At 51.3% G+C, this 70,806-nt stretch overlaps 1 protein-coding gene across 1 annotated transcript; it reads left to right on the top strand.

Annotated features, from left to right (window-relative positions):
- The first annotated feature begins 23,700 nt into the window (after window positions 1-23,700).
- CREB3L1 (cAMP responsive element binding protein 3 like 1) lies at window positions 23,701-68,690 on the top strand. Its single transcript, XM_033204198.1, has 12 exons — window positions 23,701-24,288; window positions 46,767-46,995; window positions 54,559-54,743; window positions 56,741-56,819; window positions 57,752-57,909; window positions 59,025-59,174; window positions 59,312-59,370; window positions 59,540-59,608; window positions 63,196-63,295; window positions 64,268-64,394; window positions 67,538-67,802; window positions 67,982-68,690. The coding sequence occupies exons 1-12, from the start codon at window positions 24,187-24,189 to the stop codon at window positions 68,016-68,018; spliced, it is 1,560 nt and encodes a 519-aa protein (XP_033060089.1). The 5' UTR covers window positions 23,701-24,186; the 3' UTR covers window positions 68,019-68,690.
- Window positions 68,691-70,806: the final 2,116 nt, after the last annotated feature.

Genomic DNA, 70,806 nt, shown 5'->3' with positions numbered 1-70,806 from the left:
TGGAAGCAGAAAGCAGCCCCTCACCAGATGCTGAATCTGCTGGTACCTTCATTTTGGACTTCCCAGTCTCCAGAACTGTGAGCAATAAATTTCCGTTTTTTGTAAATTACTCAGTCTAAGGTAATTTTGTTATAGCAGCAGGAACAGTCTAAGAGAGACACTTCCTGGAATTCACACGCATCTCTTCTGCTTATATCCTGCTAGCCAGAATGTAGTCCCATGACCACTGGGAAATAGGTTATTTATCTAAGTAGCGGTTCTGTTACTATGGCAAAAGGGGAGAACAGATATTGGGGAGCAACTGGTATCTCTACCACATCACAAACATCTTTCCAGTGTGTATAGTTTTGTATCCTGGTTTGTTATTATTTTGTTGAACATTTCCCCATATCATTAAATATTCTTTGAAATTCTTTTTTTTTTTCTTCTGTTTTTTCCTTTTTTTTTTTTTTTTTTTTTTTTTTGAGACGGAGTCTGGCTCTGTCGCCCAGGCTGAAGTGCAGTGGCCAGATCTCAGCTCACTGCAAGCTCCGCCTCCCAGGTTCACGCCATTCTCCCGCCTCAGCATCCGAGTAGCTGGGACTACAGGCGCCCGCCACCGCGCCCGGCTAGTTTTTTTTTTTGTATTTTTAGTAGAGACGGGGTTTCACCGTGTTAGCCAGGAGGGTCTCGATCTCCTGACCTCGTGATCCGCCCACCTCGGCCTCCCAAAGTGCTGGGATTACAGGCTTGAGCCACCGCGCCCGGCCTTCCTTTTGTTTTTAATGAGACAGGGTCTCACTCTGTCACCCAGGCTGGAGTGCAGTGGCATGATCATGGCTCACTGCAGCTTTGACCTCCCAGGCCCAAGCCATTCTCCCTCCTCAGCCTCCAGGGTACTTGGGACTACTGGCACGCACCACCATGCCCCATTAATTTTTGTATTTTTTGTAGAGACAGGGTTTTGCCATGTTGCCCAGGCTGGTCTGAAACTCCTGGGCTCACGAGATCCACCCACCTCAGCCTCCCAAAAAGCGAGGCTTACAGGCGTGAGCCACTGCACCCAGCCAAATATTTAAATTCTTAATTTTTCTCAGTTAAGAATTATACTTATTAAGAATATATATTAATTTATATATTAATTTTTAACGGCTGCTTAATCTGTTATATATACGTAGCATCACTTATGGATCTTATTACTTGATATCTGGGTATTAAGAGATACTCAGACTATTATTATTATTATTATTATTGCTGCTAAATAAGCCTCTTTTATGTTTAAAACTTGTCAGAGAAAGAGATGCCAAGCTTTCCTCTCCACTCTGTGGGTACCCACCTCAGATATTTTGCTGGGGAGTCAGGGTGGTGTCTGCCTGGAAAGCTGGCTGAACGGGCTGACTTTGTTCCTGGTAACAAATGAAGATTTTTAGTAACTGGTATACGCTGCTACTCCTGTCGCAGGGGAAGTCACAAGAGTGGGCAGGGCCTGGTGGGCAGTTCCACCATAGGTTGGGGAGTGGAGGGACCTCAGGGAGTAGTGAGGAGTTGGGGAATGAGTAAGAGGAAACTACAAACTCTCAGGACCAAGGGAGGCCCTGGCCCTGGAAAGGCTCAGGGGACTCAGCGGAGCCCGTTTATTCTTTATTCGGGTTCAACAAATGCTTTTGAGCCCCTCACAGGGCTGTGGCCTGTGTGCCTGTGGCCTATGTGCCTGGCCCTGGGGAAGTCTCAGAGAAGACGTGGTCCCTGCTCTTCAGGAGAGCAGCTAACTCTAAATTCTCAAACATTAGAGTTCAACCTGGTGACTTACCTAAAATACAGAATTCCGGAGCCCACATTCAAAAATCTTGTACAATAGGTGTTGGTGGGCCTAGACCTTCAACTCTCCCCAGGTGATCCTGATGAGGGTGATCAGGGACGGACCATTCTAGGGGAGAAATATCACTCAAAGCCCTTGGAAGAAACCTCCTAAGCCAGGCAAACCTGGAGTCTCCATTTGCTCAGGAGATAGCTTGAACCTCATTTAAGCCTTAGGCTATTACAGAATAATGGAGACACCTGTCAGGCAGACCTAAACCAAAATCTCAGCTTCGTCCTTCGGTAACTGAATGACCTCAGGCACATTAGTTCTCCTCTGTAAACCTCAGTCTCCTCATCTGTAAAAGAAGATAATCATAGTGCTTCACATGTGAAATTAAATGTTAAAGAGCATAGCAGAGTGTCTGGCACTCAATAAATGCCAGATAGTGTTATTAAATTAATTGAAATTGATTTGTTAATTAAAATTGCCTCTAGGTGAGTAATTACAGCAGAGGACTGGAAACAAGGTATGTAACACATCTTGTACACTTCCTGACTCATGGTGGTGGGTATTTGATAAATGCTTCTTCTTATTATGAACACTCTCACATTTTAAATCTAGGCCTTATTATCTCTGCACCTGTATCTAACACACAATTTTATCCTCCCCATAGAAATCATGGCCAGGCACTGTGGCTCATGCCTGTAATCCCAGCACTTTCGAAGGCAGCGGCTGGCGAATCGCTTGAGGTCAGGAGTTCGAGACCAGCCTGGCCAAATGGAAAAACCTCGTCTCTATTAAAAATACAAAAATGAGTCGGGCACAGTGGCTCACACCTGTAGTTCCAGCTACTCGGGAGGCTGGGCAGGAGAATGAATGGCTTGAATCCGGGTGGCAAAGGTTGCAGTGAGCTGTGATAGGGCCATTGCACTCCAGCCTGAGCAACAGTGCTAGACTGTCTCAAAAAAAAAAAAAAAAAAAAAGGAAAGAAAAGAAAAGAAAAAAGAAACAGGAAAGAAATTATGGTCGGTGCGGTGTATTACGCCTGAAATCCCACCACTTCGGGAGGCTGAAGTGGGAGGATCACTTGAGCCCAGGGGTTCGTGACCAGCCTAGGCAACATGGTGAAATCCAGTCTCTACAAAAAAATAATTTAAAAATTAGCTGAGGGTGGTGGCATGCATCCGCAGTCCCAGCTACTCAGGAGGCTGAGGTAGGAGGATGGCTTGAGCCCAGGAGGTCGAGGCTGCAGTGAGTTGTAATCATGCCACTGCACTCAAGCCTTGGCAACAGAGCAAGACCCTGTCTCTAGATAGATAGATAGATAGATAGATAGATAGATAGATAGATAGATAATTGTTAATTTGGGGGCCCTGCCAGGCACAGTGGCTCACATGTGTGAATCCCAGCACTTTTGGAGGTCAAGGCAGGCAGATCACTTGAGGTCAGGAGTTTGAGACCAGCCTGGGCAACATGGTGAGCCCCCCCTCATCTCTACTAAAAATACAAAAATTAGCCGGGTGTGGTGATGCATGCCTGTACTCCCAGCTACTTGGGAGACTGAAGCAGGAGAATCACTTGAACCAGGAGGCAGAGGCTGCAGTGAACCGAGATCACGCCGCTGCACTCCAGCCTGGGAAATAGAGTGAGATCCAGCTCAGAAAAAAATGGGGGCTCCAAAATGTCAGCTTAATGTCTATTCCTAGTGCCTGCCCCAAAATGAAAGGGATTTTCTCAGCTCCTTTCAGAAGGATGTGTAGGTGGCAGGTGGGTAAGATGAAAATGAGTGGGAACCTCAGGTTTATACTTCCAACTCCCTGCTTTTGGGAGAGCCTATACCTGGGCCAAACTACAAGGGCCAGGGAGCTATGGAGGCCTGAGGCTGCTGTGAGGCAAGAGGGAGGATGCAGGGTCACTGTTGATAATGATATTTTCAAGTGCTCATAGATGGCGCAGTTGCCATGGTAATGCTCATGGCTCCAAACAAGCTGCGGCCTCTCTTGAGTTGTGAATCAGGTTCAGCTTTATTTATTTAAAAAAAAAAACCAATGCCCTGACCTGTGGAGGGCAAAGTGAAGCTGCAGGTGGAGGCCACAGCATGAATCAGCAGGTGGTGTCGGCAGCGAGGCACACAGCCGCTGAGCCTCCTGACGTCAGCTGGCCCAACCCACTCCAGAGCCTGGAAAAACCCACAGGGGCAGGTGGGGAGGCCAGCATCACAAACCGTGGCCCAGAAGGGAAAACACAAACAGAATCCACACTGCTGGGTGGAAACCACTTAATAGGAAGCAGATTCCATTTTCTCAGCTTTGACTCAAAGGCCAGACTCAGAGGACTCTGCCTCTCTGACAGTCCTCAGGGCCCAAGGAAATGGGGCACCCCCAGCCCAACCTCAGCAAGTGAAGGTCAAGGCCTGGCCCTGAGATGGCCCATGCAGAGCTGACCTCCCAGCAGTGTGACACAATAGGAGTGCCCTTCCCAATGTCCTGGGGGAAACCAGTCGGCCCTTTGAGAGCAAGAGGGTCCTGGAAAGACAACAGAGGCCACAAAAATGCTCTCACATGGCCTAGACTTATGGGTGGTGCCCCTTTTTCCATATCTCCTGCTGGGGAGTGGGTAGAGACTTCTGATCGACCCTGGCCTGTGTCATCCCCCCATGGGGAGGCCCACAGTAACAGTGACAATGACACACTGGAATCCTCTTCTGTGGCTTGCACACTGTCCCTGAATCCTAGACTTATAGGTATAGGTAAAACCTACTGGTTTGTCTGGGTTCACTGTTGATCCCACTGACTGAGCAGAAGCCTCTGATTTCTTCCCCTCCCTCATGCCAATATCCTGGTGGACCCAATTATTAACCAGCACTGGACTCCAAGCACTTGTCTCCACCCACTGCCTTCATTATTTGGCAGAATATTATAGGGGATAGGCCAGTGGGTGCTGAAGTCAGGGTGGATGGATTTAAGTCCTCCTTCTGCCACTTACCTGCTATGTGGCTGAGCCTCCATTCCCCTGTCTGTAATACAGATGTGATAATAATGACAGCACCACTCACAGGGTAGCACTGAGGATGAAATGTGATAATATCTTCATGTGCTTAGTGCAAAGCCTGGCTGGCACATAGTTGGTGCCAAGTAACTGTTTACCATTGTTAACTTTTTTTTTTTTTTTTTGAGACGGAGTCTCGCTGTGTCACCCAGGCTGGAGTGCTGCTGTGGCAGGATCTCAGCTCACTGCAAGCTCCGCCTCCGAGGTTTACGCCATTCTCCTGCCTCAGCCTCCCGAGTAGCTGGGACTACAGGCGCCCACCACCTCGCCCGGCTAGTTTTTTGTATTTTTTAGTAGAGACGGGGTTTCACCGTGTTAGCCAGGATGATCTTGCTCTCCTGACCTCGTGATCCGCCCGTCTCGGCCTCCCAAAGTGCTGGGATTACAGGCTTGAGCCACCGCGCCCGGCCTGCCATTGTTAACTTTAGTTCAGGCCTCATCATATCCCGCCTGGAGAAGAGCAACAGCCTCATAACTCCACAGGCTGGTCTTGCTCACCTCCCATGTGCTGTCCACACCACAGCAGAGTGCTTGATCTAAAATGCATCTGATCGGCCAGGCGCAGTGGCTCAAGCCTGTAATCCCAGCACTTTGGGAGGCCGAGACGGGCGGATCACGAGGTCAGGAGATTGAGACCATCCTGGCTAACATGGTGAAACCCCGTCTCTACTAAAAAAATACAAAAAAACTAGCCGGGCGAGGTGGTGGGCGCCTGTAGTCCCAGTTACTCAGGAGGCTGAGGCAGGAGAATGGCGTAAACCCGGGAGGCGGAGCTTGCAGTGAGCCGAGATCTGGCCACTGCACTCCAGCCTGGGCAACAGAGCGAGACTCCATCAAAAAATAAAAATAAAAAATAAAAAAATAAAAATAAATAAAATGCATCTGATCATGTCATTAGCCTCCTTAAAAATTGAACAGTGGGGTCAGGCACAGTGGCTCACACCTGTAATCCCAGCACTTTGGGAGGCCAAGGCAGGTGAATCACTTGAGGCCAGGAGTTCAAGACCAGCCTGGTCAACATAATGAAACCCTGTCTCTACTAAAAATACAAAAATTAGCCAGGCATGGTGGTGCGCACCTGTAAGCCCAGATACTCGGGAGGCTGAAGCAGGAAAATGGATTGAACCTGGGAGGCGTAGTTTGCAGTGAGCTGAGATCACGCCACTGCACTCCAGCCTGGGCAACAGAGTGAGACTCTGTCTCAAAAAGAAAAAAAAATTCAACAGTGGCTCCCATTTGCCTTTGGGATAACTCATAGAATTTCTTAAATTGCCTAAGGCCCTGACCGTCTAGCCCTTGGCTACCCTCTCCAGCCCTGTATCTTCCTACACCCTTCCATCCTTGATAAGTTTCAACCACACCCAACCGTTAGCAGCATCTCCAAGGTGCCAAGCTCTGCCGTATCTCCAGAATTTTTGCCATGTTCTTCCCTTTACCCAGGATGCCCTTTCTCTTTTTGTCCAGCTAGAAAACACCTGTTCATCCTTCAAGATCACATCAAGATCCCTCTATGCTGTGAAACTTTCCTGTCCTCCCCTCAAAAGCAGAGTAGATCATTTTCCCCTCTGAGTCACTTGGTACTTTCTATAAAGATGTTTATGGCCGGGTGCAGTAGCTCACACCTGTAATCTCAACAGTTTGGGAGACTGGAGAATTGCCTGAGGCCAGGAGTTCAAGATAAGCCTGGACTACATAGCAATACCCTGTTTCTGTTAATACAAAAAATTTTAAAAATTAGCCAGGCATGGTAGTATATGCCTGTAGTCCCAGCTGCTCAGGAGGCTGAGGTGGGAGGATCACCTGAGGCCAGGAGTTCAAGTGACCCATGATTGCACCACTGCACTCTGGCCTGGGTGACAGAGTAAGACCCTGTCTCTAAAAAAAAAATTCCTGTCCATGCCTGTGACCCTTTCAGCTTCTTGAGGGTAGCATTGATTCAAATTTCTGTACCCCTGGAACATACCATGGTACCATCATATTCACAAGAGATGACTGTGACTCAGTGAATGAATGAATGAAAACAAAAACCCCATTTATAACCATTTATAGAAGAGAAAACTGAGGTCCAGATAGGAGCAGTGAGTTGACTAAAATAGAGTCCAGAAGCCCTGTAACTCCAGCCACTCTGGCTGCAGGCACTATGGACAATTCATTCACCCATCAATCACTTACATCATTACTAAGCACCATTCATACACCAGACACTTTTTGTGCCCTGGGGTAGAAAGAACCAGGAGAAGCCCTGGCTTTCAGGCTCCCAGCAGCTGGTATAGAATGACAGGTATGTAGACAATCCCCACACCTTTCACTATGAGATGGAACAGAGGGGTGCTATGGAAATTTCGGGGACCTCTAATTTGGTTTGTTTCTGTTTTTTGTTGGTGATTTTTGTTTGTTTTGTTTGTTTTTGAGACGGAGTCTAGCTCTGTCGCCCAGGCTGGAGTGCAGTGACGTGATCTCGGCTCACTGAACCTAGGATTCACTGTTGGGCATGTAGCTTCTGCCAGGCTTTCTGCTAGGCAAGGGGATACTGAGGCAAATGGAACACAGTCCCTGCCCCTCAAGGTGGCCAACTGCATAATGGCAAAAGCACAGTTTCTCAAGTCAGACAACCTCCACCTCCCAGGTTTAAGCAATTCTCCTGCCTCAGCCTCCCAAGTAGCTGGGATTACAGGTGTCTGCCACCACACCTGGCTAATTTTTTTTTTTTTTTTTTTTTTTTAGTAGAGATGGGGTTTCACCACGTTGGCCAGGCTGGTTTCGAACTCCTGAGCTCAAGTGATCTGCCTGCCTCAGCCTCCCAAAGTGCTAGGATTACAGGCATGAGCCACTGCGCCCAGCTGCGACCTCCAGTTTGGGTGGGGATGGGGCAAGACACTTGCTATCATCTGAATGTTTGTCTCCCATACTCCCAAATCATATGTTGAGGTTCTCACTCCCAAGGTGATAGTATTAGGAGGTGAGGCCTTTGGGAGGTGATGAGGTCATGGGGGTGGAGCCCTCACGAATGGGATTCATGCATTTATTACAAAGGCCTGAGAGAGACCCCTTCCCCCTCCCACCATGTGAGGACACAGCAAAAAGACTGGGTCCATCTGTAAACCAGAGAGCAAACCCTCACCAGACACTGACTCTGCTGGCACTTTGACCGTGGGTTTTCAGCCTCTAGAACGATGAGAAATAAGTTTCTGTTGTTTGTCAACCACTCAGTCCATGGTAGCTTGTTCTAGCAGCCCAAAAAACAAACAAACAAACAAAAAACTGTTTCTCTGTCTCCATTCCCTCTCCCCAGTCCCTAGAGGTCAAGTTCCCAAAGGCTACGAGGCCAACACAGCTGTGGTCTAGGTGCTACCAACACAAGCGAACAGGCATATGCACACACATACACAAGACAGGTGGCATGAGCATGTCTTGCCCCATGAGGCAGAGCAGGGGGCCATAAGAACATGTCTAGGCTGGACACAGTGGCTCACGCCTGTAATCCCAACACTTTGGAAGGCCGAGGCGGGTGGATCACCTGAGGTCAGGAGTTTGAGACCAGCCTGACCAACATGGTGAAACCCCGTCTCTACTAATAATACAAAAATTAGCCAGGCATAGTGATGCATGCCTATAATCCCAGCTACTCGGGAGGCCAAGGCAGGAGAATCACTTGAACCCGGGAGGCAGAGTTTGCAGTGAGCCAAGATCGTGCCATTGCACTCCAGTCTGGGTGACAAGAGCAAAACTCCATCTGCAAAAAAATAAAAAAGAAAAGAAGGAAGGAAGGGAGGGAGGGAGGAGGGAAGGAGGGTGGGAGGAAGGAAGAGAGAAAGAACGTATCTGAGCCTCTAAACAGCCAGGTTAAGAGCCCTGCATGGAGTAAGGACAGATGAAATCAGAGCAGAGCATTTTCTAACACTTCACACCACACAAACCCTGCTACACACTAGGGCTCATTTGATCCCCACCAGGCAGGGCCCTACAAACAAGACAGGTATTGTTTTCTCCCCAACTTTCAGATGAACAAATTGAGGCTCAGAGAGATTTAAATGACTTCCCAGGACTGTAGAAGTGCCAAAACTGAACGCATCACTTCCCAAGCATTGGGCGTGTAGCTTCTGCCAGGCTTTCTGCTGGGCACAGGGGATACCGAGGCAAATGGAACACAGTCCCTGCCCCTCAAGGTGGCCAGCTGCATAATGGCAAAAGCACGGTTTCTCAAGTCAGACAGAACCTGTGTTTGAATCTCAACTTCCCCACTGACTAGCCTTGTGAGCCTAAACTGGTTCCTAACCTCCACATCTCACATTTTGAGTCTCAGATTCAAAACAATCTAGATCAGACCAGCATGGTGCTCAAACCCTCCAAAGGCATCAGCTCAGAGTAAAATCCACATGTGACCCAGTTGCTGCTCCCGTATCCAGCTCATTTCCTATTTCTGTTCACCTCTCTTCCCACCCTCAGATGCCCTGGCTCCTGGCTACGCCTAAAGCAAGACAAGCACCTCCAACCTTTGACCTTTGCCCTTCTCTTCCCTCTCCTGGATGCACTTTCTCCAGATGGACACATGGCTTACTCCCTCCTGCCACTCAGGTCTCCAGCTTCTCAGAGAGGCCATCCCTGGCCAGATGCAGTGACTCATGCCTGTAGTCCTAGCACTTTGGGAAACTGAGGCGGGTGGATGGCTTGAGCCCAGGAGTTCGAGACCAGCCTGGGCAATATGGTGAAACCCCGTCTCTACAAAAAATACAAAATTTAGCCAGGCATGGGCCAGGGATGGTGGCTCACACCTGTAATCTCAGCACTTTGGGGGGCCAAGATGGGTGGATCACTTGAGGTCAGGAGTTTGAGACTAGCCTAGCCAACATGGCAAAACCCTGTCTCTACTAAAAAATACAAAAATTAGCTGGGCATGGTGGCCTGTGCCTGTAGTCCCAGCTACTCGGAAGGCTAAGGCACGAGAATCGCTTAAAGCCAGAAGGCAGAGGTTGCAGTGAGCTGAGATCGCGCCACTACACTGCAGCCTAGGTGACAGAGCGAGATTCCCTCTCCAAAAAAAAAAAAATTAGCCAGTTATGGTGGCACATGCCTATAGTCCCAGCTATTCAGGAGGCTGAGGTGTGAGAATTGCTTGAGCCCAGGAGGTTGAAGCTGCAGTGAGCTGTGATTGTGTCACCACACTCCAGCCTGGGCGACAGAGTGAGACCCTGTCTCAAGAAAGAAAAAAAAGCCAGTCCCTGACCATGGCATCCAAAACATTGGCCCTGTCACTATCAACTGTACTCTTCTTCAAAGCACTGTCTCTATATTACACAACCTGATACTACCTGTATTCAACCATTTGTTAATGACCTGTCCCTCCCACTAGTACATAAGGGATACACCCATTTTGTTTACTCCTCTGTGCCTAGAACACTGCCTGGCACATAGTAGGAGCTCAACAAATTTTTGTTACACAAATAAATCAATGATCCTCACTTTCCTCCCCTTTAAAATGATACATACAGCCACATAGTTATAAGAATTAATTTATGTTGGCTGGGCGCGGTGACTCACACCTGTAATCACAGCATTTTGGGAGTCTGAGGCAGGCAGATCACTTGAGGTTAGGAGTTCGAGACCAGCCTGGCCAACATGGCAAAACCCTGCTCTACTAAAAATACAAAAATTGGCTGATGTGGTGGTGGGCACCTGTAATCCCAGCTACTCGGGAGGCTGAGGCGGGAGAATCGCTTGAACCTAGGAGGTGGAGGTTGCAATGCGTCAAGATCACGCCACTGCACTGTAGCCTGGGTGACAGAGACAGACTCCGTCTCAAAACACACACACACACACACAACAAAAACCTTATTAAAAAAAGAATTAAATGATGTCATAAGTGGAAGATGGTGCAGGGGAGCTTAGTTGACACGCAATAATGGTCGCTGTTTTATTGTCATTGTGCCTTTGTTGTTTTGGTGCTCGCCATCTCATGGGGGAGACAGGTGTGGAAATAAGTAATTTGTGATCATAAAGCTCTTATTCCTGAGCCCTCTGCTCCACTTTGGGGTGTGGGCAGCAGCCCCTCCATCTGCCTGAACAGCAGGGCCTGAAACTTTTATCTGGACTGCCAAGGTCACCCTCTGGGTCTGGCCCTGATGGTGGGAGACCTCTCTCTGGGGCCTTCCTGGGCTGGGGGCAGTGGGCAGAGCCCAGCCCAGGCCTCAGAAACCCGTGATTTCCCCAAGAGCAGGCCCCACATCAAAGCCAATCTCAAAGGGGTGAGGCCTCAGCATAAATGAAAGATTAAAGGAGGCTCAGTCTCCACAAGGCCACAGGGAGAGGCAGCCAGCAGGCGACCACAGCGGGGAGGCCCTGACACAGCCCTGGCAGTGGCCATCTTGGGGGTAAGAGGAGAGAAGGGGGCCCAGTCCTCGGCAAGGGGAGCCAGGAGGACACGTTAGCATAGGGGGTGCCCTTTGTGATTAAATCTGGACGCATCTCTCCATTCCATGCCAGCTTCTTAACCCTCTCCCAGCCAGGCGGCAGCAGGGAGCTCAAGATAGGAAGCCCTGGGCCTCTCTTCAAGAGACTTGGTTTGGTCATTGGGTTTGGTCATTGGGGTTTGCTCTTTCCAGCAAGGGAGCCTGTAATGAGGACCTCCTGGCCCCAGTCTTCCTCCCCAGGGAAGGTCTGTAATTAGTGCAGGAGGCGAGGCTGGGGAAGCGCAGACAATGTCATTTGAACCAGGATGAGACAGGGCTCAATTGCTAGTCTGCACTTTTTTTTTTTTTCTGGTGCCATTTCATACACAAAACTCCAGCAAACGTAACCCTTTCCTGGTTGGGCCCGGATGCCAGGGTTTCAGCTTGGCACAGCATCCATTCCTGTGCCTAACGTGCGCCATTCTCACCTCCACATACATCCCAGTTCAGGTGAGCCACGGTTTCAGACTTCCTCAACACCAGCCATTCAGTCACCCAACAAGCCTTTGATGAATGCCACCAGATGCCAAGCACCCAGGGGAGGGGACCCAAGGGAAAATCTCCCTTCCTGTCAGCAAGGAGCTGACGATCCCTCTAAGCAGCAGGGGAATGCACACTCGAAACAGGTGGCAGGCAGTGGAAGGGAAAGTGGCATCTGCTGAGGACCAGTGCAGGGCAGGGAAGGAAGCTGGGTGGAGGCAGAGTACACATGATGGGTGCAGGAAGGATTAGCATGTGGTAAGCACCCTGTAAATATGTTCCAAGGGAGATATCTTCCTGGAAGCAGAGCTTTTCTGCAATCAGGGCCTGAGGGCTGAACCCACAGAGACAAGGAAGGCAGGCAAAGCCAGCCCCAGGTAGAGATGGATGTCAGAGCTATTGCGACAGGCAGAGGCTACTGCCTCCTCCCCCGTGCTCCTGGAGCACCCATTCTGAATCCCTGAACTACAGTTTATCTCACACTGTACTACAACGTGTCTGACTGCAGATCTGGCTCCTCCACTAGATTGCAAGCAGCTGGAGGGCTGTGTCTATTCGCCTCTGGTCTCATGGGCCTCAGCACTGAGCCTGGCACACAAGAAGTATTCAATAAATGCTCTTTGGTTGTTTTTTTTTTTAATACTTGTTATTTTTGGGTAGGGGGACGGAGTCTCACTCTGTCGCCCAAGCTGGAGTGCAGTGACGCGATCTTGGCTCACAGCAACCTCCGCCTCCCAGACTGAAGTGATTCTCCTATCTCAGCCTCCGGTGTAGCTGGGATTACAGGTGCATGCCACCACACATGGCTAATTTTTGTATTTTTAGTAGAGATGAGGTTTTACCATACTGGTCAGGCTTGTCTGGAACTCCTAACCTCAGGTGATCCACCTGCCTTGACCTCCCAAAGTGCTGGGGATTACAGGCGTGAACCGCTGTGCCCAGCCAATAAGTGCTCTTTAAATAGATGGTTGGGCTTGCATGAGATGATGAGAGAAGTAAGGAAGAATCCACCTCTACAGACTTTCCCAGGGAGGGTGCAAATTCTGGCCCCACTTCCCTTGCAAATCACATCACAGTATCTCTAACATATAAAGTTTAGCTTCTGGAAATCAATAAGACCAACCACCAATTTTTAAAGGTTGAAGAATGTGAATAGAGTCTACAGAAAAGGAAACATAAATTGTCCTAACACATCTAAAATGATGCTCAATCCTACTCAAAATAAATGCAAATTTAAAATATACTGGAGGCTATGGCTGGGCGCTGTGGCTCACGCCTGTAATCTTAGCACTTTTGGGAGGCCGAGGCAGGTGGCTCACCTGAGATTAAGAGTTCCAGACCAGCCTGACCAATATGGTAAAAACCCCATCTCTGCTAAACATGGTAAGGTGTAAATGAATGTAATCCCAACGCTTTCGGAGGCTGAGGCAGGAGGATCACTTAAGGCCAGAAGTTGAGACCAGCCTGGACAACATAGTGAGACCTCATCTCTACAGATAATAATAATAAATTATCTAGGCATGGTGGTGCATGCCTGTAGTCCCAGCTACTCATATAGCTGAGGTGGGAGGATTGCTTGAGCCCAGGAGGTCGAGGCTACAGTGAGCCATAACTGTGCTGCTGCACTCCACCCTGGGCGACAGAGCAAGATCTTATCTCCAAAAAAATAAATAAATAAATACACTGGAAACCATTTATTATTTATCAGTTTAGAAAATTCCAGGCCGGGCACGGTGGCTCACACCTGTAATCCCTGCACTTTGGGAGGCTGAGGCGGGCTTATCACGAGGTCAGGAGATCGAGACCATCCTGGCTAACACGGTGAAACCCCGTCTCTACTAAAAATACAGTTACTTAGCCAGGCTAAGTAATTGTGGTCCCAGCTACTCTGGAGGCTGAGGCAGGAGAATGAGGTGAACCTGGGGGGAAGAGCTTACAGTGAGCCAAGACCTCGCCACTGCACTCCAGCCTGGGCTACAAAGCGAGACTCTGTCTCAAGAAAAAAGAAAAAGAAAAGAAAAGAAAAGAAAATTTCAAAAGTTTGATAATATCCTCTCTTTGAGAGACTGTAGAACAACCAGCAATGTCATCTATTGCTGATGGGAGTGTAAATTGGTACAAGATATTTGAGAATACCTACCAACGTTACAAATGCATGTTCTCTTTGACCCGGGAATCCTACTTCTGAGAATTTATCCTGTATGCAGTGTTTGAACAAGCCTATCTTTGCAGCACTGTTTGTTATAGTAAAAAAAACTAGAAATAATCCAATTGTCCATTAATTGGGGACAGGTAAATAAATGATGGTGCATTCATACAATCATACAAAGGATGAGGAAGTTCTCTGTGTGCTAATACAGGAAGATCTTGAAAATAGATTAAGTGGGGGAAAAGGATGCAGAACAGTGTGTATAATACTTTTCGATTTAAAAAGAGAGAGAGAGTCCTGGTATTGTGGCGCATGCCTGATAGTCCCAGCACTTTGGGAAGCAAGGCAGGATAATCAGCTGGGGCCAGGGGTTCAAGACCAGTCTGGGCAACCTAGTGAGACCCTGTCTCTACAAAAAATTAAAAAGTTATCTGGGCATACCTGTAGTGCTCAACTACTCAGAAGGCTGAAGCAGAAGGATTGATTGAGTCCCTGAGGCTGCTGTGAGCTGTGTCTGCACCCTGCACTCTAGCCTGGGTGACAGAGAAAGACCTTGTCTCTAAAAAAAAAAAAAAAGGTCAGGCGCAGTGGCTTACGCCTGTAATGCCCACACTTTGGGAGGCCGAGGCAGGTGGATCACAAGGTTAGGAGATCGAGACCATCCTGGCTAATATGGTGAAACTCTGTCTCTACTAAAAATACCAAAAAAAATTTAGTCAGACGTGGCGGCATGCACCTGTTGCCCCAGCTGCTGGGGAGGCTGAGGCAGGAGAATGGCATGAACCCAGGAGGCAGAGCTTGCAGTGAGCTGAGATCACGCCACTGCACTCCAGCCTGGGTGACAGAGCAAGACTCCATCTCAAAAAAAAAAAAAAAGAGAGAGAAATATCTACCCACTCCCACACACACACGCCATAGAAGGATGCCCAAGAAAGTAATAAAATTGATTATATGTTAGTTAAAGGGTGGGAACTTAGTGGTTAGGATATAGGATGCAGAGATGGGAGGATTGCTTTTTGTTGTATTCTTTTTTTATTTTTTTAAGCCGTCTGGATGCATTATCTATTCAAGAAATTGAAAAAGACACACACTCACAAACTTCTACTAGGACTGGGGATTCTTGGATTCTTCCCACGTTCCTGGGTAAATGTGCTTCTACCTCAGCCGACTGTCCCTCTGTCGCTTTCCCTCCCTCGTTCCCACCAGGTTTTCCTGAGTCCCTGGATTCCAGTAAACGGTCCTGCCATCTCAACTCGTGCCTCCAGATCATGAACTATGAAGTCAGACCAAGTAATTGTGTGACCTTGGGCAAGTTACTTTATCTCTCTGGGCCTCAATAAAACAGAGTAATCGTAGTACCTGCCTCCAAGGGTTATGGTAAGGTGTAAATGAGGAAACTCATCTTGGCACCAACAAAAATTCAAAAAAAAAAAAAAAGAAAACTCATAGGATATGTTTAGCATAGATCCTGGGACTTGATCAATGCTATATTGTACAAATATATAAGATTTATTGTTCATTTTTTTTGCCAATATTTTTATTGGATTGTTGGTTTTTGTGTTATTGATTTATAGGAGCTCTATTGATTCGAAAGATTGAGATATACATTGCAAACTGCCAGAGCATTGAAAAGCAACAAGACCCAATAAATGGCAATTTGTGAAAATCACTGTATATTTCTATGATTATTTCTCCTCCAAGGCATGCATGCTGGTGTTTGAAGGGGTCCCACATTTAAGACCCTGGGGCTCATCTGGACAGCCTGCAAGGAGCAAAGTCTTTTGTCACTGGCTCTGTGTCTCTCAACCAGTCTCCCCTGGGTCGTCAGAGATTGTCATTCTCTGAGGCACTTCCAGCTGCAGCCCTCAGAACAACGACCTTTGCTTCTACTCTAGATGAAATTCATTCTCTGTGTCTTCCCTGGAGGTCCCCAGGTTTGTGGGGTACGTGTGTAATACCAGCTCTTACAAGAAAGTGCTATAATCCCAGCGCTTTGGGAGGCCAAGGCAGGCAGATCACTTGAGGCCAGGAGTTCAAGACCAGCCTGGCCAACATAGCGAAATGCTGTCTCTACTAAAAACATGAAAATTAGCTGAGCATGGTGGTGCACACCTGTAATCCCACCTACTTGGGAGGCTGAGGCAGGAGAATCACTTGAACCCAGGAGGTGGAGGTTGCAGTGAGCTGAGATCTCACCACTGCACTCCAGCATGGACAACAGAGCGAGATTCCATCTCAAAAAAATTCTCAAATGAGTACACGTAAAGCCTCCTCACGAAATCCTAAGTCTTCATTCCAGAAGAGAGAGAATCCTGATGGGCTGGTCTGAGGGGACACATCGAGGGACTGGGTTGCAGAATACACACCCCCGGGGCCCCTCACCCTGATCCATGGACACTTGGAGCTTGCATCCCAAAAAGTCAAGGAAAAAAATTTGGCTCCTCTGGGCCTACATCCATTCATTTTTCTCCAGAGTTGGTCCACCCTTCAGTTCTGGAGGCTCCTGAAATGTTCCTCAGAGCACCTGGAATAGATATTTGCTTTACCAGTGACTGCCAAGGCCGAGGCTGCTGGGTTTCTGTTTGTTCTGCTCAGCCACAAAGGCTGGGGCTGGTCCCTGAGGATGGCCCACAGGGCCCCCCTCTGTGCATGACAAAGGATGGAAGCCCCCACCTGGACCTGCTCCTCAAAAAGAGGAGCCTGGGTGAGGGCCAGTGGGAGGTAAAGTCTGAGTCTGCAAAGGCCTCAGCCTCCTCTCAACACTCAGGAAACCCCCGCTCCCTCCGGTTACTATGCAATTGATCCAGTCCCAGAGTCTGACACAGCAGAAAGATGAAGTCAGAGGCCAGATCAAATTTCCAGTACTCCCACTTAATGACTGTGTAACCTTAGACAAATAACATAACCTCTCTGAGCCTCACTCACTTCACCTATAAAGGCAAAAATATGTGTGTGTTTCTGTCTCCCTTCTAAAGGCATTTGAGAAATTCTACAGACAGTGGAATTCAGTGGTTGTTAATAGAGGAAAAAGGATATGGAGGAAGGGGGAACAAACATAAGATGAAGGCAGGCTGCAGTTAGTGTGTGAAATGAACCTCCACAAGACTCTGTTGCAAGAGGTGGACCTCAGCAAATTCATCTCTGAGCTTCCTCATGGCCAAGTAAAGAAGGCAATGCAATGAACTACAAAACCTAGAGTGTCCATTAAGTTAAAGATAGGCCTGCCTCTCAGAGGCAGCCAGCTTTGATGGACCCTGAAGTAAAAGAAAAGACGCTTCCTCAGACCTTCCTAAGGGGGCAAGATGGCCGGTGGAGGTGGAGGATAGGTGTGTAGTGGGCCCCTTCCCACGTGGGGATGATACTATCTCCCAGGGTCTTTGTGAGTCTGAAATAAAATGAAATGTTTGATAGTGCCACCTAGAGTGGCTGACATACAGTAGGTGCTTAATATGCACCCATTTCTTTTTTTTTTTTTTTTTTTTTTTGAGACAGAGTCTCGCTTTGTCGCCCAGGCTGGAGTGCAGTGGCCGGATCTCAGCTCACTGCAAGCTCCGCCTCTCGGGTTTGCGCCATTCTCCCGCCTCGGCCTCCCGAGTAGCTGGGACTACAGGCACCCGCCACCCCGCTCGGCTAGTTTTTTGTATTTTTTAGTAGAGATGGGGTTTCACCGTGTTCGTCAGGATGGTCTCAATTTCCTGACCTCGTGATCCGCCCGTCTCGGCCTCCCAAAGTGCTGGGATTACAGGCTTGAGCCACCGCGCCCAGCCTATGCACCCATTTCTATCCTTCCTCCTACTCTGTCTGCTCCCAGGAAGGGGATATCCGTGGATCTCACAGGCATGTGAGGATTCAGCTCTTCAATCATTCAGCAAACATTTATCAGACACCTGGGTTAGGCAAACGTGGGAATCGCCCTCCACCTAGCTGGTGTCTTCCCTGCTGTCCCCAGATCCCTGGCCTCAGAAGCTCTCCCCCTCCCACTGCCACCCACCCTTCTGAGTCTCAGCCTCTGCCTCCTCCCCAGCATGGCTTTAAGCCCCAGGGAGCCCTGTTCCTGTGGCTTCTCCCTCATTCCCCGAATAGCTCCAGGCTGCTCCCTTCGACCACCACATTCATGGAGCTGGGCCACGTGCAGGAGCACAATTAATATTCCACTCAGTCTCCCCCAGCCCTGCTGCCTACTGGGAGAAGATGGAAACCAGATTTGCAGCCGCACGCGCTGGCATGGATGCACACAGAGAGGCGGCCTGCCCCTAGGTGTGAGCTGGCGCAGATACATGTGCAAATGTGGAAGCCCCACACTTAGATTCACACCTCCAGACACCCTCGGGGAGGGAGGGGCTGTATACACACCTAGCTCCCAGCCAATCGCTGCCAGGGGACACTCAGACTCCTCACACACAAAGGCCATATTTGCTTTCTGGGCAGAGGGAGACAGAATCATAGCATTTCAGAGCTGGGAGGATGGAATTTCAGAGACCAAGCTAAGACCCTCATTTTCCAGGGAAGAATCTGAGGCCCTGGCTTAACCTTGACTGTTATCAGTCCCCAGTGAACCACATGGTGACTGGATGCATTTTAGCAAAGGCTTTGATTTAAATGCCTGATGCTGCCTCCCACCTTCCGGGAGACAAGCTACTTCAGTCTCACCAGCCTTGGAGGTTGGGAAATCTGAGGCTCACAGCAGGTTGGGGGGATAAGGGCTTTGCAAGAGCAGGAGGTCGTAGGCAGAGTCAGGCCTCCAACTTTCCATGCCCCTGCCCTTCCTGTTAGCCCCATAGTTCCAGCTCTGCCAGCCCTAGGTGGGGCAGGATTTGTAGGGGAGTGTCCCCAACAATATGAGGACTCAAGGCAGGAGGAAACAAGTGGCTTTGTTGGTTTCTCTCCCATTACTGGAGACTTTTTAAGAGCAAGGGAGATGGAGGGTGGTGGGATGTCTGAGTGTGTGTCCTCTGGGGAGGGAGCCAGGTGGCTGCGTTCTAGAGATGTCTAGAAGCGGAGTTGGAGCAGGTGATTCAGGCTGGAGGGGAGAAGGGTGACTTGAGAACAGGAGGAGAGCAAAGCAGGAAGCGGGTGGAGCTGTTTCCCAGATGGCAGGCAGACAGAGGGCCAAGGGGCGGGTCCGCTTCCAGTCCAAAGATGGGACGGCAGAGCAGAAATTCAGGGAAAAGAAGCAAAAATAATTACCAGGAAAAGGAGCTGGAAGGGAGGCAAGTGTTTTCTTAGTCCTTAAGGAACTTCAATCTTCAGAGAATTTAAAGAGGAAAAAAAATCTGTCTTAAGGCCTTTCTCCAAGGCAGGGTGGTTAGTGATTCACCCGCTGCTATGGAAGGCCCTGGAGGGAGGCCCTCCCCTCAGCTCCTGCCTCTCCCCAGTGAGCAAATTCAGTTCATCTGGGGTGAGTGGAAAGGGCTCCGGGTGCGGAACAGGGAGGCCCTGGTTTCAGTCCTATCTCTGCCTCATGAGGCTGGGTGACCTAAGGCAAGCCTCTGATGGCCCCAGGCCTTGGTTCTCCATAAAACAAAGAAGTGGCAAGTCATACAAACTCTCTGAGCCTTGGTTTTCTCATCTGCAGATTGGGGATGATAATAATATTATGCCGATTCTAAGGTGTCACTGATTACATGATACACCATTATTTTATGTACCTCAGGAAGGAAAAAAACACCATCCATTACACTATAACATACCATCGATTATAGGACACATTCTGACTTCAGAGATGTTAAAACAGGCGAAGAAATGTGCATCTCAGAATCAGTGAAAGACGGTACTTATCTCACAAACTTGTTCCAAGAATTAAACAAGATAATATAAAGTATTTAGTGCCTGGCACTGAGCAAGTACTAATAAACGTCCGGTATTTTTATGGTTCAGGGTTGGGTGGGAAGGGATCACAGGCCAAAGGAGTGGAAAGGAGAGACCTAAACTGAGTGAGAGTTGGGGTTCTGAAACCCACCCTGTTTCTGGCAAGGTGCCACCTCAGGCTCCATGTCCAGCTCCAGTGGGGCATACAGGGAAAGCAGCCATGCAGCCCATTTTAGGGAGCTGCAAGAGAACAAAGGGCCCCATCTGCACCCCGGAAGTCAGTGTAATCTCCAGGATGAATATGTTTTCATTTCTCAGAAGTTCCTGTTAGAGTGTGCCAAAGCATTTTTCCCTTTACAACCCAGGCAAACAAGACAGGTTTACTTTGGGTGACCTTATTACCACCACCCAGGGCCTGCCTACTGAGTGTAAACACCAGCTTTGCACCCTCCTGGAGGCTCTGGGCAGAAGCCTGGAAAATCATAGTGCCAGGCCTCCTGAGCAGGGAGGCCCTTCACACTCCCCCAACCCCTACGCCTGCTCCCTAGGCCCTGTCCTGGAAAGGGAACTTTGGAAGATCCTTGGAGAGGATGAAACCCTAGAGGGCATCAACACCTCGCCCATTTTATAGCTATGGAAACTGAGACCCAGCAAAGGGCGGTGGCTCTACACACACACACACACACACACACACACCATTCTACTCACAGCTCAGCCTGGCAGGAGCCTCTCTCTCTGCCTGATCTTCAGTGTCTGGAACAGGCAAGAAGCTTACCTCTGTCCTCTTTCTCCTGTGCGTCATTGACTGCGTTGGGATGTCTTTACACATGAAGCTTTTGCTTCGCAGTTGGAACAGCTCCTGGAGAGCAGCAACCAGGTGTTCCTGAGCCCATCAGAGAAGGGGCTGCCATCAGTGCCTCTCGTGACCCGCAGTATTTGGGCCTGTGGAGGTGGTGTTTGCAGAGCCAACATTGGCCTCCATCCCCTAACTCCTTCAGATGTAGAGGAGGGGCCTGGGTAGGGGGTTGGGTTGTGGGACCAGGCCCAAGAACTGGGAGAGAGGGAGCAAACCCTCCTTGCTGGGTCAGAAGGCAGACTTAAGACCCAGGGAGACATCTCATTTTGTCTCCTGGAAAATCTTTAATAGGCAAGGGAGAAGGGATGCGCGGCCAACCACACCCTACAGAAGACTTCAGGTGGGCACAGTTCTTTCCAGTCCTCGCACAGAATAGAGCCTGGGCTTCAGTGTGGCCACAAGTACCGGGTTTGTGTAGGGCGTTGGGTTTTCACCCTCATCATCTCACTCCTGTGCCACTGCCTGTTCTTCCCAGTCCGGTCTTCCTCCTCTTTCTCTTCTACTTGCTGTTCCCTCTGCCTAGCATGCTTTTCCCTGCATTTTGCCCTATAAATGACCCCAGTTCTTGATTCAGTTCTCAGTTCACATGTGGCCTGTTCAGAGAGGCCTTCCTTACCCACAGGGTCACATCACACTATTTTATTTTTTCATAGGCCTTACCACGCTCTGAAATTATCTTCTTAACATTCTTTTTACCCATATTTTCCTCCACCCACCCACCTCTGTGCAACTACATTTACTCTGGGATCTAGGTTCTTAATCACCGCTGTGTCTCCAGTGCCTGGTCTGGGAAACAGTCACAGTAGGTACTCAGTAATGCTTATAGAATGTGTGAATAAATCTGCAATCATCCTCATCTCTGCTGGACTTTGCCATCCTCTTCACTCCGGAAAGAAAATGATCACACTCCTCTGTGTGCCCAGCTCTACATTGCCTGGTCTCCCTCCTCCCCCTGCCACCCGTTTCCCCAGGATTTCTCTTGGGAGATTCCGCCTCTCAGACTCCGCAGAAGCTGCCGGAACCAGAATGTCTCCCCAGGATTATTTTCAATGGTTTCCTGGGGTGTTCACCTGGGTAAGAATAAGGAAAGAGAGGACACTCTAATCCTACTTATCTAAAACTATATAATCTTCCCCAATCACTTAAATGGTACCTGTGTCTCTAATTACAGAGCAGGCTGGGAGGAACACAGGCACAATTTCCAGCCAACCTCAGGCAGGGGGCCACTTTTGCTCCTCCTGGGGGCCTGCAGGGACTCCAGCTCAGTAGCCAGGACTCCAGACACCTGCTGCTGGAGCTCACTCACGACAGCCTGGCCTGTTCACCCAGCCAGAGATCCCTCCCCTCCCCCTGAGAAGTATCAGCCACATCCCAGTGTTTGAATGGTCCCCATTTGGCCAGATATGACACATTTGGGGAAGACGCCATGGTCCCAGCACCTTAATTCTACCCACCACTGTTGTGAAAGTGAATGGATTTCTTTCTGGCCCAGCCTTACTTCTCGGAGGCGCATGGCTGGGGAACTGGTCCTCAGAGTATGGGTTATAATCCGACTTCTCAAGAACAAATTCTCCAGGAGGCCTTGGAGCTAATAGTCATGTGACAGCCTGGAAGGTCAGAACTTCACTCTCCAGAACTATGTCAACTAGATCATAAGGTGGGGAAAAGCCACGTGCCTGCCCGCCTGCCAGGCAAGCAAACAACTGCTGTCTCAGCCTTGGTATGAGCCCTTCTCCCACCTGGCGCTGAGAGCAATTTTGGTGACATCCATGGCTTAGTTGCAATGACATCTCTACTTCTTAAAGGCCTTTTGGTTCCTGAGCTAATTAAATGTCCCAGACAGGGAGGACACACTTAATCTTATTAATGACTTCTAGTCAGGAAACAGTGTGCCCAGCCCTCTGAGGGAGTGCCTTTCTGAACCACCTCCATTTGTTCAGGTGCTTGGCGATTGTTATCAGCCCTTTTGAGAGATTAAGTTTGTACCCAGGAGCAAGTCACTTAGGTAATGGATCCTGGGGCCCCGGGAGTGTCTGGTGACTGTGGAGTGTGCAGCCAGCCAGCACCTTGGCTCATTCAGATTCCAGAACCGCTGTTTTCCAACTTCTTCCTCTTCAGAACCATTGAGGGATGGGGAGGGACTTGACTATCAAGGAGAAGAGGGGTACTCTCCTATCTCTGGCTGTTCACCCAGCCCTTTCACACACAGGGAAGCTGGGGACAGTCCTTGCCCTGAGCAGTCTCACAGCTCAGTGGGGTCACAGACACAAACAACGTGAGCAAACAAAGACAATACCACATTAGACTGGAAACAGCAGAGGTGAGCACATGATACCCTGTGGGTGTATACCATTGGTAACTGCCCCAGCCTGGGGATTCAGAGAAGGCTTCCTGGAGGAAGACACATGTGAGATGAGAAATGAGAGTTACAAGCTGAAAATCGGCCAGGCGTGCTGGCTCACACCTGTGATCCCAGCACTTTGGGCGGCCAAGTTGGGCGGATCACCTGAGGTCAGGAGTTCGAGACCAGCCTGGCCAACATGGTGAAACCCTGTCCCTACTAAAAATACAAAAATTAGCTGGATGTGGTGGGGCGCGCCTGTAATTCCAGGTACTCGGGAGGCTGAGGCAGAAGAATCGCTTGAACATGGGAGGCAGAGGTTGCAGTGAGCCGAGATCACATCATTGCCCTCCAGCCTGGGCAAAAAGAGCGAAACTCCATATCAAAAAATAATAATAATAAATAAATAAATAAAATTTTTAAAAAGCTGAAAATCTCCCCTGTTGAGGGGAGATCTGTTGAGGCGACTGTGAAATGGAATTCCCTGACTGGGTTTGGTGCAGGTTTTAGCATAAGGCTGGAAGGATGGAAATAGCTTCCTCATCAATTTATGAGGTTACAGTGGTTGGTGAAACCTTAACAAAATGCCAGTGTTCCAGGAACACTGTTATCGGTTCCAGGACTATTGTTGCTTTAAGCCCCCACCTTGAGCATTCAGAGAAGACAGATGACTAAGGAAGACGAAGTTGCAGATGTCTCTTTAAAAAATGAGAGAGGATTCCTTGAGCCACGCCCTCTTCTCATTAATATTAAATTATTGTGAATATTGATGTGGGGGCGTGGCGCCTTGGCCAGCTGGGCTAGCCAGCTAGGGGTTCCCGGTTTCACAGAGAGGAAAGTGACAGAAGCGTTGCGGAGGCAGAAGCAGAGACAGCGGAGAGGCCGGCAACCACCCAGTCTCGGGGGAGCGCTTAGCTCCCCCGTCCCGGCTCCCACCCTGTCCGGGGGGCTCCTCAAGCCCTCAGCCCCACCCCTGGGCTCCCCATGGAAGCCAGCTGTGCCCCAGGAGGAGCAGGAGGAGGTGGAGTCGGCTGAATGCCCACAGTGCGCCCGGGGCCCCTGAGCCCATCCCGCTCCTAGCCGCTGCCCTAAGGCCCCCGCGCCCCCCGCGCCCCCCACCCGGGGCCGCGCCGCCTCCGTCTGCCCCTCCCCCGGGGCTTCGCCCCGGACCTGCCCCCCGCCCGCTTGCCAGCGCTCAGGCAGGAGCTCTGGACTGGGCGCGCCGCCGCCCTGGAGTGAGGGAAGCCCAGTCGAAGGGGGTCCCGGGAGCCGGCCGCGATGGACGCCGTCTTGGAACCATTCCCGGCCGACAGGCTGTTCCCCGGATCCAGCTTCCTGGACTTGGGGGATCTGAACGAGTCGGACTTCCTCAACAATGCGGTAAGATGAAGGGTCTCCGTTCCCGTTCCACCTCTCAGCACCCTTCTTCGCGGCGCGCCTGGGCCCCTAGAAGGACCCGACTACACATCACTGGGCAGGAGCGGGGAAAGGATTCAGCGCAGGGTCTCCCGGAGCAACATGTGTTTGGAGCTCCGAGATTTGACGAGTAGGTCCCTCGACACTTCCCTTGGACCCCCGCCTGACCTAAGCCTCGGAGCTGGTGCCAGTGCGCGCCCCTCCTGGGGGCGCAATCCTTGAACACATTGGCCTCCACCTTCTAGGGGAAGGAGCCATCGAGGTATCGGGGCCGTCCGATCCTCGGATCTGAGCTCAAGAGACGCCAATCCCGCCCTCCACCCACGTCTTCTAGCCGTCCCCAACCCACCCCAGGTTCCAGGACGAGACTAGGCGCAAAGTGGCAGCGCCCTTTCCTGCGCCTCCCTTGGGGCTTCGGTGGCTCTTAGGCTGGATCTCCGCTGGGAGGCGCACCTGAGAGCGTTCAGAGGGTCTGAGACCCGACGCCCCTCGGGGATCAGAGCCAGACCTGGGTTCTCAGCCAGGCCCGGAAACTTCAGGGTGCTACCCTGGCAGCCCCAGAGAATCAGGCCCAGAGACCCCCGCTCTGGGAGGGACCTGAGGCTGGGGGCTGGGAGGAGGCGGTCAGGGCAACACAGGGTGATGGCTCAGGAGGATGGGAGCCCTTCTCTCCATCTGCCTCTATTTCTCTGCTCTGTCCCTCTGTTCTCAGAGTCTGGCTGACTTTCTCTCTCCCTCTCCCTATGTCTTCTTGACTAGGTCCCACTGTGAGCTTGTCTTTCTCCTCTTTCTCACTCTTCCCCTCCCTCCCTAAGGAAACGTGGCTTCTCTCTCTTCTTCCCTCCCTCCCTCTCTCAGGCTCAGCCCTAAGGCCTTGATGGGGGAGGGGCATGGGCTTAGAATGGGAGAAAATATTTAGGTTCAGAAGGGCCTGCCTAGATGAAATGTGGATTGTTTGGGGAATCTAGTGGGAGCCCCCTCTTCAGTGAACCACCAGTTGCATGTGCATGCCTGTACACACCACACACACACACACACACACACACACACACTGTGATCAAGCACTTGAGACTCTTTACCTGCTGATCTCTACCTCCCAGGACCAAGATAAACTTGGCCAGGCAAGAGCCAAGTCCGTAGAGGACTTGAGCATCTTGGACTTCCACCTAAACTGTCCCAGGCCACTAGATTGACAGTGAGGAGCCAGGCCAAGGGACAGGAGCCAGAGTCAAGGAGGCATGGAGACTGAGGTCTCCCTGTTCTCCATTAAGCAGCACATCCTGGTCACCCTGCGCTCTGAGGAAGGCCCCTTGTCCCAGGCAGAGAGAGCATAATTCATCAGACAGAACAAGGGTACAAGGGGAGAGGGCTTGCACTGACAGCAAAGAGACTTGGTTTCTAGTCCTGGCTCTGCTTCCCCTGTGAGCTTGGCCCATACCACTGGATCTCCTCCTTGGGCCTCAGTTTCTTCATCTGTAAAATGGGGGAGATGTTGGATCAGGTCTTCCTACAGATGGTTCTGGCACAGATCCCAGGAATAAAGCAGCAGGGATCAGGGGATCCACACCTTCTCTTGAGGTTAGTAAAAGACACTAGTCAGAAGGAAAGAGGTTTATCAGAGCTCAGACCCTTGAAGTCAAGGGGGGCAGTAGAGCCCCGCGGTAAGCTTCCCTAGGCCCTTGGAAGCTCTGAGTTGGGCTTTCTTCTGAATGAACTCAGCCGCCCGCAGCCTCTTCCTGCTGCTCCATTCAGCCCTGCGTCCCCAGCTGCTCATCTGGGCCTTGGCCCAGCACAGGAAAGGAGGCATGACCAGACAGTGGGATCCAGCACTGGGACACTGGGGAGGAAAAGCCCTGTTGGGGAGGCTCCTGATCTTGCACCTGGGCAGGGCCAGGAGAGGCAGCGGGAGAAGATGGGGTGCCTAAAGAAACAGAGAAAGGACTCTTGGGCTGGGAATCAAGAGATTTAATTCTGTCTGTGTTTCTGCCACCAGCCAGCAGGAGAATTCAGAAAAGTGACTTTATTTATTTATTTATTTATTTATTTATTTATTTATTTTTGAGATGGAGTCTTGCTCTGTCGCCCAGGCTGGAGTGCAGTGGCGAGATCTTGGCCCCCTGCAAACTCCGCCTCCCAGGTTCACGCCATTCTCCTGCCTCAGCCTCTCAAGTAGCTGGGACTACAGGTGCCCGCCACCATGCCCGGCTAATTTTTTTTGTATTTTTAGTAAAGACGGGGTTTCACCGTGTTAGCCAGTCTCGATCTCCTGACCTCATGATCCACCCGCCTCAGCCTCCCAAAGTGCCAGGATTACAGGCTTGAGCCACCGCGCCCGGCCAAAAGTGACTTCTTCTTCTGGGCGTTGGCTTCCTCATCTGAAAAATGGGAATATTAGAACCATAGCATTACTGTAGGCATTTTGAGAGAAAATTAAGGTGAAGGTTAATGTAGCACAATGCCTGGCATGAAACGTTCATCGCTGGTTTGATCCACAGAGACTGGATGGGGGTGATAGTGAGAATTGCTCAGCTAGGAGTTGCTGTGTGAACATAGCAAGTCATTTTCCTTTTCTGGGGCCTCCATCTCCATATCCGAGGTCCCTTCCAGCTGAGATCCCATACCAACCCTTCCCCCAACTTCTTCATTCTGGATGAGGATAGGAAAATATTTCCAGGGTTAAGGATGGGTAGGGATGGTGTCTGTGTGCCTCTCGGTCTGGAAAATAGAGAGCAGAATATTCACTATCCTCCTTAAAAATCCAGATACAGGCCATAAATCATGCAGAAATTGTGTGTGCTCTGTTGCTCTGTGCAAAATGCAAAATGTATGCTCACCCTGAAAACAACTATGCAAGAAATACGCATGCACTTGGACAGACAGGAGAGGGAGTACACAAAGTCAAGACAAGTGTGTTTGGAGGTGGCTGGGCTGCTTTATTTTTCTTTCTATGAGGATACCTTCATGTTACTGCAATTCTGTTTATGTGATTCTCAGAGATCCTCAGAAGGGGGCTGCCCTTCCTGTCCCATGTTGGGGCATCTCCTCTCTGCCCCTCCCACTCTCCCTTGGTTTCTGATGTGGCCACCCTGGAGCCACTGTACTCTGTGGTCCTTCAGCCCCTTGGCCCATACGAGAGAGAGGGTCTGGGCTCCAAGAACTGGGATAAAGGACCAAAGGGAGAGCAGGTCGTTTCTCCAGATGGAAACACTAGGTCTGTGTGCTGTCCCCTCCTTCCTCTGGCTAAGAGGAAGGGATGTCTGGCTTCTCTAGAGGGAACTGGCTTGGGATCCCAGAGAAGCCCCCGCTGGGAGGGTGTGGGGAGGAGAAGGAGGAGGAAGAAGAGGTCTGTTTTCTCAGAGGGGAGTAGCAGGAAGCTGCAAGGATGTTTGCCCAGCACACCCGTTCACTCCCTGCAGCTGGGGAGGCCAGGTGTGGGAGTGACGGGGCCCCGGGGACCAGCCCAGCATGGGGGGAGGCGGTGGGGGCTAAGGCTGATAGCTACTCCCCAGACCCCTGGCCTGGCTTCTCTTGAGCTAACTGGGAAGCAGAGAGGCATCCCCACCCCCAGCCTTTGGGAGATTTAGGGAGATTAGAGAAGTATGTGTGTCTGGGTGTTCCTATGTCTGCGGGTGGCCCTTTAACAGTCCTTAAAAGGGGAGATGTACGTGTGTTTCCGTTTAAGTTCTCACCAACAGGAAAGAGGACAGAAGTGCTAAGGCACTCTGGTCTCAAGAGTGGAATCTGCTAGAAAAGATCTAATGAAAAACCTACTGCAGGAGCCCAAATCTCAGGTTGCCTATTCAAAAAGGAGACCTCTGATACCTACTCCTCCATCAAAACATTAAGTTCGTCTTGAGCAGAGGTTTGGTTTGGGTTTTGCTTCCCCCAGTGTTGAGGGAACAGTTCCTTGAGTCAGGGGCTTGGTCTGCCTTGTTCACTGCTATATCCCAGTGCCTAGCAACCAACTGTTGCTGAATGAATAAATGGATGGATGGATGGATGGATGGATGGATGGATGGATGGAGAAAAAGGGGCTCAAGCCAGACCCCACATTCTTAGAGAAGAGGGAAAAGTGTCCTTAAGCCCATCTATTTGTAGCCATCTAGGTCCTGCAGAGCCCGCACTGTCTCTGGGGTCCAGGAAGGGCTCTCTATGGTTTTCAATGTATTCTCATTACCTTGAGCCATCCCCATACTGTGGCACAGGCCTCTGAAGCCCCTGGTCTAGAATAATCTAGTTGGTTGACCCACAGGGGATTTGAACTTGTGGCTCAGGTCTCACCCTTGAGCACCAGCTCTAGTGCTTCCATCTTCCCCAGTTTCTTCTTCAGATTGCTCTAGGACTCCTGGATCCATACTCACCCAATTTAAGACTAAGCCTTTTCCAGCCCTGCCTCAGGGCCCTCGCACATGCTGTTCCTGCCATCTGGACTGCTTTTCCCCTAGTCTCTCCATGTCAGCCTTCTGATCCCAGCTCAAATGTCACCTCCTTCAGAAAGGCTCCCTGAACACCTAAAAAGGGACCCCCCTATTCTTTTCTGTTTTAGTCTTTTGATTTCTTCTAGCCCTTAACCCAGTTTGCAATTATTTTAATGGCTTATTGTGTATTTCCTCCATGAGAAAGTAAGTTCCATAAGAGGAGAGTCCATATCAGTTTTGTGCATTGACATAAACCTAGCACAGTCACATGGGACAAAATAGATGCTCAATATAGTAAAACTCTACAATAATGCAATAAATATACCCAGTCAAAAATTTCCAGTTATGTTCATTTGCAGTGGCTCACGCCTGTAATCTCAATGATTTGGGAGACCAAGGTAGGAGGATTGCTTGAGCCCAGGAGTTCAAGACCAGTCTGGGCAACATAGGGAGTCCTCATCTCTACAAAAAATTTTTAAAAATTAGTCAGGCATGGTGGCATATGCCTATGGTCCCAGCTGCTCGGGAGGCTGAGGAGGGAGGATCACATGGGCTAGGGAGGTTGGGACTGCAGTGAGCCGTGATGGCATCACTGCACTCCAGCCTGGGCAACAGATCCAGACCCTGTCTCTAAAAGTAATAATAATAATACAAATTTAAAAATAAATTTTCCAATTACATAAAATGTGGAGTTATATTTTTGTAGAATTAACGAAAAACAGTATTTTTCAGATGGTCTGTACTATCACAAAAAGCAGGAAAGTAAAAATTGTGACACCTTACTGCACAAAGCAGACCAAAGAGAGAGAGTCCCACAGGAGAATGAGGCATCACTTTTTTTTTTTTTACCAGCCCCACAAATAATGGAGTTTTGCTCACTTTTACTTGAGAAGGGGCCTGAGCATAGAACAGAAGTCAAGTTTGGGTCACATTGTAGAGAACTTTGCTCTATTTCAAGGACTTACTATATTTGTAGAGAAAATTACTTTAGGCTGGGGCAATCCTAGTAAGGGAAGGGAAAATTTGTTTTAAAAAAATCCCAGGCTGGATGTGGTGGCTCACACCTGTAATTCCAGCACTTTGGGAGGTGGAGGCAGGGGGATCACTTGAGGCCAAGAGTTTCAGACCAGCCTGGGCAACACAGAAAGACTCCATCTCTACAAAAAATGAAAAATAAATAATTATCCAGGCATGGTGGCACATACCTGAAGTCCTGGCTGCTTGGGAGACTGACATGGGAGGATCACTTGAGCCCAGGAGTTCAAGGCTGCAGTGAGCTATTATCATGCCACTGCACTCCAGCCTGGGCAACAGAGCAAGACCCAAAAAATCAGATCTAAGTGTTCAAGAGGTGTACTTATGTTTCCTGAAGGGGTCCTGGGGTTTTCAGGATCCTGGAATGGCCAGCCCTTAGGGTGGTGGGGATGCGGGGTCCCATAGAAGTGCTGTCTGCCCCCCAACAGGTTGTGAGGTCCCTCCGGCTTCCCTGGACCAGCCGGGAATTCATTTGCTTATTCATTAATACACATGTCCATTCCTTCAGCAACTGGGCACTGAAGGAACATCTATGCTGGTGCCAGGGTAACCTGGATGAAGAAAACACACTTGACCCTCCAGTCAATCACAGACGAATGAGCGAGAAAGAGAGCGAAATAGGCAGTATCAATACCATGGTGGATGCCATGATGGAGCAGAGCATGGCAGGAGGCTGAGCCAGACTACAGGTCATGAAAGCTTTCTCAGAAGGTGATCTCTGCACATGCTGCCCCAATTTCCCTCATGTTTAGTGGCAAAGGACTTATTAGAAGGCATTTCTGGCCAGGCATGGTGGCTCACGCCTGTAATCCCAACACTTTGGGAGGTCAAGGCAGGTGGATCACCTGAGTGGAGGAGTTTGAGACCAGCCTGACTAACATAAATACAAAAAATACAAAAAAATTAGCCGGGTGTGGTGGCAGGTGCCTGTAATCCCAGCTACTTGGGCGGCTGAGGCAGGAGAATAGCTTGAACCCAGGAGGCAGAGATTACAGTGAGCCAAGATTGCACCATTGCACTCCAGCCTAGGCAACAAGGGCAAAACTTTGTCTCGGAAAAAAAAAAGGCATTTCCACAGGGACTGGTGCTGTGTTCCTTTTACTGAACACATATAGGTATTATTATCCGTTGTGCAGATAAGAAAACTAAGAGAGGGGAATATATTAAGTCCACTCAAGGGCAGGAGTCCTACAGAGAGAGTCAAAGAGGGGAGCGAGAAGAAGCTACAAGCAAGTTCTCTTGTTGTTCTGGTTTGAGCTTTGCCCTCTAGAGCAAGGAAAATTCAGGATCTTTGATATCAGAGGGTCCCTGCCTTCATCCTCACCCACTCCTATCCTTAGGGCACCTTGGATGCCTAAGCTTTATGGGCAAAGCCAGATCCCCTGGACAAGCTCCCACATCCCATTTCACACCCTATCCTCAGATTCACCCCAGGATGCTGTTCCCCAGCCCTTCTGGGGACTTGGACCTTTGCTCTCTGCAACTCCCAGGACTCCTCAGGAGATTCTGTTTCTGTCTGCCCTGGCCTGGCCTGGCCTGGCTGCTGCACCAGGAGAGGGGAGCATAAAGGACATCCCTGTTTTGTGTCTTCTTCCTATACCATGTGCCTCATGTGAGTCCTGGTACCAAGGCCCTCCTGGAGCATCTCTCTCTGGGACCTGGCTTGCCCTTGAACCTCCCTCAAGAAACCAGCTCCAGATGCTATAGAACAGCCTGTTCCTCTGGAAGTCTCAGCACTCCTGGGGGCAGAATAGAGGAGGAAGATTTGGGTGGAGTTAAGTCAAGACCATGAGCATTGCTCTGGCTGGAACTCTGTGTAACCCTCTTGAGCAGCCCTGGGGAAGCCAGACTGAATGGCAGGACCCTGGACCAGGATTGGGGAATGTGTTGGGGTGGGATTGTCTGGTTCAGGAGAAGCTGGGAGAGGCAGGAAATGCCCCAGGACTCTGACCCTCAGAGGAAATATGTCAAAGGTATTGATTTCCTTGGAATGTCAAAGATCTTGATCTCCACCTCCTGGACACACCATATTGTCTACAAGGCCAGTTTGATAGCTGGAGCAACCATGGGCTTCCCTGCTGCCGGGTTCAGTGTGCCTCCTCCCCCAACTCCTCTGGGACAGAGCCTTCCCTGCCGCTTCCTTGGCCTTTGGCTCATGGCCCAGAAGCCACTTCACCCATCAGAGAGAGGCTGACACATCTGGGCTGGGATATGTGGTCCGACATAACAGCTGGACAGCAGCAGCCACTGGTCCCTCCTCCCCTTCCAAAAGAATAACAAAAATGAAAGTAACGATGGAGTGAGGCAGGCTCTTCAGGCCTTCATGGAGAGCCAGGAGGCGGGTTTCAGGCAGTGATTGAGGGGGGCTCGCTTTGGAGGCAGACAGGTCTGCGCCCTTGCCCATGGGTTCCTTCCTCATGGAATACCCTCACCCCTCTTCACCTCATTTCCCTCACTTGCTGTGTGACCTTAGGCAAATCACTTTCCCTTTCTGGGCCTTGCCCTCCTCATTTCTGAACTAAACTGAGGGTTCCCTGAGAGCAGGGTGTGTCAGTCAATTATTTTTGGCTATTCTCTAGGTACAGCTATAATGACTGAGTGCTCAGGAAATGTTTATTTATTGGATGGATGGAAGGAAGGCAGGATGGAGTAGGGTGGGGACAATAGAGGAATGAATAGGTGGGTGAATAGATAGTAAAAGAAAGGACATTTCTACATTTCCAGCTTTGATGGTCCTCTTTTTTAAAGTAGATTGATTGATTGATTCATTCATTCATTCAATTACTCAAATCGTGAATCTTAGCATAAATGCCATCTCTCCCTTTCACTTTATCATCATGGTCTTTTCTATTATGATATATTGTGCAATGGAAGAATATACAGAATGTATATCTATCAGTTATAAAGTATAATAAAATGAATACATGAAAACTTACCCAGCTTAAGAATCAGACTCAGGGCCAGGCATGGTGACTGATGCATGTAATCCCAGCACTTTGGGAGGCTGAGGCGGGTCAAGAGTTTGAGACCAGCCTGGCCAACATGGCGAAACCCCATCTCTACTAAAAATACAAAAATTGGCCAGGTGCAGTGGCTCATGCCTGTAATCCCAGCACTTTGGGAGGCCAAGGCGGGCAGATCACCTGAGGTCAGGAGTTCGAGACTAACCTGACCAACATGGAGAAGCCCTGTCTCTACTAAGAATACAAAATTAGCTGGGCATGGTGGCACATGCCTGTAATCCCAGCTACTAGGGAGGCTGAGGCAGGAGAATTGTTTGAACCTGGGAGGGGGAGGTTGTGGTGAGCCGAGATCGCACCATTGCACTCCATCCTGGGCAACAAGAGTGAAACTCAGTCTCAAAAATAAAAAATAACAAAAAGAATAAAAATAAAATACAAAAATAAAAAATACAAAAATTAGCCAGGCGTGGTGGTGGGAGCCTATAATCCCAGCTACTCAGGAGGCTGAGGCAGGAGAACTGCTTGAACCCAGGAGGTAGAGGTTGCAGTGAGCCAAGATTGCACCAATGCACTCCAGTCTGGGCAATAGAACAAGACTCTGTCCCAAAAAAAAAAAAAAGAAAGAAAAGAAAAGAGACTCAGTTCTGAATATCTTGGTCTCTCAAAGCTGCATGAGTTTGGGACAGAGGTGAGCTGTAGATTCTGAATCCACCCAACTCTGGGGAGATTTTAAACAGGAAAGTCCCAAGACCAGGTGCATACTCCCAGGCTCAACCTGTGCAGATAGCAGGTCCGCAGGTCAGACGGCAGATGATGGGGCAAGTGCTGGGGAGGTGATCCTTGCTTGAGGTGGGACATCTGCACCACTGCTTAGACCTGGGGGCTCCCTCTTGTCACCTGTGTGAGCTTGGGCGGGTGCTTTAACCTCTCCAGGCTTATTTCCCTCATCCAAAAGTAGGGTTCATGGTAAAACATAGGGTTCTTAAGAGAATTCCATCAGAAATTCTTGTAGAGGGCCTGGTACACCATAAACCCTCTATAAACAATAGTTGCCACTGCTGTTTTATTCTTTTAGCTTTTAAATTTTTTTTTTTTTTTTTGAGGCAGGGTCTCACTCTGTTGCCCAGGCTGGAGTGTAGTGGCATAAACACAGCTCACTGCAGCCTCAACCTCCCAGACTCAAGTGATCCTCCCACCTCAGCCCCCCAAGTAGCTGGGACTACAGGCACATGCTACCATGCCTGGCTAATTTTTTGTATTTTTTGTAAAGATGGTTTTCTGCCATGTTGCCCAGGCTAGTCTCAAACTCCTGAGCTCAAGCGATCCTCCCTCCTTGGCTCCCAAAGGGCTAAGATTACAGGCATGAGTTGCCACATCTGGACAATTTTTAATTTTTGTGGGTACATAGTAGGTTAGATACTTGTGGGGTACATGAAATATTTTGGTACAGGCATGTAATACACAATAGTCACATCATAGGCTGGGCACGGTGGCTCATGCCTGTAATCCCAGCACTTTGGGAGGCCGAGGTGGACGGATCACAAGGTCAGGAGTTCGAGAACAGCCTGACCAACATGGTAAAATCCCGTTTCTACTAAAAATACAAAAATTAGCCGGGCGTATTGGTGCATGCCTGTAATCCCAGCTACTCAGGAGGCTGAGGCAGGAGAATTGCTCGAACCCAGGAGGCGGAGGTTGCAGTGAGCTGAGATCGCGCCACTGAACTCCAGCCTAAGCAACAGAGTGAGACTCTGTCTCAAAAAAAAAAAAAAAATCATGTAATGGAGAGTGGGGTATCCATCCCCTCAGGCATTTATCCTTTGTGTTACAAACAATCCAATTATACTCTTTGTTTTTTAATTTTATTTATTTATTCATTTATTTTTGAGATGGAGTCTCACTCTGTTGCCCAGGCTGGAGTGCAGTGGCACGACCTCCACTCATGGCAGCCTCCGCCTCCCAGGTTCAAGCGATTCTCTGCCTCAGTCTCCCGAGTAGCTGGGATTACAGGCATGCGCCATGACACCCGGCTAATTTTTGTATTTTTAGCAGAGACGGGGTTTTGTTATGTTGGCCAGGCTGGTCTCAAACTTCTGGCCTCAAGTGATCCGCCCGCCTCAGCCTCCCAAAGTGCTGGGATTACAGGTGTGAGCCACTGCACCCGGCCCTCTTAGTTATTTTAAAATTTAATTATGATTGACTATGGTCCCCCTGGCTGTTTTTATTCTGATTGTTGCTGTCATTGCCTAAAAGGAAGGCCCACAGCATTTGACAGCCCTTGCAGGAATATCCCACCTTGTCCAGCCCTGCAGAGCCCTGATGACAGGGATTTTATTTTTCTATCTATCTCAACTCTCTGGAGATGGGAGGCTCTTTGGGTAAGGCCAAAAAGCCCCAGGCCCCTTCTCAGGACTCTTTCTGGGCAGCAGGAGAGGGATGGCCAGGAAAGGAGCAAAACCAGATCCCCAGGATGAACCCAGTGTGTGGAGTGGGGGCCCATATTTTGTATCTGGCCCTGGACTAGGTGCTGCAATGGGGCAGCAGGATCATTCCTTCAGCAACCAGTGTTGTTGTGGGTGCTTTAGAACACGGGCTCTGCGATCAGAGCTTGGGTTCAAATCCCCGCTTGACCACTTGCTAACTGAATGAACTTGGGCAAGCTACTTTACTACTCTGAGCCTCAGTGTCTCATCCATAAAGTGAAGGTACTAAGAAGACCCACTTTATCCTCTGAAACTTAAATGAGCTACTACATGCAGGGAGTTAGAGCAGTGCCTGGTACATAAATATTCACTGTTATTATATTATGATCATTACTATTAGGCAGAGTATAAGTTGGGCCCTATTTGAGGCTCTGCAGAGGGTTCAAGGATGAAATCTGGCCGGGTGCGGTGGCTCACGCCTGTAATCTCAGCACTTTGGGAAGCTGAGGCAGGTGGATCACTTGAGGTCAGGGGTTCGAGACCAACCTGGACAACACAGTGAAACCCCATCTCTACCAAAAAATACAAAAATTAGCCGGACATGGTGGTCTGTTCCTGTAATCCCAGTTACTTGAGAGGCTGAGGCAGGAGAAGTACTTGAACCCAGGAGGCAGAGGTTGCAGTGAGCCAAGATCGTACCACTGTACTCCAGCCTAGGCAACAGAGTGAGACCTCGTCTCCAAAAAACAAAAAAAATGAAACCTGTCTTTGATCCTACCCTAAAGAAGGGTGACGTTTAGAAGGATAGCTGGATCCCATTGTGTGTAATTAGAGTTCAGGGCATGATATCAACCAATGACCGAACAGTCTGTAAGTGCTATGGTAGAACAGAGAGGGAGATGACTCTTCGAGGTTGGTGATCAGGGAAGGCTTCTTGGAGGAAGCAGCATTTGAGTTGCCCCTTAAAGGATAGGAAGAGTTAGAATGAGGAGATAAAGAACAAAACACTGCAGGCACCAGGAGAGGTATAAGCAAAGGTCCCACAGCCATGGGGACCACAGCAGGTTTAAGGAGCTGGGAGTGGTCCATCCAACCAGGCTGGAGAGAAGAGAAAATGAGGGGGCTCCAGCTCTAGTAGTAAGCTGGGATCAGTTTCTGACAGTCCTTGAGTATCACGCTGGGGAGCTGGGAGTTTTTCAGCAGGCAAGAGGGAGTCAATGATAGTTCTGGGTTGTACCAGGTGATGGTCACCAGCTCCTCTGAATGGTCTCAGTGCTTGGGGCCCTGCAGTCCATCAGGGGAATCTCAGCTGTCAGCCTGTCTGGGTGATCAGGGACTCTCCCCCAGGGGGAACAGAATTGTGGGCCCTCTCTGAGCCCAGGGCAGCTCAGGGCAGCAGCTGACTCCAGGTCTCTTCTCTCCTCTGACTTCTACCCTGTGCCCTGATGTGACTCTCACACTGGGCCAGGAGTACCAGTTCCCTTCTGGCTCCTTCATCCCCAGCACTGAGAGCCAGGCTGGCCTGGGGAGGCCCAAGGCAACTCCGCCCTTGCAGAGGGACAGGCTGTTCCTCTTCGGGGCTGAGAGCTCCAGCCTGAACCATGTCCTGGCTCCTGGCCCAACACCGGGACCCTAACAAGGTTCCCCCATCCCGTCCAATACTCCAGGACCTTCCACCATCAGACAAAGCACGTCCCTGTGAACCCCAGGGGCTTAGAAGGGTCTGAACCCTCCTGAGCCCAGCCCAGCCTGGCACACTAGCTCCTTGACCCTCCCACCCATTGGCTGGGACAAGATGCCCAGAGCCCCACTCACCATCCTTCCAGCCCTGCCCTCTGCCGCCCCAAGGCCTTCACCCCTTTCTCTCCAGGGCTGCAAATCAGTTCCACATTTGGGATCTGGCATGCACTATCTGCTCGGAACTCTCTCCTCCCATTTAGCTCCCATCTCCCTCCACCCCACAAGTTCAGTCCCTGGGGTCTGCGGGAGGGGAAGGGCTCCTGCCTCTGACAATCCCTTCAGAGGACTGAGAGGGAGCCTGACTGTGGCACCGTGCCAGAGGGACAGTGGACAGGAGGCCTCCCAGGGAGAGATGAAAGAGGAGGAGCCGAGGGGGTGGGCGGAGGCAAAGCTAGAGCAAGCAAGGGGACGAGGGGTTGGGGGTGGGGAGGGAAAGAAGGTGGTAGTTCCCAGCTCAGCACATTCCTGAGACATCTGGATGCACTGGAAGGGCCCCAGCTGGCCTGCATGACTGTGGCTCTAGCTTCTCTGCTCTGTGATGTCAGGACCCAGCACTCCCCACTCCCCTCAGAGTCCCACTGGCCTGGGGGCCATTTGGGGCTGAGTACTGGGGTCTCACTGACCCCTGACCCTCAGCGAGCAAGAAAGAGGCCCCTGGGGCAATGGAGGAAATGCCTGCCACAGAGGTGGGCCTGGACACAGGGGTAGGAGGGAGGCACTGAAGACCCAGTGGTTTGCCCATCCGACTGACTCAAGGAAAAGTGTGCCTTTGGGCTGGTGTCAGCCCTTCTCTCCTCCTTGGAAGGGAGAGAGAGACAAATGAATGACTCTGGAAATGGCTGCTTACCTTGGGCTGTGTGACCCTGGGCAAGTGTACTCCCATCCCCAGCTCTTGGTTTTCCTCATCTGTAATAATAACAGCTACATTTAATGAGAGCCTTCCTCCTATATGTCCTGCATTCTATAAAGCACTTTACAATTGTTATCTCATCTAATCCTCACAGCAACCTGGTGGGGTGGGTATGAATGTTCCCATTTTATACTCAGGACTGAGGCTTAGAGAGGTTAAGTAACTTGTCCAAAGCCTGCACAGTGTGTAGGAGAACCAGGATTAGAACCACGTCTGTCTGACTCCCTTGCTCATAACCATTGAACTGCTTTGCCTCTGCACATAAGAGGGGTGGACTTACTGATGCCAAAATTCGTTTCTGCTCGAAAATTGTAATGATTTCTTTTGGCCATTGCGGGGCTCTTCAAGAAGGGCAAGGGCAGGCATTAGTCACCTACTGGGTGGGGGAAAGAAGGCAGAGACAGCTGGCTTTGAAGCATCGGGTGGGTCAGGAGTCTTTGGTGGTCCCCTCCCATGGAGGCCCAGAGAGCTCCAGACCCCAGGGACTGGAGTCATTAGCCTAATCCCCAGCTGAGCCCCGGGGTCCCACACCTTCCCTGAAAGAAGAAAGTAAATAAGGAGAGAGAATACCACTCCTTCCAAAAATAAAACCTGAGGACAACTCAGACAGGCCAGGACCGCTGAGGATGTCAGAGGCCGAATGCTGAGTACACTGAGGAGAGGGGAGGCCAAGGGAATTCCAGCCAGAGCGAGGCGGTAGGCTCCAGGCGAGGAGGGCCTTCAGCTGGCCAGAGGCCGGGAGAGCAGCCCTGACAGGTTGGCCACTGTGTTCTGTTTATACCCTTAGGCCTGACTGGGTCTGGGGGGGGACAGCAAGTCCAGCACTGAGTGGAGTCTGTGCTTCCCAGGTACCTGGTCTGGCTAGGGCTTAAGAATAGAAAGGCTTGGGGAAGGAAGAACAACCCGGAGAATGGGTACAGAGGCCCCACTAGGGAGGAGCCGAGGGAAGGAGTCCAAACACATGGAAACTCTGCCTGGAGCAGAAGCAAGCTGGCATCAGAGCAAGATTCGGGACGGTCATTCCTGGCGGCTCTCTGCTGCAGAAAACAGGGCCTGAGTCCATAAGCTGTCTGACACACTCCTTCATTCACACACTTATCCAGTCGGTCAGTCACTCAGCAAACGCCTGAGCACCCACTGTGTGCTGGGACCAATGCCAGGCTTTGCAGATTCGGACAAGAATTGGACACAGCAAGACATATAGGCAATACGGCTGGATCATTTGAAGCTACATCAAGGAACTTGCACTCTATCCTAAGAGTAGAAGGAAGCCATATTCATTGATGGCTCCCTACTACCCTTAGGATAGAGTACCCTTGGGATAGAGTACAAGTTCCTCATCGATGGAGCAGAGAAATGACATAGTGACTTCTAAGTTTTAGAAGATCCTTTTTTTAGAGACAGGGTCTTGCTCTGTTGCCCTGGCTGGAGTGTAACAGTGTAATCATAGCTCACTGCAGCCTCAAACTTCTGGGCTCAAGTAATCCTCCTACCTCAGCTCCCTGAGTGACTGGGATTACCCACCACACCTGGCTAATATTTTTTAATTTTTTGTGTGTGGAGATGGGATCTCGCTATATTGCCCAGGCTGGCCTCAAACTCCTGGCCTCAGGCAATCTTCCCACCTTGGCCTTCCAAAGTGGTAGGATTACAAGTGTGAGCCCCCTTGTCTGGCCTAGAAGATCTCTCTTGATGTAACGTGGAGGATGCTCTGGAGAGGGATCAGAGTTCGAGGCTTGGACTTACCTTCATAGTCACACCATTGGTCAGAAAGTCTTTTAAGAGCAGGAATTGGATCTTGTTCATCTCTGTATCCACAAAGCTGGGCACCCAGTAGGTGCTGAGTAAATACTGAATGAATGCATGAATGATGAATAAATGAATGTGACTAGATGCCCTTATTCTCCAGAGGCCCCTGGCACCAACCCTGGCACTCGGTTTCCAGTGTCCTAAGCTGTCCTGCAGGGTTCCCCTGCCTATAGACCAGCGTCTCCAGCAGCCAGATCGTAGGCTGCTGTGCCCTCGGAAGTGCCAGACAGAGCTAATCCCAGCCCTGGGCGGCGGCACTCGCTGCCATCGCTTCCTCCTGCCCAGACAGTGCCTGGTGCCCGCCCCAGGGTTGGGCCACAGCGCATGGGCCGCCTGGTGAGAAGCTGCCAGAGGCTGGCTGGGAAACTGAGGAAGCTATGGCCTGACCACAGCAAGGTTACCAGTGTCAGGAGGGGCAATGGAAGGGCCAGACTAACAGGGCTAGGGGACTGCAGAGAATACACACCCTCCCCGGGACTCTGCTCTGCCTCGAAGTAGCCTGTGGCTGGCACCAGCCTGCTAATTCCTCTTTCCTTCCTTTCTCCAGCACACACTGGCAACGAAAAGCTCAGTCCCCATGTTGGCGCTTTCTTCAGTCCCAGCCCTCACTGTCCCAGCCCCATGCAAGCCTGGGGCTCCCAAATCTCCCTCACTGGTGTTCACATGACTCAGTCATCTCAGGCACTGAGTTGCTGGCTTGGCGACACCAACATTTAGTTCTGCGGTCATGTGAGATGGTGTGTGTGTGACAGCGAGTATGCGTGACCATGTCTGTGTGATCCTGTGTCTGGGGTGACTTCGCATGTGTGTGAGCGTAGGGGTGTGAATCACTGATCACATCTGACGAGTGTGTCTTGTTGAGTTTGCATTCACACCTGACAGTGTCAGCCTATGTGACTCTGTGAGGGTGTATGTGTGATAGCGCTTGTACAAGGCTGCACATGGAACTGTCTGAATGTGTCGATGGGTGTACTTTTCACTACGTGGTGTCGGAGATGTGGTGTCTCCCCGTGTACAAAGGAACCCCTCAGCCCACATCTGTGTAGCATGTGCACATGCGTGCATGCACACACACACACACACAACTATTTCTGCTTATTTGGACTTGTGCTCTGTGGTGAACAGTTGGGTAGGGGAAAATATGAAACTTCAGCAGCCGCCTTCCTTAGGCCTGTGGGGACTGGGGGCTGAGAGTGAGGTTGGAGGCTGGAACAACGTGCTCCCTTAACCCCCATACTCTGCCAGGAAGACTCTGGGAGGGACTGGCTCCAGGGACCAGGAGAACTGTTTTCTCACCATCCAGTCCCCAAAAGGCCAGGGCAGAGGAAAAAGGCCCACGTTCTGAAGACTAATTCACTTTTCTAGGCCCCTCCCAATCGCGCTTCCATACAGGCACAGACTGTAACAGATGAGGAAACCGAGGCCAGGAGAGGAGACACCTGCCACTGCCCAGGTCTCAGAGCAGACCTGGGTCTTGAATTAGGGCCTCCAGAGTTTCAGTTCAGTGCATTTTCTCCTTCACAGGGTGGCTTTCGCTCTGGGAGGGCAAGGCCTGGGTCTTTTAGGACCCCCAAATACCGGATGGCAATGCTTAAGGACAGGGTGGGTCTGCTGACAACGGGGGACCCAAAGGGCCCACCTCCTCTCCCTGCTCTCACTGCCCCCCCGCCCCCCAGGCACAGCAGTGACTCAGACTGAAGGCCCTTCAGCTTGAAATGGGGACAACTTTCTAGTGACCACGAGGCAAGTAACCGTCCGGGAATGTATGGGTCAGTGTGTGTTGGGGTGTGGGGGGGGAGGTCTGTGGGTCCCAGCCTGCGGGGGGGAAAGAAAGGGGGAAATGTGAGAGGCCTCTCCTCCCATCTCTCCCTAGCTCTCACTCTCTCGGAAGGAATGTCCGGGCTCAGGATTCCCCCCCACCCCTTATCCCACAGCTCAGCCTGGACCCGCTCCGGTCTCCTCCCTCCTTTCCCCAAGCACAGACTGAACCAGCTTGGGCTGGGGGAGGGGCAGAAGTTAGGAATGGGGGTGCAGGCGCCAAGGAGCCAGGGGCCTGAGGGAAGGGGGCGCGCTGAGGCTGCTTCTGGTTAGGGAGACCCTTCTCCTACACCAACCCCAGCAGGCAGCTGCGCCTCTAGAGCTTTACCCTGTCTCTGCACTGACCTTAGGGAAGGAATTTAGGGAGGGGGGGAAAACAAGGCTAGAGCCGGTACGATTACTGCCCCAGGAGAGTCCCCTCTGCCGCCACCAGAGACAGAGAACCACCAAAGCGCCCCACGGTAGGGCAATTCGAGATGGAGCTGCAAGGGGATTTAAGGCCCGGCCCGCCCTTTGACTAGGGGAGGTCGGGGAGACCCTCGGTCTCCACTTCTCCCCGCGGGGGTGGGGGCGGGGCCATACTACTGATGAGGGGTTTAGGACACCGTGAGACGGCCAGGCCATTTGTGCTTCGGCCCCAGACGCAGAAGGGGTCCCATGCAGGCCCGAGCCAGTGCACCCTGCGCTCTCACAGCCGCGGGCCGTCGGCTCAGGCTGGGACCCTCCTCCGCGCGAGCCCTGCACTCCTCCCGTGCCCTCCACGCCGCCACGGGCGGCTGCTCGCAGCCTTCCGCCATTGGCCAGGAGCTCTGCGGCTCCCACCAATGAGCAGGAAGGATTCCGGCGAGGGGCGGCCCCGGGTGTTCCCGGGTTAACCCTTTGTGGGCCACTCCAGGACCGCGGCACCCGGATCCTTCTCTAAAATGTAAACGGCGGGCGGCTGAGGCCGGACTCCAAGAGGGAGTGCAGCCGAGAGGAGGGGTACGCGGGTCTGCGAGCCGGAGAGCTCGGGAACCTCTCCTCCAAGAGAGGGAAGCCGGCGCCGGCTGCGCGTGGCAGCCGGAAAGGAGCTTATATTGGCACGACTATAGGAAAAAGTCTTTAACGAGGAGGGAAACAAATCATAATATTTCCTTCGCCGGCTTCCCACCCCCGTTGCCTGGAAAGGCACCCCTATGGGACGCTCACCCCCTGCAGAACTCTGTCGCCCTCAAAGCGTTGACACATGGCTCCCCTGACGTTCGTGGACTCCCGGCCACCGACCCCTTCCTCTTGCTCCCAGATTTCCATCGGACAAGCTAAACCTGAACTTTTGTGTGTGAAGTGGAGGGAGGGCTGGGTGTGGTTGCGGGTAGAGGGGACGAGGGGGCGTGCTGGAGCGGAGGAGGGCTGAGGTCTCCAGAATGGGCTTTCCAGGGATGGGGCCAAGTGGCTGCGGTGGAAAGAGTGAGAGGACCAGAAGGTCCCGCACGCGCCAGGGCAGCCGTGGACTTCACCAGCTCACTTTGCAGCCCTGGACATCACCAGCTCACTCACTGTGCGTCCTGGGTAGCTGCATTTCCCTCTCTGGACTGGAGTTTTCTCTGCTGAGAAATAGAAGGGATGGAGCGAGGCGGGGAGCGGGGGACGGGGACCGTGGAGGAGCTTTCTCCGGTCCCTTCTGCCTCTAACTTAATGATAGAAACCAACCCTAACTGGGCCGCCATGAGAAGCCAGGCATCAGACGGAACTAGGGCCGCAGAGCTCTCTAGAGGAATCCCTGATGGCAGTGCTCCCAGGAGGGCGAGGTGGGCCGAGGGGTGATGGGACGCGCGCACTGTCCACCCAGCACCTGAAGAAGCCCGGCGCAAAAAGGGCCTGGGCGTCGGAGTGTCCTCCACCCCCACCCCGCCTGCCCCTTGGCCGCCCTCCCCTTCCACTTGGCTCCCGCTGCTCTGGAAGCTCCATCCTGCTGGGTTTTGGCTGCTGTTTCTAGCAGGTGGGGTGGGGGCTGCTCACACATTGGGGCCAGCTGAGCTCTCTAAGCAGTTTCCTGTGGGCACCCTAAAAGGGTCTCTGGGAAGAACCTGGGTCATCTGCCTGAGCCAAGGCCTTCAGGGAATCCAGCCCAGATCGGAGGAAGCATCTCTCCTCTCCCAGGCCCCAGGAAGGGGTTTGGCAAACCCTTATCTCCTGAGAAGCAGCTGCTGGAGAAATACCTTAGCGGCTGACTCACCGGCTCCCTCTGTTCACAGCCCCCTCCCACTGGGCCCAACACCAGGCCTTTGAGAGACCCTAAGGGAGAGAACTGAGGGAAGCGCCCCCAGCCGGCAGGCCCGGGCTCTGCGGAGGGTGTGGCTAGCGCAGCCCTGGCTGTGGCTGGCTGGGTGGTTGGGGGGTGGCTATACCCTGTAAATGGCCTCTGTCTGGGATCACAGTGATTCTTAGAAACTCATTCAGCTCTGACCTCCTGGTACTGCCTCACTCCAGGTATTGATGGACAATTGACACGCTGATGGCATTGCCATCTGGGTTACAAGGCCCTGTCCCTCCACCAGTATCATGAGCCAGGTGCTGGAAGCCAGCAGGTGAACAGGGTGCAAACTCTACCTCAGGGCAATAACCGGACCGGAGAGGGTCTGCTGCAGTTGTAGAAGGGGCAGTGAGGGATGGTGGGCGCCTCCCTGCTGTATTAGCTGTATTAGCTCCCTGGGCCTCAGTTTCTCTCTCTGTCAAATGCCAATATGCATTTGTCTTGTCTCATTGGACAATTGTGAAGATTAAATGAAATGATGCATAGAAGAGCACTTTGGGTTAAAAGCACAACAGAAATGTAGGATGATGACTGATTGCTGGCAAACTGGGAAGTGGGAGAGTACCCCTGCCAATGGGGCTTCTAAGCTCATTTTGTCCTGGAATATCTCATCAGGCTTTGTTTGGAGGGGAAGGCCAAACATTCCCCTCGCAACTCCCACCATTGGTCCCAAGCTCAGCTCAAGGACAGAGTTTAAGGGCTGTACTTTTCATGATGACGATAACTAACGATGATTGAGTACTCGCAGGCACTGTTCTGTGTTTTGTATGTACAGTATTTACTCATTTTACCCTCATACTCCTATGAGGTGAGTACTAATCTAACACAATTTTAGATCCTCATGGCAACACTATGAGGTACGAACTATTATTTTCCCCTTACGGATAAGGAAACTGAGGCACGGAGAAGTTAAGCAACTCAGCAAGTGGTGGAGCTAGGAGTCAAAAGCACATCTATGTGACTCCAGAGCTCGTGATCATCTCCTACTCCATGCGGACAGACTCATGTGGCCCTGAACCTTATGCTCATACAGAAGACTTCTCTGCTCATTACCTTCCAGATTGGGACAGTTTCCCAGTATTCCAGGCCAGAAAGGGCCAACAACTCCAGACCTTGAAGGAACCCCCTGGCACAAGCCTTTAACCACTCAGCAGGTGGGGCTCCAGGACATAAGGCAGCCCCCCATCCCCCATCTCTTCTGACTCACCAGCAAATTCATTCATTCAATAAATAAGGAACAAACAATAGAAACATTTATTGGACAGGCACGGTGGCTTACGCCTGTAATCCTAACACTTCCGAAGGCCGACGTGGACAGATCACTTGAGGCCAGGAGTTTGAGACCAGCTTAGCCAACATGGTGAAACCCCATCTTTACTGAAAATACAAAAAATTTAGCTGGGCGTGGCATGGCATGGTGGTGCGCGCCTGTAGTCCCAGCTGCTTGGGAGGCTGACGCATGCAAATCGCTTGAACCCGGGAGATGGAGGTTGCAGTGAGCCAAAATCATGCCAGTGTAATCCAGCCTGGGTGACAGAGTGAGACTCTCGCAAGCAAGACAGAAAGAGAGAGAAAGAAACATTTCTTTACACATTTATAATTCTTTTTTTTTTTTTTTTTTTTGAGACGGAGTCTCGCTCTGTCGCCCGGGCTGGAGTGCAGTGGCCAGATCTCAGCTCACTGCAAGCTCCGCCTCCCGGGTTGACGCCATTCTCCTGCCTCAGCCTCCCGAGTAGCTGGGACTACAGGCACCCGCCACCTCGCCCGGCTAGTTTTTTGTATTTTTTAGTAGAGACGGGGTTTCACCATGTTAGCCAGGATGGTCTCGACATTCATAATTCTTTAGAGAGAGAAAAATAACTTATAAGAACCTACTATATGTCAGCCACTGGGGTGCTTTATTAACAATAAGAGGCAATGTTTACTGAGTAATTACTATGTGCCAGGGACTGTTCTAAGGGCTGTACGTGGATTAACTTGTTTAATCCTCACGACAATCTCAGCAGGTAGGAACTATTAATATTACCAGCTGTGCAGAGGACAAAATGAAACAGAGAGGTTAACTGACCTTCCTAAGATTGTGGAGACCAAGATTTTTCAGACTTTTTTGTTTCTAAGAAATATATGTTACATCATTACCAAGTACACACATGTGCGAGCACGCACACACACATAACTGATTTGTTTTTAAATTGCCAGGTATTTAACTCCACTGTGTGCTGTGCACTCTGATATTTTCTACCCTTTTTTTTTCTGTTTTATTTTTACTTAAAATTCTGGTCGTGACCCACTAAATTGATTTCACAACCCATTAATGAGTCACCACCCACAGTTTAAACAGCACTGAGTCATAGCTGGAAGGATGGAGGCCACCATTCGAACCTAAGTAGTAGGGTTCCAGAGCCTAACCTCTCTGTATAAAGGATGACTTGGGAAAGGACAGAGACCCTGAAGTCTTGAGGACAGATGGGGACTGTGCTGCTGAGGGGACTGGAGTCTTCAAGAATCCCACCACCCTGCATCACTCTCTTCCCACATTCCAGCAAAAGATCACACAAAATTCACTAATATTGCCTTTGGAAAACAAACTTGTTGGCGTAGACACACGATTATTCTCTTACTTTGTCCTCACATCAGCCTATGAAGGAAGTAAGAAGGACTGAGAAACTGACTCACGCAGTTTAAGTCATTTGACCAAGGTCACAGAGCCCAGTGTCCTGTTGCCAGGTCCAGGGAGTTTTTGACCCCATCCGCAGCTCACCCTTGCAGATAACAATGGTGAGGGTGGAGCTTGTGGTAGAGAGAATGGGATGACAGTGGTAATGGTCGTGATGGAAATGATGAGAGTTGGTGTTGTGATGTTGGTAGTAGGGAGGTTGCTGATGTTGCTGGTATTAATGGGAATGGGCACAGTAATGGGAGGTCGCAGTGACAGTGGTGGCCGTGGTGGGTGTCGCACCACCACAGTAGCACCTGCACCCCCTCCCCAAGCAAAGCTGAATTCCCTCTTCCTCTCACCTTCTCCTTCCCTAGCACTTTCCTGAGCACCTGGACCACTTCACGGAGAACATGGAGGACTTCTCCAACGACCTGTTCAGCAGTTTCTTTGATGACCCTGTGCTGGATGAGAAGAGCCCTCTATTGGACATGGAACTGGACTCCCCTACGCCAGGCATCCAGGCAGAGCACAGCTACTCCCTGAGCGGCGACTCAGCGCCCCAGAGCCCCCTTGTGCCCATCAAGATGGAGGACACCACCCAAGGTAAGAGGTGGAAGAACCTGGGGACAGCACAGGCCCAAAAGGCCCAGGAGGGAGGAAGCTCTGGGGTGACAAGAGAGTGTGCCTGTAGCCTGAGACTCCCAGAGGCTCCAAGAGGAGCCACCACCAACCCCTCAGGAGGTGCTGCTCCCTGCCTTTCTGTTCTCCCTCAATTCAAAGCCAGAGAAGCACTTCTCAAAAGGGTTTTTTTGGTTGACTTAAGTCAGTGGTTCACAAAGTGTGGTTCCCAGACCAGCAGCATCACCTGGGAATCTGTTAGAAATGCAGATTCTCGGGTTCCACCAAACCTGCTGAATCACAATCCTGTGGGTAGGGCCCAGCCTTCCAGGTGATTCTCATGCATGCTCAGGTTTGCAAACTGCTGACTTAGAGGAGACAGGGATAATTCAACAATAACTGTGGGGCCGGGCGTAGTGGCTCACACTTGTAATCCCAGCACACTGGGAGGCCGAGGCAGGTGGATCACCTGAGGTCAGGAGTTCAAGACCAGCCTGGCCAACATATGGTGAAACCCCATCTCTAAGAAAATACAAAAACTAGCTTGGCACGGGGGTGGGTGCCTGTAACCCCAGCTACTTGGGAGGCTAAGGCAGGAGAATTGCTTGAACCCAGGAGGCGGAGGTTGCCATGAGCCAGCCAAGATCGCGCCATTGCACTCTAGCCTGGGTGACAAGAGCGAAACCCCATCTCAAAAAAAAAAAAGGCCGGGCACGGTGGCTCAAGCCTGTAATCCCAGCACTTTGGGAGGCCGAGACGGGCGGATCACGAGGTCAGGAGATCGAGACCATCCTGGCTAACACAGTGAAACCTGGTCTCTACTAAAAAAATACAAAAAACTAGCTGGGAGAGGTGGCGGGCGCCTGTAGTCCCAGCTACTCGGGAGGCTGAGGCAGGAGAATGGCGTCAACCCAGGAGGTGGAGCTTGCAGTGAGCTGAGATCTGGCCACTGCACTCCAGCCTGGGCGACAGAGCAAGACTCTGTCTCAACCAAAAAAAAAAAAAATTATCCAGGTGTGGTGGTGCGCTCCTGTAATCCCGGCTACGTAAGAGACTGAGGCATGAGAACTGCTTGAACCCGGGTGGAGGAGGTGTAGTGAGCCGAGATCGCACCACTGCATTCCAGCCTGGGCAACAGAGTAGGATTCCTTCTCAAAAAATAATAACAGTAATAATAATAACTGGCTGGGTGCAGTTGCTCATGCCTGTAATCCCAGCACTCTGGGAGGCCGAGGTGGGTGGATCACCTGAGGTGAGGAGTTCAAGACCAGCCTGGCGAACATGGTAAAACCCCGTCTATAGAAAAATACAAAATTTACCCCAGCATGATGCCCTCCATCACATGGTGACTCTATTACATGCTGCCTGTAATCCCAGCTACTTGGAAGGCTGAGGCAGGAGAATCACTTGAACCCAGGAGGCGGAGGTTGCAGTGAGCTGAGATTGTGCCATTGCACTCCAGCCCAGGCAACAGAGTGAGACTCCTTCTCAAAAAAAAAAAAAAAAAAGACTGGGTGTGGTGGCTCTCGCCTGTAATCCCAGCATGTTAGGAGGCTGAGGTGGGTGGATCATTTGAGGTCAGGAGTTCCAGACCAGCCTGGTCAACACGGTGAAACCCCGTCTATACTAAAAATACAAAAATTAGCCAGGCGTGGTGGCGCACGCCTGTAATCCCAGCTACTCCGGAGGACGAGACAGGAGAATCACTTGAACCCAGGAGGCAGAGGTTGCAGTGAGTCGAGATCAAGCCACTGTACTCCAGCCTGGGTGACACAGCGAGACTCTTGTCTCAATAATAATAATAATAATACCATCCTGGCTAACACAGTGAAACCCTGTCTCTACTAAAAATACAAAAAAAAAAAAAAAAAAAAAAAATCAGCCAGGCGTGGTGGCAGATGCCTGCAATCCCAGCTACTCAGGAGGCTGAGGCAGGAGAATGGTATGTACCCGGGAGGCGGAACCTGCCATGAGCTGAGATCGCACCACTGCACTCCAGCCTGGGCGACAGAGCGAGACTTTGTCTCAAAATAATAACAATGATAATAATAATAAGCTGTAGACAAGACTCTAGAACTTCACCCGCCTCCTCATACTTGATGTCCTCTGAGATGCTATTTGGGAGAGATTCCTGTACCCTCTTTTATTCCTGAAGGTAGCATTCTCTAAAGCTCACCTCTCCCCCAACTCCATCCTTTAAGGCAAAGAGCACCCTGAGTTCTTCCACTCAGGTAATCAGCATTCAAGACTCACATTGTGCCCCACTTCCAAAAGGAAATGGTCCCTTTGGGCATTTCCTCAAATACAGGTGGTTTCAAATCCTGGCTCTGTCACTTTTGGCTGGGTGATCACAGACATGCCGCTTAACCTCTGTAATCCTCAGTATCTATATCTACAAATGCAAATAACAATAAACATTTCTATAGCACTGTCCAGTCTACAGATTGCCTTCATGTTAATTATCACATTTATTTCTCATGACTGACAGGTGAGGTTGTAATCACGTTCATCATAATCCCCATGTGACCGATAAGAAAGCTGAGACTTGGCTAGGTGCAATGGCTCACGCCTGTAATCCCAGCACTTTGGGAGGCTGAGGCGGGTGGATCACGAGGTCAGGAGATCGAGACCATCCTAGATTACATGGTGACACCCCATCTCTACTAAAAATACAAAAATTCACCAGGCGTGGTGGCGTGCGCCTGTAATTCCAATTCCTCAGGAGGCTGAGGCAGGAGAACTGCTTGAACCCGGGAGGCAGAAGTTGCAGGGAGCTGAGATTGTGCCACTGCACTCCAGCCAGGGCGACAAAGCGAGATTCCATCTCAAAACAAAGAAAAAAATGAAAACTGAGACTTCACAAAAGCTCAGTTGTCTAGGTCACACCCACAGTAAAATGCAGAACAGAGACATAAGAGCACACCCTGATTTTCAACTGCAAACCCTTGCCACCACCACATTTGCCAGTCACGAAGGGCAGCCAGGGCTATTGGGTTGGGACCGACAAGGGCATTTGTGTGCATCCCCGTGTCTCCACCAGCCGCTGGGTGATCTTGGGCAAGTTACCTAATCTCTCTGGGCCTCTGTTTCCTCAATGATAAAATGAAAACAATATATACCTTGAGAGTTCTGGTCAGGCTTAAAAGAATATATACACAAAGTACCCTGCTAAGTGCCCAGGACATAATATATATACCAATAATTAGCAGCAGCCAAGTGCAGTGGCTCATGCTTGTAATCCCAGCACTTTGGGAAGCCGAGGCAGGAGGATTGCTTGAGTCCAAGAGTTCAAGACCAACCTGGCAAACAGGTGAAATCCTGTCTCTACTAAAAATACAAAAATTAGCTGGGAGCGGAGGTGTGCGCCTGTAATCCCAGTTGCTCAGGAGGCTGAGGCAGGAGAATCACTTGAACACAGGAGGCGGAGGTTGCAGTGAGCCGAAATTGTGATACTGTACTCCAGCCTGGATGACAGAGTGAGACTCTGTCTCAAAAATTAATAATAATAATAATAAGTAGTAGTGACTATTTTCATTGTGCACATAGAAGTCCTATGAATACTATGTGGAGGGGCCAGGCATGCTAAGTCACACCTATAATCTCAGCACTTTGGGAGGCCGAGGTGGGAGGATTACTTGAGCTCAGGAGTTTGAGACCAACCTGGGCAACATAGCAAAACACCTTCTCTACAAAATTAAAAAATTAGCAAGGCATAGTGGCACATGCCTGTAGTCCCAGCTGCCTGAGAGCCTGAGGCAGGAGGATATCTTAAACCCCAGAGGTCAAGGCTGCAGTGAGCTATGATGGCACCACTGCACTCCAGCCTGGGCGACAGAGCAAGACCCTGTCTCAAAAAGAAAAAACAACAACAACAAAAAGAAAACACTATGGGTGCTTGTAACAATGAACAGTGTTCTTATCTTATTTCTCTTTTCCCTCTAACGGACCCGGTCTTGAGTGAGTTTCTTAATTTTCTCACCTGTTAAATGGGGAGAACAATGGTGCCTGCCCCCAGAGAGTTGTTGGGAGGAGTAAAGAAGCTCACGTGCCCGGGCGTGTGGTTCACGTCTGTAATCCCAGCACTTTGGGAGGCCCAGGAGGGTGGATCACCTGAGGTCAGGAGTTCAAGGCCAGCCTAACCAACATGGAGAAACCCTGTCTCTACTAAAAGTACAAAATCAGCCGGGAGTGGTGGCTCATGACTGTAATCCCAGCTACTCAGGAGGCTGAGGCAGGAGAATCAGTGAACCCGGGAGGCAGAGGTTACAGTGAGCTGAGATTGCGCCTTTGCACTCTAGCCTGGGCAACAAGAGCAAAACTCCATCTCAAAGAAAAAAAAAAATGGAAGTTCATGTGTGTCAAGGGCTTAGAGCTGTGCTCAGCACAAGAAGTGTGAGCTGCATCTGTTGGTCTTTGAGATCCCTCAGGGGCAAAGACAAACCTTTGTACCTCCCCCGAGACCTCATTAGGGCAGGGACATCCACCCCTCTTAGGTCAGCCCAGCAACTCCTCAGCCACCCCAACTCTTTTTATTATTATTAATTTTTGGGGGGGACAGGGTGACAGGGTCTTATTCTGTCACCCAGGCTAGAGTACAGTGTTGCGATCTTGGCTCACCACAGTCTCAACCTCCTGGCCTCAAGTGATCCTCCCGCCCCAGCCTCCCAAATTGCTGAGATTACAGGAGTGAGCCACCACACCCGGCTCCCAAGTCTATTTTTAAAGCAATTTGTCTGTGGGCCCTTTACAGGGGGCAGCTTCCCGGAGGCCGGTGGCCTAGCCCTGTAATTTGGAAAGACTGTGGGTATTCCTGGAGCCCACGGGCAGCCTGTGGCCCAGAGCTGGGGCAGTCAGGCTCCCAGCAGGGTGGGGCCTGGCCTCCAAGGTGGCCAATCAGCCACTACTCCCTCTCCCTCGCCACAGCAGGCCCCAAAGTCCAGAGTCCCCTCCAGCCCCACCTCAAATGTTGGCTCCCCTCCCCTCTCCCCTGTCTTACCCAATGCTTCAATGGCTGACAGGCAGTGGGGCCGCCGTGAACAGGGCTGACTTAGGGTGGAAGAATGTGGGCATCCATCAGGAAAAGGGGTGATGCCTGCCAGCCCTATTGCCCAGGTGAAACCAGGAGGCCCACTAGGTGGGTAGGAGGTGGATTCTTCCTCAGGAAATCTAAGCCTCACCTCTCACTCCTCCCCACCGCCGCCCCCTCCGCCCACCACATACCCCCAGTCACCAGGTCCTGTGGACGCTTCCTTCTAAATCTGTTCCCTCCTCTCCATCACAACTGTCACTGCCTTTGCTCAGGCCTCCCCTTCTCTCTCCTGGCTGATTTCAACACCTCTTGCAGTTCTCCCTGCCTCCATCTTGCCTGTAGCCAGTCCAGTCCCCACAGGAGGGCAGAGTGATTATATATATATATATACACACATATATACACACACACACACACACACACATATATATTTTTGTTTGTTTGTTTGTTTTTGAGATGGAGTCTCACTCTGTCGCCCAGGCTAGATTGCAGTGGTGTGATCTCAGCCCACTGTAAGCTCCACCTTCCAGATTCACGCCATTCTCCTGACTCAGCCTCCCGAGTAGCTGGAACTACAGGCACCCGCCACCACACCCAGCTAATTTTTTGTATTTTTAGTAGAGACAGAGTTTCACCTTGTTAGCCAGGATGGTCTCAATCTCCTGACCTCATGATCCATCCGTCTCGGCCTCCCAAAGTGCTGGGATTACAGGCCTGAGCCACCATGCCCGGCCATATTTTTTAATTGATTTAATTTTAGAGACAGGGTCTTGCTCTGTCACCCAGCTGGAGTGCAGTGGTCTGATCATAGTTCATTGCAACCTTGAACTCTTGGGCTCAAGCGATCCTCCTGCCTCAGCCTCCCAAAGCTGGGATTACAGGCGTGAACTACCGCACCCAGCCATAATCTTTCTTAAAATTTCAAATTTGGGCCAGGTGCAATGGCTCACACCTGTAATCCCAGCCCTTCAGGAGGCTGAGGCGGGTGGATCACTTGAGCTCAGGAGTTCGAGACCAGCCTGGGCAACATCAGGAGACCTCATCTCTACAAAGAAATACAAAAATTAGTTGGGCATGATGGCATGTGCCTGTAGTCCCAGTTACTTAGGAGGCTGAGGCGGGAGAATCAATTGAGCTAGGAAGGTCAAGACTGCAGTGACTCATGATGGCACCACTGCACTCCAGCCTGGGCGAATGAGTGAGATCCTATCTCAGTAAAAAAAAAACCTAAAAAAAATTACAAATTTGAGCACATGCAAAACTCTTCAGTGGCTCCCCATTTGCTTTAGGATAAAGTCACATATCTGAACTAACCCAGCCTCCAAGGCCAAGTCACCTCCACTAGCCTCTCTGACCCCATCTTCCACTCCCCTTTGCATTCCAACTTTGCTAAACTGCTTGTGACTCTTCCTATATCCCCAGCACCTAGCACAGTGCTCAGCAAATGTTCACTAAATAACAATAGTTGTATTTTAACACTGGCTTGTATTTATTGAACACTTATTCTTTTTTTTTTTTTTTCCGAGACAGAGTCTCATTCTGTCTAGGCTGGAGTACAGTAGCGCAATCTTGGCTCACTGCAACCTCCGCCTCCCAAGCAATTCTCTCTGTTTTTGTTTTTGTTTTTGTTTTTGTTTTGAGACAGAGTCTCACTCTGTGCCCAGGCTGGGGTACAGTTGCACGATCTCAGCTCACTGCAACCTCTGCCTCCCGGGTTCAAGCGATTCTCCTGCCTCAGCCTCCCGAGTAGCTGGGACTACAGGCACGTGCCGCCACAACTGGCTAATTTTTGTATTTTTAGTAGAGACGGGCTTTCACCATGTTGTCCAGGCTGGTCTCGATCTCCTGGACTCAAGCAATCTGCCTGCCTTGGCCTCTGAAAGAACCGGAGTACAGACAAAGAACTGGAGTACAATCACCTGGCTGCTCAAGTGATTCTCCCACCTCAGCCTCCTGTGTAGCTGGGATTATAGGCACACACCACCACACCCAGCTAATTTTGTGTGTGTGTATTTTTTGTAGAGACGGGATTTTGCCATGGTTCCCAGGCTGGTTACGAATTCCTGGGCTCAAGCGATCTGCCTGTCTTGACTTCCCAAAGTGTTGGGATTACAGGAGTGAGCCAAGTGCCCAACCTGAACATTTACTTCTCACCAGTGTTAAGTGTCTCATGTACATTATACTACTTAAGCCTCAGAATTCTCTATTAGGTTCTTTCCCCATTTTACAGATGAAGCAGCTCAGGCTCAGAGAGGTTAAGCAACTAGCCTAAGGTCACACAGCCAATCAAGAGGACTGTGAATCTGGTGCCCAAGCTCATTCTGTAAGCTGCTGAATGAAGAGGATGTCCTCACCTCTTCTGGCCCCAGACAACTCCCCCTCACCTCACAACCACCCTCTTTCCCGCCTGCCCCTGGTATACCCTAACAGCTCTCTTCAGCCTACAGCAGCTCCCAGGGGGCAGGCAGGGGGCTGAGACCTCTGCCCTGGAGTCCCCTGAGCCTTTCCCCTTCCCCTAGACGTGGAGCATGGAGCGTGGGCGCTGGGACACAAACTGTGCTCCATCATGGTGAAGCAGGAGCAGAGCCCGGAGCTGCCCGTGGACCCTCTGGCTGCCCCATCGGCCATGGCTGCCGCGGCCGCCATGGCCACCACCCCGCTGCTGGGCCTCAGCCCCTTGTCCAGGCTGCCCATCCCCCACCAGGTGAGCCTGGGGACGGTTTGCAGGGGCTGAGGGAGGGAGGAGGGCTGGTGGGTCTGCGGGAAGAGTTGCCCAAAGCCCTGTGCCCCGGGGCTCTGTGAACAGGAAGACAGGAGCCTCAGGGCTGAGGGTGGGGAGCCTCAGCCCAGCCCCGGCCTCCGGCGACTCCACTGGCTGCCCCTTCACCATCCTGCAACGGGTACAAGCCACAGCCCCCTTGGAGTAACAAAGGCTCTCGCCTGTGCAGAAAAAGACAACTTGCAGGGCTCCAGGCAGGGCTGGCATCAGGAGCCCAGTCCAGAGGTAGACCCTGAGTCCAGGGTCTCAGAGGTAGAGACAGCCCAGGCCGATGACTTTTCTCAAAGCTTCAGGATTTTTAAAAAAGACCAAAATGGAAATTACAAAAAAAAAAAAAAGTGTGCTATATTCCAATTGTTTACATTTATGAGATTAATATTTTTAACCCACACTCTCAGGCTGAACTCCCACCTCCACGAATGTGTAGGTGACAGCATTCAGCTATAAACCCAAGACCCCTCTGGGAATGTGAACCCCAGACCCCTGGCTCCCAGCCGAGGCCCTGCCTGAGTCCCAACTCGGTGCCTCCTTTGTGTTCTGGGCACATTGCATGTCCTCCTCTGTAAAATGGGCTCATGAACCCCCTAAGGTGCCTCTAGCCCTAGGATTCCACAGGATGAGCAGCATCTTAAAATCCCTAGATGGGAACGTGGCTGGCCCTGCCCCCTGCTGGCCACACGGCTCACTTGCTCAAACTGTAGGCGGCCGAAGGCAAGAAAAGTCAGCCCCTCTCTGCCCTACCACAGACCCATGGGATCAAGGGTTGGTGGCAAATATGCAGGATCTTTTGAGACCGTCTCCAAGACTGGTTCTGAGACTCCTCAGGCCTTGCCAAAGGAGTGACAGCAGCAGCAGCCAGAGGCGAGGAGGCTTCAGAAAGGGAAACTGAGGCTCAAGGGATTAAGCAGTTTGCCCAAAATCATGCAGTTAGAAGCAACTGACCTGCCTTCCAAATTTGGCCTGCCAGACCCTGAAGCCCACACAGGTGAGGCCATAACCCCTAGTAGAAGGCACAGGAGCTGGCATTGTCAACAGTGAGCTCTCTGCACCACAGTCCCCTCTCACTCGAGGCATCAGCTGGGATGTAGACCAAGGAATCTCCAAGGTCCCTGCCAACTTGAACTTTCTGGAATTCTTACTCATCAGCCTACATTCTGGATTCTGCGTCCCACCCACAATATCATGATCTTCTCTCTGGGGCTGCAGCCCAGGGCCTGAAATCCAGCCCCCAACACCATGCCTTCTTCAGAGAGAGCACCACTTACATGCATATCAGTAGTCACGTGTACAAAGCCATGCATGATCTTGAAGTCCTTTCTGGAACAACAAGTCAGAATAGAAATAAAGAGAAATGCATGTTTGTTAAAAATGTCCATCTGATTCTATCAGGCCCTTGCTTCAAATCCATTAGGAGCTCTCATTGCCTCCAACTTCTTTGTCTGGATTCTACTTCTATTTATACCCCGGGACTCATTTCAGACTTTGACTTCTCAGAGAGCGTCCTCGGAGCCCCCAGCCAATTAATGCCTCCTTCTTCCGTACCATTGCTACCAGCCATTGAACAGCTACACTATTCCAGACATTACCTCTTGTTCTTGTCCTCATGGCAACCCGCATACCAAAGCCTGTGTGGCCTTCACAGTTGATGTGGAAGGTGGCCCCACCCTCAGAGGCTCACCTTCTCTGAGCTTAAGGTCTGAGCTACACTACTTGGCCACCAGTCCTTTCTCTTAGGTGTGACTTGGCTGCTCTAAGCTCAAGAACTCGCCTCCATTCCCTTGCAGCTGTGCCCAGAACTCCAAGCCCAGCCACTTCCCCAACTGTGCAGGGCAGGCCACCAGCCTTAGGGAGGAGGTGGGTAGATGGCATGGTGGGGACAGACCCAGGGGCAGCTAATGGAGCTGGGCTTGTCTGTTCCTCAGGCTCCAGGAGAGATGACACAGCTGCCAGTGATCAAAGCAGAGCCTCCAGAGGTGAACCAGTTCCTCAAAGTGACACCGGGTAGGTGTCCAGGGGAAGGGCTCTTCCCCTCCAGTCGTGGGCAGATAGCATCCTTACTTCCTTGGTTCAGCCCACCCCTGTCTCTTGGCAACCCCGCCTCCAGAATATCCTCTCCACTCTGCCCTACTCACTCTCCCTCCATCCATGCCTGCTCTTCGTCCAGTCCTCTTCTTTTTTTTTTTTTTCTGAGATGGAGTCTCACTCTGTCACCCAGGCTGGAGTGCAGTGGCGTGATCTTGGCTCACTGCAACCTTCCCATCCCAGGTTCAAACAATTCTCCTGTCTCAGCCTCCTGAGTACCTGGGATTATAGGTGCCCACCACCACGCCTGGGTAATTTTTGTATTTTTTAGTAGAGACAGGGTTTCGCCATATTGGTCAGGTTGGTCTCAAACTCCTGATCTCAATGATCTACCTGCCTCAGCCTCCCTGAGTGCTGGGATTACAGGCATGAGCCACTGCACCCGGCCTTCGTCCAATCCTCTTCTTGCCCAATCTACTGCTGCCATCGCTCCTGCTTGCCCAGCCTGACCCTATGAGAGAAAGGCCCCAGTCACCTTCTAGGGTTGCTGAGCTGGAGCTTAGTGACCTTCCGGAGTTGCTGAGGTTAAGGCCCTGAACCCTGTGAAGTCAGGGATCGGGGAGGACCTCCCAATAATTCAGCTCCTATGATGTCTACGCCAAAGGCGAGCCGTAAAGGAGCTGGGCCTCTGTGGTGTCAGATGAGGCAGCACCCAGGAATTGGCTACCCGGATGTCAACTGTCTTTCTGACACTGCAGAGGGGCTTCTGATGTCACAGCTGAGGCCAAGGGCCTGGCAGTCCGTGTCCCACAGTGTCAGGGCTGGTGCAAGCCCATGCTCAGCTGAACTCATGATGTCCAAGTGGAGCTGGTGTGCAACGTTGCTAACCCGGTTTCCCCTGCTCTTCCCAGAGGACCTGGTGCAGATGCCTCCGACACCTCCCAGCAGCCACGGCAGTGACAGCGACGGCTCCCAGAGTCCCCGCTCTCTGCCCCCCTCCAGCCCTGTCAGGCCCATGGCGCGCTCCTCCACGGCCATCTCCACCTCCCCACTCCTCACTGCCCCTCACGTAAGGAGATGGGGATGGGCTGATCCTGGAAGTGAGGAATTGAATAGATCCACCTGAGCGCACGGCCAGTGGGGAGGGTTTGGGGAGCCCTGAGACTGATCCCCACCCTCATCAGAATTCAGAGGGATGCCTACCTGGGAGTATGCGAGTTTGAATCTTTTTTTTTTTTTTGAGTCTCGCTCTGTCGCCCAGGCTGGAGGGCAGTGACTCAGTCTTGGCTCACTGCAACATATGCCTCCCAGGTTCAAGCAATTCTCCTGTCTCAGCCTCGCAAGTAGCTGGTATTACAGGCACTTGCTACTGCTTCTGGCTAATTTTTTATTTTTATTTTTAGATGGAGTCTCGCTGTGTCACCAGGCTGGAGTGCAACCTCCACCTCCTGGGTTCAAGTGATTCTCCTGCCTCAGCCTCCTGAGTAGCTGGTACTACAGGTGCACGCCACCATGCCCAGCTAATTTTTGTACTTTTAGTAGAGACAGGGTTTCACCACGTTGGCCAAGCTGGTCTCGATCTCTTGACCTCGTGATCTGCCCGCCTCAGCCTCCCAAAGTGCTGGGATTACAGGCGTGAGCCACCGCACCCAGCTGGGAATTCAAATCCTTTCGCCCTGCCTCATGGTGAACAGGAGACTGTTGCAGAGCCAGAACTAGAACTTGACATTCCTGACCTCCAGGGGATGACCCAGGCTGCCTCCAAGGAGTGCTGTGTGAGGGGCAGTGCCCAGATGGTCCACAATACCCAGGAAACATGGGGCTAGGCCCTGAGCCCTGGGATGGGTGTGGAGTCTCCCAAGCCAAGGTTGTAGGGAGGGGTCTGATGGAGATGCTATTTGGGGCATCCTGGACAAGTAAGCTTTGAGGGTGTGGTCTCAGGGATGGGATCCAGGAAGCCCTCCCGAACAATGCACTAAGAGCCTAACACCTGAGCTCTCAGCACCACCCTGGCACCTGACACGTGTTACTGAATTTCACCCAGATCCACCCCCTTTTCAGATGAGGAAACTGAGGCGCAGAGCGTTGTGTGCCTTGCCCAGGTCATATAGATAGCACATGGCAGAGTTTGAATTTGAACCCAGGGCTGCCTGGCTCCTAACTACCACGTCGTACTTCCTACAGAAATTACAGGGGACATCAGGGCCACTGCTCCTGACAGAGGAGGAGAAGCGGACCCTGATTGCTGAGGGCTACCCCATCCCCACAAAACTCCCCCTCACCAAAGCCGAGGAGAAGGCCTTAAAGAGAGTCCGGAGGAAAATCAAGAACAAGGTAACGCCTGCCACCCTGGGGCTTCAGAGGGCTTCCTTGGTGGGTGAGCTCCCCTGGCATACCAGCTCTGAAATTGGGGGGCCCAGGAAGTGGATATGTGGCAGTGCTAACCCTTGTTTTCGGGCCTCTCCCTCTAGATCTCGGCCCAGGAGAGCCGTCGTAAGAAGAAGGAGTATGTGGAGTGTCTAGAAAAGAAGTAAGGGGCTTGGGAGGGGTGGGGAATCCATGTGCCACTCCCTCCCCTGACCTGCCCTCCCCAGGCCCTCCCTCATGGGGCAGCAGAGGCAGGGGGCACACGGAGTGTGATGGTGGTGGGCAGGGCTGAGGGGGCTGACCCTAAGCCTGTGCCTGCTTGGCCCCTACAGGGTGGAGACATTTACATCTGAGAACAATGAACTGTGGAAGAAGGTAGAGACCCTGGAGAATGCTAACAGGTGGGTGGTGCCTCCTGCATCCAACCTGGCCCCCTGCCCCTCTGCAACCTGTGCCTGGCTTTGCATAGCTCTGGGAGACAGGGGAGAAGAGAGAGAACTAAGTTTAGGATAACAGGGACCCCAGAAACACACCCTGTAGCCTTGGGCCACTTACATCCTGCCACTGCCTGCGTTCCCATTTTTCCTCACCTGCTAGACACCTGGCAGGGCGGGGGAGTTGCTTAAGTGAGCAGGTGTTTTCAAACTGTGGTCCTCAGACCAACAACAACCCCTGGGAATTATTAGACATGCTTATTCTCTGGCCCCATGCCAGGTCTACTGAATCAGAAGCTCCGGGGGTAGGGCCCAGCGCCCCCTGTTTTAATAAGCCCTCCAGGTAATTAGGTTGTACCCTCAAGTTTGAGAATCACTGGTGTAAATCCCTGTTACTCAAAGCCAGTTGCCCCGGACAGGCAACATCAGCATCACCTGGGAGCTTGTTAGAACTGCAGGCCGGGCACAGTGGCTCACACCTGTAATCTCAACACTTTGGGAGGATAAGGGGGGGGGGGGGATCATTTGAGGTTAGGAGTTCGAGACCAGACTGACCAACATGGTGAAACCCCATCTCTACTAAAAATAGAAAATTAGCTGGGCGTGGTGGCAGGCGCCTGTAATCCCAGCTACTCGGGAGGCTGAGGGAGAAGAATCACTTGAATCCAGGAGGCGGCGATTGCAGCGAGCTGACATTGTGCCACTGCACTCTAGCCTGGGCCAGACACCATCTCAAAAAAACACACAAAAATACAGAATATCAGAACTCCCTCCAGACTTACTAAGCTAAAAACTGCACATTCACAAGGTCTTGGGTGATTCACATGCACTATGAAGTTTGAGAAACAGGAGTGTAGAGACAGCAGCGCAGTGCCTGGCAGGTAGCAGCCACGTAAAGTCACAGCTCTGGGTTCTTATACTGCTCTGCCATTTTTGTGACTCTGGAGACATCGTTAAATATCTCTGGGCCCCTGTTTCTTCATCTAAATGGGGATGATAGAAACATGATCTCATAGGGCCAGGCACAGTGGCTCACGCCTGTAATCCCAGCACTTTGGGAGGCCAAGGCATGCAGATCACTTGAGGCCAGGAGTTCAAGACCAGCCTGGCCAACATGGTGAAACCCCATCTCTACTAAAAATACAAAAATTAGCCAGGTGTGGTGGTGCACACCTGTAATCCCAGCTACTCAGGAGGTTGAGGGAGGAGAATCGCTGGAACCCAGGAGGCAGAGGTTACAGTGAGCTGAGATCACGCCACGGCACTCCAGCCTGGGTGTCAGAGTGAGACTTCATCTCAAAAAAAAAGGACCCAGCCTGATGCTTGGCATTTAGGAATGTGCAATTCATGTTAGCTTTTATTCTTCTTTCATTATTTTTATTTATTTATTTTCTTGAGATAGGGTATCACTCTGTTGCCCATGCTGGAGCGTAGTGGGATGATCATAGCTCACTGCAGCCTCAAACTCCTGATTCTTCCTACCCCCTCAGCCTCCTAAGTAGCTAGGGCCACAGGCACACACCACCATCCCTGGCTAATTTTAAGTATTTTGTAGCGACAGGGTCTTGCTATGTTGCCCAGGCTGGTCTCCAGCTCCGGGGCTCAAGCATACCTCCTGCTTTGGCTCCCAAAGTGCTGAGATTATAGGCGTGATCCACCACATCTGGTCTTCTTCCATTATTTTTATTTATTTTTATTTATTTATTTATTTATTTGAGACAGAGGCTTGCTTTGTTGCCCAGGTTGGAGTGCAGTGGCACAATCTCGGCTCACTGCAACGTCCACCTCTTGAGTTCAGGCAATTCTCGTGCCTCAGCCTCCCAAATAGCTGGGATTACAGACATGTACCACCACGCCCGGCTAATTTTTGTATTTTTAGTAGAGACAGGGTTTTGCTATGTTGGCCAGGCTGGTCTTGAACTCTTGACCTCATGTAATCCTCCTGCCTCGGCCTCCCAAAGTGCTGAAATTACAGGCGTGAGCCACCACACCCCGCCATTATTTTCATTCCAAATTCCTGATAATACCCAGCCATGAGCCTGTGGTAGGCCTTTAATAATTATTTGCTGGGATTAATTACAATAACCTAGACAACAGCCTTGGTATGCAGCAGGTGCTCAACACAAGACTTTTTCCTTCTTTCCTTCCTTCTCCCTCAGCTTCTCCAGCGGGATCCAGCCACTCCTCTGTTCCCTGATTGGCCTGGAGAATCCCACCTGACCCCCCCCACCCCACCCCTCTGTTTCTGGCTGGGGTTCCTTTCTGGCCCAAAGTAGGTCCAGGCCCTTGGAGCTATTTCGCCACCTGCTGTACATTGTGGGAACTGCAACCCCTATGTGCCCGGTTGGGTGGAGAGAGATGAAACATTTTCCCACCAAGCCTGTACTGAACGCGTTCTGTGTGCACCCAGAAGATTCCACACTGAGTGGGACCTAGTCCTCACTCTCAGGGAGGCCACAGTTAGTAAAGGAGACTGACGTGGAAATCTATAAATAAACGAAGTGCCTTGATAATAAAACAAAAAGTCAGCAATAAAACAAAAATGGGCCGGGCGCGGTGGCTCAAGCCTGTAATCCCAGCACTTTGGGAGGCCGAGACGGGCGGATCACGAGGTCAGGAGATCGAGACCATCCTGGCTAAACCGGTGAAACCCCGTCTCTACTAAAAAAAAAATCCAAAAAACTAGCCGGGCGAGGTGGCGCCGCCTGTAGTCCCAGCTACTCGGGAGGCTGAGGCAGGAGAATGGCGTAAACTCGGGAGGCGGAGCTTGCAGTGAGCTGAGATCGGGCCACTGCACTCCAGCCTGGGCGACAGAGCGAGACTCCGTCTCAAAAAAAAAAAAAAAAAAATGGCTGGGCACGGTGGCCCATACCTGTAATCCCAACACTTTGGGAGGCCGAAGCGGATGGATCACTGAGGTCAGGAGTTCCAGACCAGCCTGGCGAAACCCTGTCTCTACTAAAAATACAAAAATTAGCTAGTCAGAAGGCTAAGGCAGGAGAATCACTTGAACCCGGGAGGCAGAGGTTGCAGTGAGTCACAATCGCACCACTGCACTCCAGCCTGGGCGACAGAGTGAGACTCTGTCTCAAAACAAAACAAAACAAAAAACGTAACAAAAACAATAGCTACCATTTACTAGACACTCACTATATACCACGCACTGTGCCGAACAGCTCTTTCTTATCAGCTCAGGGTCCTCGGGGTGCCAGGGAGGGAAGGTCAATGAACCTGTGGCAGGTGTCAGTTAAGCAAAAGAAGGCTGGCCTCCGCGCAGCTGGGGGCAGGCCTTCCCTCCTCCAACCCCCTTGGCCAGGAGCATCACAGGGCAGGCCTGAGCTTCCACAGGGTGACCCAGCCAGTCACCATGAGGCAGGCCCCAGGTGCCAGGCCACTCTGCAGAGGAGCCACGCAGGAGGTGACCTTTCCTATCTTGGCTGAAATGGGCACCTGGCGTGGAGGCCACGTCTGGAGCCAGCCCCCTAGGAGAGCTCCAGGAGGCAGAGATGCCTGCGGGGTCAAAGCCTGCCAGCTGACTGCTGTGCCCTCCTCAGGACCCTGCTCCAGCAGCTGCAGAAACTCCAGACTCTGGTCACCAACAAGATCTCCAGACCTTACAAGATGGCCGCCACCCAGACAGGGACCTGCCTCATGGTAGGTGTGGCTCCCTCCACCACAGGCCCACAGGAGGAGGGTTCTTTCCAAGGCTGGCATTTTCCAGGGTTGGGCAGAGCTTTGAGGATCGGTAACATCGTGGGCAGTATCACCAGGGTACACCATCCTGGCACCTGGTGGGCTGGTTCTAGCTGACCCCAGCCTCCTTCTCTGAGCCCATGGTGCCTTCTGCCTCACACCAGTCCTCGACTGGTTAACACAGTGTAGGTGTGTAGGTGACTCCAGTGGCCCCAGCTAGGGGACAACTGGGCAGGTTCCTTGAGGAGGTGGCTTCCACAGGCTTTGTGCAGGGAAGGGCTTGGGGAGACTCAGGGAAGTACGGACATGTTCTTTCTGGAACGGATGGCAGTGAAAAGGCTGAGGAAACCCCTGGAAACCCGGAAGGCTCCAAGGGTGTGCTTCAGACCTCTTCCAATCGCTCTTCCCTCTTCTTCTGGAAATGGCCAGCCTCTTGCTGCCTTGCTCAGCAGGCCCCGGCCCTCCAAGACCCTCGAGCTGTCAGGCGGCAGAGCCAGGCTATGGGCAGGGGTTGTGGGCTCCCTGGCTCTCAGCACCTCCCGCTAGCCACACTCCCCAGAATCCTGCTGAGAACGTGACATGCTGATGTGTCCCCCTCCCTCGTCCCGGCCCCAAGCCCTACCTGCACCTATTCCTTCCTTTCCTGATTCCTCTACACCATAGGGTGACTCCATATTGGCCACTTCCCTCTTACTTCTAGCACTGCCTGTGGCGACCCCCCTACAATGGGCTGGGATGGCCTGAGCGGCCCCTGCCTTCCCCAGAGAGGATGGGAGACCCCACGTGTGGGAGGAAGTGGTCAGCTGGAGGAGCTGCTTCTTTGGGAAAACGCTGAGACTTTTGTGCCTGTTGGTTTGGGAGAGGAGGAGTGGGGTGGTCAGGGCCGCGGCCCCTCCTTGCCCAGATCTGATGCCACTGTCTCTTTGCTACCAGGTGGCAGCCTTGTGCTTTGTTCTGGTGCTGGGCTCCCTCGTGCCCTGCCTTCCTGAGTTCTCCTCCGGCTCCCAGACTGTGAAGGAAGACCCCATGGCCACAGACAGCATCTACACGGCCAGCCAGAGTGAGTGCCCACCTGTCATGCCAGCTCCCTGGGCTGGGGTTGCCCTGCCCCAGCCCCAGTGTCCAGGCAGAAGCCAGACATAAGAGAGAAGCCAAGTGTGGGGTTGGCATTATCTCATTCTGCCTCATTTTCCAGATGGGGAAACTGAGGCCCAAAGAGAGTCTCTGCTTTGCTCAGTGTTTGTGGTAGAATTGGGACTAAAATACAGAGCTCCCAATGCCCAGCCTAGTTCCCAGAGAGCTTCAGGAGTGGCTTGCAGGAGGTGGGTTTAGGGGATAACAGGAATGTTCCAGCCCTGTGCCCCATGCATTATGGTGCTAGTGCTTCTGCGGCGTCTGCTAGGTACCATCAGTACCTCATGATAGGGACAGCAAGTGAGTTTCAGTTCAAAGGCCATTTCCAATAAGGTGGTGGTAGCTGCCTGAAATACTGTGTTAAGAAGGACCCTGGGCCAGGCGCAGTGGCTCACGCCTGTAATCCCAGCACTTTGGGAGGCCGAGACAGGTGGATCATCTGAGGTCAGGAGTTCGAGGCCAACCTGGCCAATGTGGTGAAACCCCGTCTCTACTAAAAATACAAAAATTATCTGTGCATGGTGGCATGTGCCTGTAGCCCCAGCTACTTGAGAAGGATGAGACAGGAGAATCACTTGAACCTGGGAGGCAGAAGTTGCAGTGAACCAAGATCACACCACTACACTCTAGCCTGGATGACAGAGTGAGACTCGTCTCAAAAAAAAGAAGGACTCTGAGGCACCATTCAGAATCAACAGGAAGGAGTGTCATGGTCCATTGATAATGTCTACCGTGGACAGAGGAAGGGTAGTGGTGGTGTGGGTTCAGATATCTACCGTTTCCAAGGGGGATAGTAAAGTACAGTGGTTAGGAGCATGTGGATGTTAAGTCCGTCGTAACTGGCACTGCCACTTGCTGTGTAACCTGAGGCATGTGTCTTAATTCATTTCTTCATCTAGAAATGAAGAAATTGTCCTAAGCTTTCATTTCTTCATCTAGAAAATGGGAGTGGCAATTTTGCACTTACTGAGCCATGGCTGTGAGGCAGTGCATGAAACAGCACAGTGTCTGTGCTTATGAAATGAGGACGCTCAGTCTCTTTGAGCTCACGGAGGAGAGAATAGCTACATCACAGTAGCTGGCAAAAGGAGAACCAGGGTAGGGCCCAGCAAAGAAGAGTGTGGATTTCAGAGGGAGAGAATCCTTCAGGTGGACCCACAGAGGAACTTCCTGGCTGTCCCTCATCACTTACCAGTCAGTCACTTACCAATTACCACGTGTCTGACAGGACAGGACAGGAGGAGGAAGAGGAAACAGATGGGAGGTTAGAGGAGGGAAGATTAAGGAGTGAGTTTCAAGAAGGAGGGATATAGCAGGGAGGATGAGCTAGACATTGAGGGCCTTGAAGGGAGGAAGCTGGTGTGGGGGGGGTTAGGGAAAGAGGAAGTAGAGACAGGGAGAGTGAAAGCTCCTCCCCAGACACGTGCAGGCTGAGGAGGAGAGAACAGTGTGGTCACTAAAGGTGGGTGGGCAGCAGCAATGCAAGGTCTGGAGAGCCATGTGTCTGCTTTTCCAAGGCCACAAAAGCCACTGGAGGGAAAGGAGTGAAAAGAGCTGGGGTTGATGGACAAAGCCACAGTGAGAGGAGGGAATGAATGAACCCCTTGGAGAGAAGGCAGTGGGTTTTAGGCCCAGGACCTGGGCTTGATGGAGAGGAGGACACATCCCAGCAGGCAGATGGCTTTGGAGCAGGCTGGTTTGCAGAGCTGGCGCATTGCACAATTCCAGGGATCGCTGTTCACACATACTATGAGGTCATGGCTGCAGAGCCGGAGGGGCGGCAGATCCCAGGGCCAGGCAGACCTGGGTTCGCATCCTCCTTTCAGGGAGGACAATTTCCCTGAGTGCCTAGAACTTCAGTTGCCTCCTCTGGAAAGTGGGGCTAAAGATACTTCATTCCTGGCTGGGCGCGGTGGCTCATGCCTGTAATCCTAGCACTTTGGGAGGCCGAGGCGGGCGGATCACGAGGTCGGGAGATCAAGACCATCCTGGCTAACACTGTGAAACCCCGTCTCTACTAAAAATACAAAAAAAATTAGCCAGGCATGGTGGCGGGCGCCGGTAGTCCCAGCTACTCGGGAGGCTGAGGCAGGAGAATGGCATGAACCCGGGGGGCGGAGCTTATAGTGAGCGGAGATCCGGCCACTGCACTCACTCCAGCCTGGGCAACAGAGCGAGACTCTGTCTCAAAAAAAAAAAAAAAAAAGGAAAGGAAAGAAACCTCATTCCCTAGAGTTTCTCTCAGATTTTAACCACTCTACTTAGGTCTATGGGCCTTGGATAATGCCTAGCAAATGGTGGGCGTCCAACAGATGTTTGTTTTCCTTCTCTGAAGGGCAAACTAGGATCTAGAATAGGGAAGAGACTTATTCAAGGTCTCGCAGAAAGTAAGTGGTGGACTGGCCAGATGCGGTAGCTCATTCCGATAATCCCAGCACTTTGGGAGGCCAAGGTGGGAGGATCACTTGAGGCCAGGAGTTCAAGACCAGCCTGGCCAACATGGTGAAACCCCATCTCTACTAAAAATACACAAAGTAGCCAGATATGGTGGCACACACCTGTAGTCCCAGCTACTCGGGAGGCTGAGGCAGGAGAGTTGCTTGAGCTCGGGAGGCGGAGGTTGCAGGGAGTCAAGATCCTGCCACTGCACTCCAGCCTGGGCGACAGAGCAAGTCTCTGTCTCAAAAAAAAAAAAAAAAAGGTAGAGCAAGTAAGTGGTGGAGGTTAGAACACAGCTCCCAGATGCCCAAACACAGTACCCTCTGCTTAGGAAGAACTGACTTTTCTGAGTATTTCCCGAACACAGTTTCAATCACTTCCCCTCTATTAACCTCATTTAAACCTCTCATTTACATGAGGTTGGTCCTAGTATCCCTATTTTACAGATGAGCACACTGAGGCTCAGAAAGGTTAAAGCAAAGCATGTGACTTACCTGAGGTCACACATCCGGGAAGTGTCAGAGCTGGGACTCAGATCCAGGGCCTGTGTCCTTAACCACTAGGCCATAAATGTGGCCAGGATGTCGAGGGAGCCTTGGGCACGCCGCTCATCCTACACTCCCTCTCCAGTGCCCTCCCGAAGCCTCCTATTCTACGATGATGGGGCAGGCTCATGGGAAGATGGCCGCAGTGCCCTGCTGCCCATGGAGCCCCCAGATGGCTGGGAAATCAACCCCGGGGGGCCGGCAGAGCAGCGGCCCCAGGACCACCTGCAGCATGACCACCTGGACAACACCCACGAGACCACCAAGTACCTGAGTGAGGCCTGGCCTAAAGACGGTGGAAACGGCACCAGCCCCGACTTCTCCCACTCCAAGGAGTGGTTCCACGACAGGTGGGTGGGTGGCCCCTTTCCCTCCTGAGGCAGGGTCCACCTGCCTCCTGCCCACCCTAGGTCACCACATTGGCCACACCCTCCCAAGGCCCCATCCCTGCTGGGTCTAGATCTAGCTTGCAGAGGGTAAAAGGCTTCCTGCTGGACAGAGTCATCCCTGGTCTCTCTTCTCTCTCCAGGGATCTGGGTCCCAACACCACCATCAAACTCTCTTAGGCCATGCCAAGACCCAGGACACAGGACGCACCCCCGGCACCCAGAAGAGGAGTTCTTGCTCACTCACCCGGATCCGCCTCGAGCTCCTGCCTCCTGGAGCTTGCCATTCCAGGAGAAAAGGCTCTACTTCCCAGCCTTTCCTTGCCCCTGACATTTGGACTCTTCCCTTGGGCCAACCACTCTGTTCTCATTCTCCTTCCCACCGCCATCCATCCGTCCTTCTTAGACAAACCACTCACTGGGTACCCCGCCTCCTCTCTCATATGCCCAACACAACCACTGCCTCTCTGTCCCCACACCTGCACCCAAACAGACACATCAACTCACCCCACTCACTGACACCCCTCACCCCACCCCCACTGTACAGAGACCAAGAACAGAAATTGTTTGTAAATAATGAACCTTATTTTTTATTATTGCCACTCCCCTAAGATATTGTATTTTACAAATCTCCCTCTTCCCTTCACCCCTCCCTTGTTTTATATTTTATGAAGTTAGTGCGGGCTTTGCTGCTCCCTGGCCCAGGAAAGAGGGACTCCTCGACCCTCACCTGGCACCCCCCTGCTGCTGCCCAAGTTGCTGGGCCTTTTTAATTGCCAAACTGCTCTCTTCATCAGCTCAGCACATGCTTTAAGAAAGCAAAACTAAAAAAAAAAAAAGATGCAGCATCAACTCCTGACTTTGTGCCTTTCTTCAGTGGAGGGGAGGGAAAGTAGAACCAAAGGGCAGGGGAGTAAGAAAGGTAAGTTGATTTTATATTCTGGCAGGGCATGTAGGAGGAGTGTGAGAAGGTTTTTTTTTTTTTTTTTTTTTTTTTTTGTAGAGGTAGGGTCTCACTATGTTGCCCAGGCTGGTCTCAAACTCCTGGGTTCAGTCTGCCCACCATGGCCTCCCAAAGTGCTGGGATTACAGGGGTGAGCCACCATGCCCAGCCTGTTCACTTTTTATTTTCCAATATCTTGTTGACTGAATTTTATTTTATTTTATTATTTTTTTTGTGAGACGGAGTCTCGTTCTGTCGCCCAGGCTGGAGTGCTGTGGCACTATCTCGGCTCACTGCAAGCTCCACCTCCCAGGTTCACCCCATTCTCCTGCCTCAGTCTCCTGAGTAGCTGGAGTAGCTGGGACTACCCCGCCACCACGCCCAGCTACTTTTTTGTATTTTTTAGTAGAGACAGGGTTTCACCATGTTAGCCAGGATGGTCTCGATCTCCTGACTCATGACTCGCCCGCCTTGGCCTCCCGAAGTGCTGGGATTACAGGCGTGAGCAACTGCGCCCGGGCTGTTGACTGATTTGTTATTTCCTCTTCTGTCTCTGGGCTTTATTTATAGCTTTTATATGTGTACACTTTTAATTGAGGATTAGGAAGATAGCTGAGATAAATGTTTTTTATCTGCCTATTTAAGGAGAACCCCATGTATGTATGTACGTATGTGTACATGAATGAATGACAAGGTCTCACTCTGTTGCCCAAGTTGGAGTCCAGTGGTGCAGTCATAACTCACTGTGTTTTCAAAATCCTGGGCTTAAGCAATCTGTCCACCTCAGCCTCCCAGAGTGCTGGGATTACAGGCATCAGCCACTGCACCTGGCCAAGAAGGCATTTCTATTGGGCTTTCTCTTCTAGCCAGGTGCAGAATTCAAACCAAACATCCAAAGAATCTGCTGCAATTCACTCACCCCAAGGCTGCTCCAACGATCAAGACAGAGTATCGAAGCCACCATCCTGGCCTTTGGGGATGGCCACTGCAAGAATGGAGCCCCACTGTGGGCCAGGCACTGTGCTAGACACTTCACATACTATACTCAGTTTGGTCCTCCTAAGACCTGCCAGTTTCTTAGTTCGTGTAGCCTTTGCCTCAGCTGGATTGAAGCCACAGATTTCTAAGTCAGAAGAGCTGTATTTGAGTATTGGAGCTGCCACTTGCTAGCTGTGTGTGGCAGGTAGAATTCTAATATAGCCTCCAAGATTCCCATCCACTGGTGTACACGCCCTGTTGACTCCTTCCCCTAGAACATGGAGGGGACCTGTGAAGATGAGAGGACATCACGCTCATAATTAGATGACCTTTTATGGAAAAAGTTGAGAGATTTTGCAGATGTAATTAAGTCCCAAATCAGATGATTGTGAGTTCATTAAAAAGGGAGAGGAGGCTGGGCATACAGTGGTTCATGCTTGTAATCCCAGAATTTTGGGAGGCCAAGGTGGGCAGATCACTTGAGGTCAGGAGTTCCAGACCAGCCTGGCCAACATGGTGAAACCCTGTCTCTTTGTAGAAATACAAAAATTAGGCGGGCATGGTGGTACACACCTATAATCCCAGCTATTTGAGAGGATGAGGTAGGAGACTTGCTTGAACCTGGGAGGTGGAGGTTGCAGTAAGCCGAGATCACGCCACTGCACTCCAACCTGGGTGACAGAGCAAAACTCTGTCTCAAAAAAAAAAAAAAAAAATAGGCCAGGCACGGTGGCTCAAGCCTGTAATCCCAGCACTTTGGGAGGCCGAGACAGGCGGATCACGAGGTCAGGAGATCGAGACCATCCTGGCTAATACGGTGAAACCCCGTCTCTACTAAAAAAATACAAAAAACTAGCCGGGTGCGGTGGCGGGCGCCTGTAGTCCCAGCTACTCCGGAGGCTGAGGCAGGAGAATGGCGTGAACTCGGGAGGCGGAGCTTGCAGTGAGCTGAGATCCGGCCACTGCACTCCAGCCCAGGCGACAGAGCGAGACTCCGTCTCAAATAATAATAATAATAATAATAATAAAAAGGTAGATGATCCTGGG

Source organism: Trachypithecus francoisi, unplaced genomic scaffold (genome assembly GCF_009764315.1).
Source record: "Trachypithecus francoisi isolate TF-2019V2 unplaced genomic scaffold, Tfra_2.0 Lachesis_group8, whole genome shotgun sequence".
Lineage (NCBI taxonomy): Eukaryota > Metazoa > Chordata > Mammalia > Primates > Cercopithecidae > Trachypithecus > Trachypithecus francoisi.
Note: the sequence above shows the minus strand (reverse complement) of the source record. Positions and strands in the feature narration are given on the sequence as shown.

Excerpts from the sequence above, each read along its gene's own strand:
- CREB3L1 (XM_033204198.1), top strand. The coding sequence starts at position 24,187 with ATGGACGCCGTCTTGGAACCATTCCCGGCCGACAGGCTGTTCCCCGGA. Across the intron at positions 59,175-59,311 it reads GGAGGAAAATCAAGAACAAG|ATCTCGGCCCAGGAGAGCCG; the intron begins GTAACGCCTGCC and ends CTCTCCCTCTAG. Across the intron at positions 59,371-59,539 it reads GTGGAGTGTCTAGAAAAGAA|GGTGGAGACATTTACATCTG; the intron begins GTAAGGGGCTTG and ends TGGCCCCTACAG.